General features: G+C 31.5%; 7 protein-coding genes and 1 pseudogene across 7 annotated transcripts; 1 reads left to right on the top strand and 7 right to left on the bottom strand.

Annotated features, from left to right (window-relative positions):
* Nucleotides 1-11355: 11355 nt before the first annotated feature.
* Nucleotides 11356-16887, bottom strand: LOC135139345 (odorant receptor 49b-like). The gene is made up of 7 exons (XM_064069550.1): nucleotides 16881-16887; nucleotides 14178-14244; nucleotides 11986-12657; nucleotides 11835-11934; nucleotides 11664-11780; nucleotides 11463-11618; nucleotides 11356-11412 (listed from the first exon to the last, which is right to left on the bottom strand). Exons 1-7 carry the CDS (start codon nucleotides 16885-16887, stop codon nucleotides 11356-11358), a joined length of 1176 nt encoding a protein of 391 aa, XP_063925620.1.
* A 1343-nt stretch (nucleotides 16888-18230) lies between these two features.
* LOC135139496 (odorant receptor Or1-like) lies at nucleotides 18231-19579 on the top strand. The gene is made up of 5 exons (XM_064069753.1): nucleotides 18231-18955; nucleotides 19003-19102; nucleotides 19155-19259; nucleotides 19310-19465; nucleotides 19526-19579. Exons 1-5 carry the CDS (start codon nucleotides 18231-18233, stop codon nucleotides 19577-19579), a joined length of 1140 nt encoding a protein of 379 aa, XP_063925823.1.
* Nucleotides 19580-22942: 3363 nt separating this feature from the next.
* LOC135139344 (odorant receptor Or1-like) lies at nucleotides 22943-24281 on the bottom strand. The gene is made up of 5 exons (XM_064069548.1): nucleotides 23557-24281; nucleotides 23404-23503; nucleotides 23253-23357; nucleotides 23048-23203; nucleotides 22943-22999 (listed from the first exon to the last, which is right to left on the bottom strand). Exons 1-5 carry the CDS (start codon nucleotides 24279-24281, stop codon nucleotides 22943-22945), a joined length of 1143 nt encoding a protein of 380 aa, XP_063925618.1.
* Nucleotides 24282-28989: 4708 nt separating this feature from the next.
* Nucleotides 28990-30366, bottom strand: LOC135139343 (odorant receptor Or1-like). The gene is made up of 5 exons (XM_064069547.1): nucleotides 29636-30366; nucleotides 29483-29582; nucleotides 29311-29415; nucleotides 29095-29250; nucleotides 28990-29043 (listed from the first exon to the last, which is right to left on the bottom strand). The coding sequence occupies exons 1-5, from the start codon at nucleotides 30364-30366 to the stop codon at nucleotides 28990-28992; spliced, it is 1146 nt and encodes a 381-aa protein (XP_063925617.1).
* Nucleotides 30367-34336: 3970 nt separating this feature from the next.
* Nucleotides 34337-58724, bottom strand: LOC135139342 (uncharacterized). Its single transcript, XM_064069546.1, has 20 exons — nucleotides 58003-58724; nucleotides 57854-57953; nucleotides 57698-57802; nucleotides 57495-57650; nucleotides 48552-49285; nucleotides 48405-48504; nucleotides 48247-48351; nucleotides 48097-48192; nucleotides 44574-45307; nucleotides 44427-44526; nucleotides 44271-44375; nucleotides 44061-44216; nucleotides 43958-44003; nucleotides 37985-38013; nucleotides 37253-37926; nucleotides 35068-35415; nucleotides 34912-35011; nucleotides 34758-34862; nucleotides 34448-34603; nucleotides 34337-34393 (listed from the first exon to the last, which is right to left on the bottom strand). Exons 1-20 carry the CDS (start codon nucleotides 58722-58724, stop codon nucleotides 34337-34339), a joined length of 4728 nt encoding a protein of 1575 aa, XP_063925616.1.
* LOC135139573 (odorant receptor 43a-like) lies at nucleotides 38655-39953 on the bottom strand (annotated as a pseudogene).
* A 1568-nt stretch (nucleotides 58725-60292) lies between the features above and the next one.
* On the bottom strand, nucleotides 60293-61394 carry LOC135139341 (odorant receptor 4-like). The gene is made up of 5 exons (XM_064069545.1): nucleotides 60943-61394; nucleotides 60755-60863; nucleotides 60609-60713; nucleotides 60405-60560; nucleotides 60293-60352 (listed from the first exon to the last, which is right to left on the bottom strand). Exons 1-5 carry the CDS (start codon nucleotides 61392-61394, stop codon nucleotides 60293-60295), a joined length of 882 nt encoding a protein of 293 aa, XP_063925615.1.
* Nucleotides 61395-65274: 3880 nt separating this feature from the next.
* Nucleotides 65275-71060, bottom strand: LOC135139340 (odorant receptor 4-like). The gene is made up of 6 exons (XM_064069544.1): nucleotides 71021-71060; nucleotides 65892-66447; nucleotides 65744-65843; nucleotides 65589-65693; nucleotides 65387-65542; nucleotides 65275-65334 (listed from the first exon to the last, which is right to left on the bottom strand). The coding sequence occupies exons 1-6, from the start codon at nucleotides 71058-71060 to the stop codon at nucleotides 65275-65277; spliced, it is 1017 nt and encodes a 338-aa protein (XP_063925614.1).
* Nucleotides 71061-71580: the final 520 nt, after the last annotated feature.

Here is a 71580-nt window from a genome sequence, read left to right as displayed (position 1 = left end):
GGCTAAGTGTTGAGATAATTGGGAGAACCTTGAAAGAGAGACAAAATTTCATCAACCTAACAGTCCCAGAATTTAATTTTCTTAATAAAAAGAGGATTTGAAAAAATCTTTTTTTCAATATTGTTCATACAAATTTCTGCTAAAAATGGAGACAAGAGTAAACTAGAATAAATAAAAAGAACTACTAAAATTGGAGAAATCTAGTTTAAAAATAAATTCCTCTAATGTATTCTGAAATTATTAAACAAAAAAATTACATATTGGTAAGTAATGTCAGATGCTGTGATATGTTTAGGAAAATTTTAAATCGAGTTATCCTTTAGTGTTGGGTTACTTGTCTCTGATAAATGCCATTCAAATTAAACACTCATTAACTAAACTCACCTCAACTACATAAATTTGACAGCAAGTACTTAAAGCCAAAATATGACCTGTTTACACACTTTTTGTTGATATTCTACAACCGAATGTACTAATTTGATTGCATTACTCACATGAACTTAGCAACAATCCGGGCGACACTAATGACACAACTTGAACTAAATTTTTTCACATATTTTTTCCTATATATACAGTTAAACGTCTACGTCACTACACAGAAATAAAGTTGGTAAAAGCTTAATTAAATATTAAAATAACGAATGCAACCCGTCCTCGGAATGCAGAATCCTTTGATGCATATTTTAATATATTAGTTTTTAAATACACGTTGTATTAAGCCTTTGTTTGTGACGTGGCACATGCTGTCCACGATATGCATAAAATGAATTAAATAAATAATAACTAGTAACCTTATTTTTTACGTAACAGTTTTTACCTTCTCTTAATTTAATCGGTTAATTGAATTTTCGCCTGAGGAAATTTAGAAAAATGTATTAACGAGAAAACACAAACAGCACATTTTTATTGAAGCTTAAAATATAATAACAAGATTAAGAGCCTAAACGGAAACTCAATAATACTTATTATTATCTGAAGTGTATACAGAGAACTTCATGAAAAGTGTGTGATTATCTTACGAAGTGTTGATTGTCGACAGCAGGGCAAAATAAGACCACCCGGTTCGCAAAATCTACAAAAAAATTATCATCAAAAATCAAAGTACCTCGCTTACCTACCCGAACAAAAGGTTCAAGAGAAGTGTAGAACAAACCCTTGGCTGAAAATTTTATCGGTTTTTGAGTCCGGAGGGTGAAAAACATCAATTCATATTTAAGAGATTTTGAAAATTCAAACCACTGACATTCATATGCTGCGTATGGAATGTTGTGACTCTTTAATAATAAAGCACAAATTACAAAAAAATACATCTGTTGAATAAACATTCGCATACTTTCAGTTCTACTTCATTTCCAAACCAGCAATACATAAATATCTCCAGAGTTACAGCAATACCATAAGTAAGAAACGAATAAAACTGACTGGTGAATGGTACAACCTGAAAAAAAAAATAGAAACCGATAATTGATATTAAAAAAATACGTACAGTACTCAGCTGAAATAGTGTAAGCCCAAAGGACACAGAACTCGACACAAACTGCAAAAGTACCACTAAATCAACAAACTTGCTTGTATCTTCAGCGTATCTACAAATCTTTATTTAGCGATTTTCCCACACAAACCCACTTACCTTATAATTTGAAGATGATGCTTAATACAACCAACGAAAGCTCCTCTAGCATCGCTTTCCTGATGAAGGTTTCTGAGCTTATCAGACAAAATCTCACACTGAGCCGCAATGAAAGTCAGCAGAGCACCCGAAAAAGAATCCACGCTCATATTAAGATTAGCAATGAAGGTAATACTGATCATCTGGTGCAAGTAGGTAAGTTCACAATACGGAGATTTTTTGAAATCGTACGGATACCAAACAATAAACGGTAGCTTATACTCCTTGTAACCGCCATCCAAGATCGGGAATGCCCCCCAAAAAAATAACGTCGAAATTCCGGAACTTAGAAAAAAATAAAACGATTTTCGCCAGAAATCGATACCATTCATCACTGCACGTTCTTGTGCTTCATTTTGCGGTTGAAGCTCTTCACTGTCGATAGCTGCTGTGAGCTTCTTCAGCATTTTGATGTTTCCAACAACAAGGTGCATTTTCACGACTGCTATTAAATCTGATAAGATAACGAAAATGATCGCGCCGGCCACAGTTATGTCACTGGTGTAAAAGAGGACGATGATTTGGCAGAGGTTGTGGGGGTAGAGGAAGAAAACGGCTGATGTGAGAAAAAATAAAAAGTATAAATTAAACTGGTACTGATCACCTTCAGGCCAGATTCCACATATTTTTAACAATAAATAGTTAGTTTTGTTTGGCAGGCTCCACTCAAACTTCGTCATCTTGTATTAGTTAGACTGGGGATTGCTGTTTGATGTTTAATTTTTATAGAAAAAAGTTTGGAATACTGATTAGTTATTAATGTGTAATAATAGTGCTGGCAAATTTTATCACTTCTTTATTTCAAGACGTTTATTATAATATTAGTGCGTTGGAAGATAATAACATAATGATATTTAATGGGCGACGGTGTCGACGTGAAAACTTTTCGTTTCAGGTATTTATAACTTTTTTAATATTTATCATTAAATTACTTGGTAATTTGCTGAGAGTGAAACGTTTTTCTTTTAATAAAATTTTTATAGAAAAGGAGAAGATTATTATTTGAAATAATCGAATTCGTCTGTACGTATACTTGTATCATTTAATTAAATTACGTTGGGTCCGTTAACTTGGCACCACCAAGTTAATGAATTTTACTCAAAAGCTAGCACCTCGTTGTTCTAACCTAGCACCAGCTAGCACCACCAATCAAAAAGCTAGCACCACCTAATTATTGAAATAAAAGCCTTTTACTTTCGGGGGGGGGGCCAAGTTAACTCTAGCCCCCCGACATTATTTAATTCTCATGAAAAGTTGGTCCGAGGTAGTTTAGACCTAGCACCAGCTAGCACCACTAGTCTCATAGCTGGCACCACTCTGCAAGTATTAAAAGAAAATTAAAAACCAAAAAAAAAGTAGCCCCCACTTTTTTTTCTTTAATGGTAAAAATCAGTAGGTTAATAGTCTAGAGCTAGCACTCGCTGGATCCATTAAAAAAAAGTGTATTTTTATTCAATAAAGCCATGTAATAAAGGGTTATTTTCGGGGGGGGCTAAGTTAACGCTAGCCCCGCAATATAATTTAAAGACAATGAAAAGCTAGCACCTAATAGTTTAGAGCTAGCACCAAATAGCACCATTAGTCTTATAGCTAGCACCATTAAACAAACTAAATAAAATAATTGAAAAGCCCTGAAAAAATAACTCGCATCTATAATTCCCAATCGTGGCCGGAAATAAACTATCTTTGAAAATTAATACATTACAATCATCCATTACTTATAAAAAGTCATGTTTTCTGCATTGAACAGAACTTAATATCTACATTATCTACATATTTAATTAAATTACATCACTTGCGTTCAAATCGTTCTTCATTTATTTCAACACACTAAAAATTAGGCCATGATAAATGCGATCATTTAATTTTTTTCCACAGTCATACATTTGACTGACATTACGTAAATAACAAATTTGAAATAACAAGCGAGACTATAAAATTTAAGTCATTTGTAATTTATAAATCCGAGGTTAATGACGAAAACCTTTGTAAACTCTAAATTCCTAAAAATATTATTAAAATAATTTAAAATCCTAGAAACTTAACAGACAATGTGTCTAGAAGTCAAGTACAAATTATGAATTTTTACTATTCGTAGTAATAATCCCTATTTTGGGGCAAGCGTCTATTCTTTAGTTTCGAAATAGACGAAATATAGTGTCTATTGGTTAAAATGCAAATTATTTTCTAACATATCTCATAGTTAATATATATTAACTAACAAATTGTGTGGACCAACATATTGTACAACAATGATGTGGTTCATGTAAAACCAGAAATTTATAAAGAATTATAGATTTAAAAAGTCCATATTTATTAGTCTAACCATTAAGTGTACATACTCACACAAATGAACTGACGTCACGTTTACCGGATATTCTTAAACAAATTTTCCACAAAAATCAAAATTATAATTAATGCGGTGTTACTGGATACCGAGGGAGTCGAAACCCAGCTCTTTTGGACCTTTTGTAGGATATGCATTTCTTCACAACGAAAACTTGAAGATGTTTGACATTTAATATGTTGCATGTTGCTTTTTTTATACATTATAGTTTTGTAAAGGAATCACGAATGTTGTTTTTATAAGTGCATTTTTTTTTGTTAAGCTGTACCCAGTATTTTCCTATTTTCTTTCTCTCTCTTTTTTAAATCACAAGTATTATTAAAGTGGTAACCTCTATTACATTAGATGAGTAAGTTGGAACTAGTTGTAAATTTGTATTACTTTATAGCTGCCGTAAAACAAATTTAAGTTAAAGTGTGATTATTTTATCTGTTCACACCTGGATAAGTCTGAATAGGCAACACATTTTACTTTTCATAAATAACTTCCTCTTAAATTTCTTGTAGCAGTCAAATTATTTTCAACTTTTGCTAATAACGTTTTTGAATTCCGAAAAAAACCAATATGCTTTTAACTTTGGCAAAATGTTATGGAAATTTTGAGGCTGTCGTTCATCTATATGCCAGGCGATACAATTCCTTCTAACCAAACATTTATTAAACTCGAAAAAAGCTTAAGAGAAGTTGATCAATTTAAGAAAACTAAAGTTAGGCATCTTACAGTAACAATGCCAGAAAATGAAGCTGCCTTGTTTGAAATTATAGAGAAAATCCTCACGTGAGTCAAAAGCAGATCGGAAGCAGATTACTCAGAGTTCGGTTTTTAACGTCCTGAGGGCAAACTGATTTCATCCATACCACTTCAGCCCTTCCAATTCAAAATGAAGATCATTTGCGCAAAAGGATCGTGTGGTGTCGTACAGATCTTAATTTAACACCCGAGATTCTAAATAGACTACGTAGAAATTTTGAACACAGGATAGCGCTGTGTGAAGATAGAAAAGGCGAGCAGTTTTAACCATACCACCCTATTATTAAGAAACATATTTTTTATTTTCTTTTCTTTATATTCGTCAAAGGATTGAATAAATTACGTTCTATTTTGTTTGAATTTTCCATTATTAGTTGTCCGACATCTTTGTTCTCATTTATGACATAGTATGATTTTTGTGTTGTTGTTTTGTGCTGTAATTATTAGTTTAAAAAGATTAACAGATTGATCAAAGATGCTTCTGATGTGTATTACATGTTGCCTACATCAAAGTATTCAGGCACAGTATAGATATCTATATTTACTTAAAAGAAAAAAATGGAGTTACAGTTAAGTCGAACTTATTTTTAAATATTTACCTACAATATATGTTTTCTGGAAATTATTTATTTTATTTACTGTCCCATAGTCATAGTAGAAAAGTACCGACAGTATGCAGTGTCTGTAATTAGGGATATCCGACCCGGCATTGAGGGGAGTAGATGTCTGACTACGCTCTGAAAGAAGCGTGTCTTCACAATCCCTTTCTGAAAACTAATACGAACTTTAATGATAATTAGAACCATCCATAGTTATCACTACTAGAAAAAAAAAGCCGGTTTTTAAATTCACAGCTCGTTGGCTGTACCATTTTCCAATTCCGAATCACTAAACGCGCGGTCCTCACTATCTCATTAATTATATTATTATTATTATTAGTGATTGGAAAAAAATCAAACACTAAGGTTGTACAGTTATTTGAGATATCGAGGAGCACCCGTTTAGTGACTCACCGTGTATATCGGCACGGAGTAGAACTAATGGAAGAATTACAGTTTCCCTGATTAAGAAGAGTCCGTTTTGACGACGACAGTTTGCACAACAAGATTACTACAGGACAATATGATGCTAATTTTACGATCTTATAAGAATATTACCGTCGCAACAACAAAGTTAGAGCTTCTTTATTACAAATTTGTAATAAAATTTGTAATAAAGGAACTATGGTTAAAGTGTTAACTCCAATAAACCACTATCGATACAAAAAACTAAATTAGTTCTTATTAAAATGAATAATGTGTTTGTTAGTAATAAGTAATGAATTTGCATTAACTTGAAAATAAGCTGCTTCTAAAGCGTGTTATTCAAACAAATATTCATTGTATAAGTGTGGTAGGGATCTACAAGGCCCACCAAACTGTTCACAAATGCTATTTTGTCCGTATACCTGAAGTATTACTAAGCGCGAAACTAAAGAATAGACGCTTGCCCCAAAATACGGATTATTATTACGGATGGTAAAACTTCATAATATGTACTTGACTTCTAGACACATTGTCTGTTAAGTTTCTAGGATTTTAAATTATTTTAATAATATTTTTAGGAATTTAGAGTTTACAAAGGTTTTCGTCATTAACCTCGGATTTATAAATTACAAATGACTTAAATTTTATAGTCTCGCTTGTTATTTCAAATTTGTTATTTACGTAATGTCAGTCAAATGTATGACTGTGGAAAAAAATTAAATGATCGCATTTATCATGGCCTAATTTTTAGTGTGTTGAAATAAATGAAGAACGATTTGAACGCAAGTGATGTAATTTAATTAAGTATGTAGATAATGTAGATATTAAGTTCTGTTCAATGCAGAAAACATGACTTTTTATAAGTAATGGATGATTGTAATGTATTAATTTTCAAAGATAGTTTATTTCCGGCCACGATTGGGAATTATAGATGCGAGTTATTTTTTCAGGGCTTTTCAATTATTTTATTTAGTTTGTTTAATGGTGCTAGCTATAAGACTAATGGTGCTAGTTGGTGCTAGCTCTAAACTATTAGGTGCTAGCTTTTCATTGTCTTTAAATTATATTGCGGGGCTAGCGTTAACTTAGCCCCCCCCGAAAATAACCCTTTATTACATGGCTTTATTGAATAAAAATACACTTTTTTTTAATGGATCCAGCGAGTGCTAGCTCTAGACTATTAACCTACTGATTTTTACCATTAAAGAAAAAAAAGTGGGGGCTACTTTTTTTTTGGTTTTTAATTTTTTTTTAATACTTGCAGAGTGGTGCTAGCTATGAGACTAGTGGTGCTAGCTGGTGCTAGGTCTAAACTACCTCGGACCAACTTTTCATGAGAATTAAATAATGTCGGGGGGCTAGCGTTAACTTGGCCCCCCCCGAAAGTAAAAGGCTTTTATTTCAATAATTAGGTGGTGCTAGCTTTTTGATTGGTGGTGCTAGCTGGTGCTAGGTTAGAACAACGAGGTGCTTGGTGGTGCCAAGTTAACGGACCCAATTACGTTAAAATATGTGCACAGCAGATAACCTCCCCAATTACTTGACCGATTGTCGTCATAAACTCTAACCAAAATTTTATGACTTTTCGCAAAATGTTTTTTAGTAAAGGCTATTTATGTTTTATAAAACAACATACTTCTGTACTTGTGGTTTATGAATCTGCCTTGATTTTACTATTGTTATTATTATTATGTGTTTATTATTTGATCTGTCTTGTTATTTAATCACATAATAAGCAGAGCAGTGGTCTAGGGTAGTGTGCTCGTTTCGGGGAGGAGAGGTCCGTGAATGGACGCCGGCGGGTTACAACTCACTTGCAACACAGGCATAACATGCTTCTTTTCCTGTAATTTGACACTCCACACAAAGATTTATTTTAATTTATAGGAGTAGTAGTTTTGGTTTGTTTGGACATGACGTCAACATTTTTTGTTCAACAACAATGGAATATATTTTTTAGGTATATACGTCAAATTGAAACAAAAAGTGATATTTTTTTACTTAGTGCACTCAAAAACACCCATTTTTTTCTGAAAAGGCAAAGTTGATGCTACTTCCAAAAAACAAGGACGTGTGATGTACACTTCCTTAAATTCTTTTTGATAATTATAAATTAAGAAATTAATTTCCAAATTTCATGCCTTTATTTTTTGACACTGGAGAAATATTGCAGTCAAACATACAAACTGGAACACATTTTTTTTTAAATTTTGTGAATATTTTCAAAACTATTTTAGGCACAAGTAACTTTTTAACCCACTTTCTGATACGACCATTACCTAGTTTAGTCAATGAGAAACCAAAGTTGCAAATCTGTGTTCAATTCTTAATCTGGGCTAATGATACATCAAATGTCCTTTGTATAGATGATTGTTGAACAATTTACACATACGCCAAGTTGGGTGAGTGGTCAAAGGCGCTAGAATTAATTTTTTGTTGGAAAAACGAGCGCAGGTTCGAATGCTGCACCTGGCACTTGACTTCTTTTCTTCAAAATCTTTGTTGAAGTACATAAATCAAATTACCAATATTCAAAATTCCTAAGGCTGCATCTGTTGTTGAAGCAAACATCTAGCACTCAAATTCTAAACCCCCCAAAGCAACATGTACCGTCAAATGGCAAAAACACACCCGAGACTCAAACTGCCAGTATTCCTGCTTATACACTACTTACGTACCTTTACTATATTGTTTTTTAATTAATTTTATTGGTCACCTCCAGCTTCATTTTTAATAACTTCTCAATTCACAGGCAACAATGGAAGGATTTTTGAAAAAAAATGACGCAAAATGTTGAGTGCTCTGGTGTCTTTCATAAATATATTTAATTTAATTACAAATTCGTACAAATAAGTATAGTGAAACATTTTGAATATACTTATTATATTTATTTGGGCTTAAAACGGCAGTTCATTAGCAGCACCAATATACATTTTTGCTACAATTGTTTAGAATTAAACTTACACCTTAATCTTCGTGAGGAGGCTACGTTTCAGCTATTTTACACACAAGAGCATAAAGTGCATTGAATCTATTATATGTCGTGTTAAACAAGCAAATCAAACAAACTGAACATTTTTCTATTTTACAAACCAGCCGAAACTTCAGAACTTCCAGCATTGCGTAACAGTACAAAGTAGGACCACGCTGATCTAACAATCTAAAAAACAAAGATTATTTTTGAAGGAGACTTCAACAATATTTACCGTTATGAAGGTTTTTAAAGAAAGAGGAAACAGTTTAATGGCGTTAAGAGTTATTGGTGTTTGATTTCTGCAGCTGAAAATAAGTATCATTTTTTTCACGGCTTCGTGTTGATCAACCCATTTAGATTCATATATGGCGTAAGAAATTTGACCACTCTGAAAAGAAAACAATTAATTTTTGACTATTCAAAGAATTTTTGATACCTTTATTTCAACTTCGTTTCCACACCAACAATAAAAAAGCGTTTGTAAAAGAGAAGTGGCGATGTGCAGCAATGAAGTGAAAGCTTCACAACTGATAAAATGAACCTGAAAAACAATACAACTAAAAAAAAAAATGTCAAAGTGTGATAATTTACCTGGGTTAGCTGAAACATTGCCAATGATACAACCACTACGCTAGTTATCATTTGTCCAAGAACTATATTATTTGATAAACGGTTGCTATTTTTGGCGAAACTGTAATACAGTGCATGTTTAAGTAACACAATAGCTGAACATCGTTTGGTTTTTACCTCACTATAGCTTTGTGATGTTTGACACACTCAATAAATTTTTCCACAAAAAATTTATCGTCCTCTAGGTACCTTAGATTGTCACATAGTATTTCGCACTGACTCCATACAAACATCATTAAGGTGAACATTACCAGATCTATATTTAAGGTAACGATTGCAATGTACCATGCGCTAATCACTTGATAAATGTATCCAAACACATAACGAGTCATTTTCTTGGTGCTGAAAGGGAACCAAACCCTAAAAGGCAGCAGACGTGTTTTTCTCCAGTTATTAGTAAACAGAGGTAAAACTGAGAACGACAACACTACCGAATACATAGCAATAGAATAAAGAAACGACACAATTTTCCAATAATTGAAAGATTTTCGAAGTAGACGCACCTGTTTTCGAGTCTTTGGACCAAACTCGTATTCTTCCATTTTAAATAATAGTTGTTTGATAATGCCGACGTTTCGCACAAAACTATAGATCTTGACGACGGCCAGAAGATTTGTGCTTGTCATATATAAAGCAACGGTCAGTTTCTTCAGGTCTTTGCGGATGTGGAAAATATAAATTATTTGAGACAAATTGTGTCCGCCGATGAAAATAACTCCGAAGGTTACAGCATAGAAGGAATAAAAATTTGCTTTGTAGGTTTGTTTTGGCCAGTATCCGACTATTTTTAAAACGAGGATGTACGGGATGACCACAGTTTTCCACTGGAAATTCATTCTTGCTCACGGTAGCAACTACAAATGTTGACTACTTACTGGTAAAGTCTGTACACCTAGTGTAGAATATATTTCGAAACATTAATTCTTAATCAAGCTTCTTAGGAAGTGGAAGCATTTTTAATTGGGTGTAATTATCAGTATTGTGTTTATATTATTTATGTTTCAAACGTTCCTTTTGGATAATAAATGGTTCTCTCTAAATTGTAATTAGAGAAAAGTGGTATTTTGGAAAAACTGGAATCCATCTGACCGATTCTCACGGTATAAAGCAACATAATATGGGGTCGTACTAATTACTAATAATTATAATAATGGGTTCAGAATTTATGAAAAAATATATTTCGGAAGATTGATTTTTAAGCATTTCCTTTCCTAAGAGGTTGCATCTGTTTAATTGTGGTGACGTGTTGTGTACTTGTGATGCACTTGCTATTTTCTGTTCCTAATTTCTAGAGTTTTTGCTTCAATTAGCGAACAACTTATTCTTTACGTACTGTAGGTTTTAAGTGAGTATATTTTTATCTCTATTAGCATGCATTGATAAACCACAATTACACAGTCAATTTAAGAACAACCGGTCCAGTAGTTTCGCAGGTTACGCGTCTAATAAAAATCTACACAAATGCCAGACAGGCAGACAGACAAACAGACGAAAACTGGAGATCACTCACTGGAAGTAAAATTGTGGTTTTGGAACAATTTTTATTTAAAAACAAAGTAAAAATGTTTGCTTTATAAAGTTAAATTGTATTCCCTTTTAAATTTTCATCATAAATTTTTTTATTTGCGAAAAAAAAATGCTAATTTTGAACTAATGACGATAGCTGGATTTTACTTTCTCAAAACTCATTTAAATATAATATTTTTGTTTTTTATACTCTAGACACGTACATTTTTTGTAGTTTTGTGTTTTTGTTAGCTCATTTAAAGAAAATTATGTAATCCACATAAATATTTCAGCCCGATTTGAATAAAGTGTAGATATGCAGAAACAAAATTTTATTTACATCTAATAACAATAAATAATATCTACCGTATCAAAAAAAATCTAATAAATTGTTTTCTTGCATTTCTGAACTTCATCCAATTCTAACTAACAATTGTGTGCCGGTCTTTAATAATTAATCATTATTCACACTAGATAACACAGCATAGTACGACCAAGCCGATCGCAGAATCTAAAATAGTAGACATTAAAATTTAAAGTTACAACCCACCCAAAAAATACCCTTATAAAAGTTTCCAGTGAGAGAATAAATAAACCAATCGCCGTCATTCTAATAGGCCTTTGACACCTGATACTCAAAATCAGAAGATTTTTCTTAACCGGTGGCGGCTGATTAATCCACTCCGACTCGTATAAAGCGGAAATAATTTGGCTGCTCTGTCATCAATATATGGGGTGTCTCACTATTTTTTCAAATAACACAAGCGTACTTACTTTAACTTCTACAGTATTCCCAAACCAACAATACAGATGCATTTGTGTCGAAATTCCCGTAATATACAAAATATGACCTAGCCCTTCTCCGCTGGCAGGATTAACCTATTTAATAATTTAAAATTTGTAACAAATGTGACCAATTATTGAAACACTTACGAATGACAATTGAAACATTGTTAAAGCAAGAACGGACGTACTTGTGGCCATTTGTCCCAACGCAATCACACTAAAAAAAGTGTTGCTTTCTTGAGCAAAACTGAAATAAAATTTACACCACTATAAAATTATTTCAACAAAATGCTCTTACCGTAAAATTGCTTTGTGGTGTTTAACGCAATTAATCAGTTCCGTGTTAAAATTCGCATTATCCTTCAAAGTTCGTAGCTCTTCACACAAAATCTCGCACTGTACTTTGACGTACATCATAACTGCAAGAAATAAACTATCTACGTGGATATTCCCAACACTAATAGGCCAAATACACAACAATTGATAGAAGTAAAGAAGTTCATAATTTGGCGACACCTTGATTTCTACAGGGTACCAAGCATCAAAGGGTAACTGATAATTGTGCACTCCTCCAGTCAAAAATGGAGTAATAGACCACATGCTTATAATTACGCACAATATCGTAAGAAACCAAGCATAAGCCTTCCTCCAAGTACGCAAAGTAGCTTTCACTATTTCGAACTGTTGAGAAGTTTTAGGTCGAAACAAGTCACTGTTTAACGCTGCCAGCAGCTGCTTAAACGTCTTAATGTTTCTCACAAAAGTGTACATTTTGAAAGTCGCCTGCAAATTTGTTGTTGCCACAAATACTATTTTCGCCAGAGCTTGTAAATCATTGTAGACGTAGAAAATGTTAATTAGTGCACACGAGTTGTGTCCGACTAGTATTACAAGTGCGGCTACAGAGGCATAAAGTGTGTAGAGATCGAGTTTGTATAAGTCGTTGTTTTTGGGCCAAAGACCTAGACATCTCAAAACACGCAGATGTAGTTTAATGCATGATTTCCACTCAAAATTCTCCATTTTGATTACGATTTAGTGTTTGGCAAAGTGTCACAATACCGGTGAATTTACAACAAAAGCACTTGAAAACACAAACACACAAAATGATGAGAATTCAAATTATTTACCTGTTTTATAGTTCATGCGATGGAAACCGACCAATCAACTAGAAGCAATGTATGCATGCGCCATTGAAATTTTATTTTAAGTCTGCACAATTTTCATAATTTTTTTTTGCCTGGAAAAGTACCAATTGCCCTTTAAATTGGTTTGTTTTCAAACATATATGTGTTTGTGGAACCCTATTGTCATGTTTTTCATTTTGGTTTTGAAAGGGCGGCTTCATCTATTACGTACGGTTTCTCATGAATATTTTATAACAATAAAATTACAGACCTCCTTACTCCTGTAATGGATGTTTAAGTAACAAGACAAATAACCAACAATAGCACAGCTCTTTAATAAAGTCGAATGAAGGTACAAATACTTGTCCTACTGCAACAGCTTCTAGACACAGTAGTAATTTAAATAAATAGAGGCATCTTATTTCATAAGGTCATAGTTTATTGGCAACCATTTTAGTGTGTCAGTCAATAATGTAGCAAAATTATACGCTGAGAAATTTAGCTCGTTTGTAAATCGAACTAGGTTGCATTACGAAGGGAGAAAAATGGTGGATGCGCCGGGCTAGCGTCAAGGTGCCACGTAATGTGATGTGTTTAAATCGTTTTTGTAGCGTAAAAAAATTTTTTGACATTATTTTAGTTGCGTCACAAAATTCTGTTTCATTTAAGTGCTACCATAGTGGCTCCGGGATAACTCCAAGTGTCAAATTTTTGTATACACACTAGGTTATTTGTTATCTACTACGCTTTGGTACGTAAATCTAAGAATGTGGAAGCTTGCAAAAACATTTAAGAGTACTGTAAAGATTTAATACTGCAATCATCTGCAATTTGAAAGTTCTCACACACTTTTTTATGTGATTCACAACAAAATCACAAGTTTATTCTAGATGGGAAGCGACTGTATAATCACTATGTTTGTTTCTAATAAGTTGAGACATTCATACGTTTATTATATTGTGTCAATTTTTTGCATATCATTTCCATATTTTATTTGTAATAATTTTCACTCAGATGTTACTCACAAACTTTTTTAAAAGTTATCTTTTTGAACTATGTGTTGTATTAGTTCGATTCTTTACGAAATCAAAATATAAATGTAAACCAAACAAAGTTTACATTTTTTTATATGTTTGGAGCAAAGAAGCAAATAAGGACAAAATAAAAGATCAGTTTTAACGTTTCTCTATTCCACGAGTTTTTTTTTTTCTGTTTTTGGTTTCTTCTTGCACTAAGTTTTAATATAATCTATTCCATGCGTCTTCTTTTATTTCCACTGTCAGTGGTGGTTTAAGTTATTTAAAAGTGTTTTCGGTTTTATTTGAAAGAAAGAACGGATTTCAATTTTTATTTTTGTGATTACTGATTAGGTATGATCAAAATTTTCGAAATTCTATATGATGATAATACCATTAACAAAATATTCAAGGCTATGGATATTGACGTGCTGATTCCAAAAATATACCGTTTAGGGTCACAGGGAAATATTTTGGAATTATTCGGAGTGAAATTATAATTTTTTGAAATTTTTAAAAATTTCGATATTTCGGTGGATGATTCTGAAAAAATGGTTGTAATAATTGAGGAAATAATCCAGGAAGGGACTCCTGCGCCGCATAAGTGGAAAATTTCATTTTTCAAAAAGTCTTCTAAAAATTCTGGAAAAATTCAGGGTAATAGATCTTGAGGTGCTGATTTCAAAAATGTATCGTTTTATGGAGCAATATTTTCCCAACATTTGGAGTGTTATTCTAATTTTTTGGAATTGTTAAAAATTTCGATATTTCAATGGGCGATTCTGAAAAAACGGTTGGAGTAATCGAAGAAATGAAGCCGAAAGTGATTTCTGGGACCTGAAATATACAGGAAAATGTATTTAGTTGAATTTCGAAAATCGTCGATAATTGGTTAAAATTTGCATAAGTGGAAAATTTGATTTTTCAAAAATTCTGAAAAAATTCAGGCTAATAGATCTTAACGTGCTAATTTCAAAAGTATAGCGCGTGTAAGGTCAAGGAGCAATATTTTCCCAATATTCGCAGTGACATTCTAATTTTTTGGAGTTTTTAAAAATTTCAATATTTCAGTGGACGATTCTGAAAAAACAGTTGGTATAGTTGAAAATTTTATGTTTGAAAATGTCGTCTAAAAATTGTCAAAAAATTCGCGGTTATAGATCTTGATGTGGTGATTCCAAAAATATAGCGTGTTTATGGTTACCGAGCAATATTTTCGAAATATTCGTAGTTATATTCGAATTTTTTGAACTTTTTAAATATTCCGATATATCAATGGGCGATTCTGGAAAAATGGTTGGAATTATCGAAGAAATAGGGCCGGAAATGACTTCTGCGGCCCCAAATCTACAAGAAAGTGTTTTAAAAGAATTTCGAAAATCGCCAGAAATTGATCGAAATGTGCATAGTAGAAAATTTCGTTTTTTGAAAAAATCGTCTATCATTCTCAAAAAAATTTGAGGTGATAGATCTTGAGCTGCTCATTTCAAAAATATAACGTATTTAGAATCACGGAGCAACATTTTCGCAATATTCGGAGGGAAATTCGATTTTTTGAAATTTTTAAAAACTACGATATTTCGGTGAGGGATTCAAGAAAAACAGTTGGAGTTATCGAAGAAATGGGGCTGAAGTGACTTCTGCGGGCCGAAATCTACAAGAAAATGTATTTAGTTAAAATCGAAAAAATTTGAAAATGGGTCGAAAATTGCATAGTGGAAAATTTTATTGTTAAACAAGGCGTACAAAAATTCTCCAAGTATTCAGGATTATAGATCTTGACGTATTCATTCCAAAGATATTAGTGTTTAGGGTAACGGCGCATTATTTTCGAAACATTGAGAGAGACATTCGATTTTTTTGAAATTTTTAAAAATTGTGATATTTCAATGGACAATTCTGGAAAAACGGTTGGAGTTATTGAGGAAATGAGGCCGGGAGTGACTTCTGTGGCCCCAAATCGACAAGAAAATGTGTTTAGTTAAGTTTCGAAAATGGTCGAAAATGAGTCGAAATTTGCATAAGGAGGATATACGTTGCGGACAATTTTACTTTTGAGAAAGTCGTCAAAAATTTTTCAAAAAATTCAGGGTTATAGATCTTGTCGTGCTGATTCCAAAAATGTAGCGTGTTTAGGGGTCACGGAGCAATATTTTCAAAAAATTTGGTGTGCATTTCGAATTTTTTTAAATTTTAAAAAATTGCTATATTTAAATAGGCGATTCTGGAAAAACAGTTTTAATTAGCGAAGAAATGGGGCAGGAAGTGACTTCTGCAGCCCAAACTTTACAAGAAAATATTTTTAGTTAAATTTCTAAAATTGTCGAAAATGGGTCGAAATTTTCATAAGGAAGGTAGTGGAAAATTTCATTTGTGAAAAAGTCGTCTAAAAATTCTCAAAAATTCAGGATAATAGATGGTTTATGGTCACGGAGTAATATTTTTTCGAATGTATCTATCTATCGTTGCTCAAGAAAATTTTATTTTGTTCAATAAAATCAAAGTTTGTTTCTTGAAGTTGTAATTCAATTCCCTTTCAGATTTTTGGCAAATTTGCTGATCCCAACAATTCTCGAATCCCAGAACACCCTTTCCCCAATTAATTCGGATTATCGAGGTTATACTTTTTTCAATTTGGGAGCTGTAATTACGAAAGCAACGAGTCGAAAAATGTTTACATAGAACTTAATTAGTCCCTGAAGCACCACGAGATAAATTTCTAGAAGTTGATTTTGCTAATTTAATTTTATAATTCTCTATTATAAACTTCTTATTAGTTTGCCACTTGTCCTAATTCTCTTCTTAGACACCTGCAGGAGAAAATATTTTCATTTCGAACATTTTTAACTCAGAAAAAATAGCATGCTCGTCAAGACTAACGACACATTCAGTATGTTCTAACAGATAAACATCGTGATATTTACTCCACATAATTGAAAAGTTCTTGTGTGATTCCAAACACACAAATAAAAATTTAATTTTCTGGTCAACCCCATTTTATCTGCTACATTTTTACAAGGATAAATGGGTCTTAAAATTATAGTAATTACCGCCCATCGCCAACATTGAACTGCTTATTATCTATTTTGTTGTATTGACAAGTTTCGGTCTGCGGTCTGAAATGATAGCTGAAACATGAATAATGAACAAAGACCAGTGGTAATTAGTAGATGACAAATTTCTTAACTACGTCGTCGCATTAATAAAAAATATTCTTGAGTTAGACGTTGAGGGAGCTGTGGTGAATTTAGCAGTCACATTTATACAACAAATACGTTAGTTTGGAACGATTGAACTAAGTATTACGTCGTCGTAGTGATGCAGCTTTGACTTTAATTAACTTTCAGATTCGCACTTACGTAGAAAATACTATAATACATATGCATAGGTACTAACCAAAATCATGATTTTATCAATTCTAGTGGCACAGGCAGTTTATAAGAAAAAAAAAAGAAAATAGAGTAAGAATATTTTTTCCTCCTTACAACTACTAAGTTTTTTTTCAGGTGGGATAAATATGAAGAATTCGTTTCAAAGAGCGAATAATTTTAAATAAATTATATAGTGTCTACTTACTCACAACTACAATATCAAAATGGAAGATAATTAGACCAGAAAGATTTTTTAATAATGCTGCTTAAATTAACCGTGACAGTGTGACAATAAGACTTAATTTATAAATAATTTTTAGAAAATGTTTGATCGATTAGTATTTTAAAAAGAGGTAGCAGGTCATCAAATATAGAACACACAAAACAATTGTTGTTACATTATCCCGGCGCATCCACCATTTTTGTTCCCTATGTAAGAATTGAAAAAATAAATAAATTTAATTCCTCTGTGTGTAATTTCATTCCAAAATAGGCAAATATTGACTGATATGTTAAAAAGCTGCCAATGAACTATGACCCTATAAAATAAACTGCTCTCGTTTAACTAAATTACAACTTTCTCTGGATGTTGTTTTAGTAGGAAATATTCGCTTTATTAAAGAGCTGACTTCAGCCGGTTACTTGTCTCTTCACCTAAACATCCATTACAAAAGTGAGGCCTCTAATTTTATCCATATAAAAAATTCATAACAAAACGTACGTAACACGTGCTTCCATCGGTTAAAATATAACTAAAACACCCATAATAACAGGTTCCCAGAAAATCATTCAACATTAAAAATAAGACAATTAAAACAGTGATTAATATTTCACCAAAAAAATACATAATTACAACTGAACAGACTTAACCTAGTAATTTTATTGGCGCAGACATAAACTGCTTGCACTCGATTGGTCGGTTTCGAGTCCAGGAAATATATAACAAGACAGAAACCACTTCATCAGTTTATCTATTTGTGTTATCAAGTGCTTTCACCACGAATTTAGACAAAACTAACAACAAGCGAAATGGAAAATTTCGACTGGAAAACCACAATCAAAATAAATCTGTTCGTCTTGAGAACCGTAGGACTCTGGCCCAAAGATAACGAATTGTACAAACCGGACTTCTACACAGTTTACGCCTCTTTAGCAGCAATTGTAATAATAGGTGGCCACAATTTATTCCAACTAATCAACATCTTATACGTCTACAACGACATAAAAGCTCTAACAAGAATAATATTCGTAGCGACGACGAATTTCCTGGCAGCTACGAAAATGTACTTTTTTGTGCGAAATCTGAAAATGGTTAAACAGTTGTTTGTAAGATTAAATAGTGAACAGTTCCGGCCTAAAACCTTTGAACAGTTGAAACTTGTGGAGCCTACTTTAAAAGGTTGGAAAACAATTTACGGTGTATATGTTACAATTGTATGCAGTATTGTGTTCATGTGGTCTATTAACCCATTTTTGACTGGTGGAGTCCAACAATACGAACTACCATTTGATGCTTGGTATCCAGTTCAAATTACAGTGTCGCCAAATTATGAAATTCTTTACGCCTATCAGCTTGTGTGTATTTGGCCTATTAGTATGGGTAACATCAATCTGGACAGTTTAATTTTTGCTGTTATGATGTACATTAGAACACAGTGCGATATTTTGTGTGACGACCTGAGAAAGCTCGAAGATAATGAAGCTTTTAATAGAAAATTAATTAGTTGTATTAGACACCACAAAGCCATTTTACGGTAAGTAGATTTTGTGGTCTTTCTGTACTATATCAAATTGGTTTCAGTTTTGCTCAAGACAGCAACAATTTTTTCAGCGTGATAGCATTAGGACAAATGGCTACAAGCACGGCAGTTCTTGCTTTAACAATGTTCCAGTTAACATTCGTAAGGTTTTATTTATGATGGTATTTCTTACAAACTTAAAATTTTTTCATAGGTTAATCCTGTCAGCGGTGAAGGTTTGGGTCATCTTTTGTATATTACGGGAATTACAGCCCAGATTCTTCTATACTGTTGGTTTGGAAATAAAGTAGAACTTAAAGTAGAGGTATGCAGGTGTTAGTTAATAAAAAAATAATCGGTTGTTTACAGAGTAGTCAAATTATTTACGCCTTGTATGAGTCGAAATGGTTTCAGCAACCGCCACCAGTTAAGAAAAATTTTCTGATTTTAAGCATCAGGTGTCAAAGGCCTATTAAACTGACAGCAATTAATTTGTTCACTCTTTCGTTAGACACTTTTATCAAGGTAAATGTTTTAATTAACTATATTGACACAACTATTTAATTCCGGTGTTAACTATTTTAGATTCTGCGATCTGCTTGGTCGTATTTTGCCGTCTTATCAAGTGTAAATAAGTAAGTGTAACAGAATAACTTACAGTAAGATAACCATTTCAGTATATTCTAAAATTTTAGTAACGTTAGTAACGTATTTTTTACATGTAATGCCAAAATTGTGTTTGACGAAATTAGTAATTTCAATAAATTTTCTAGCACAATAAAATGATAATCTGTATAGTTTTGTGTGTTTTTCTTTTGTACCATAAGAGAAATGTATGTTAGAAGTGACAACAATTTGATTCTATAAGTCTAGTTTTATGAACCAAGAACTTATATTTTTAGCAAGATTGTTGCCTCTCCTTTTCATTGCAGCGTTTAAATGTTTCAAATTCTGGTAAATAAAAAATTAGTATGAAGGTTAATACTCCTCATTTATTTCAGCTTTACAAGTGTGCAAATCATGTTGTTGTGTGGTGTTGTCGTTTTTGTTGTTTGCTACTGTACTCTCAAACAGAGTAAAAAACAAAAACAAAAAATAATGTGTAACGTTATAACGGTTAATAATTTAGTGATTTTTTTAAGTAATTTTTCACAATTACATCTGCAAAAAAAATGAAAAATAATTTAAATCTGACCGACGAGTATAATTTTTATGGCTCCATATTGATCTGACTCGGTTCTGTTGTGGCGTGTACATTCATATAAAACAGTAAACAGTAAGCATCCATGAAATTACTATGTAATTTAATATATTACATATTTTGTAATGATTTCAATATTCAAATCACGAAAATTATAAAAATTCTGTAATTATTTTCAATGCAAGCATTTTTTTTTTCAAAATTTCTCTAATGATTCCAAATATCGACTAAAATTTGTATCGATTGCCAACGCTCAAACAACTCCTGAAAATGATTGTTTAGCTGGAACTAGTCAAAATTTTAGCCACATAAAACTACGAAAATCTACTTTAAGCCCGTAGAGTACGAAAGTACAAGTTACCCAATTCTCCTTTTTGATCGTTTGTTCAGACATTTGTAAACTCTGTTTAGACAAATAATCATCGGAACAACGAAACTTAAGTACCTGAATAAAATTTTAGGTTCATTTTGAAATTATTGGAACGATTGTAAACCCCTAAACCAAATTTAGATATTATCCTTTCCAAAAAATGGATGACTTTTTCCTAAGTTATTTTTAAATAAATCTCACATCAACCATTCAATATGCTACGTTGGTACATAACTTCATTATTAGCTCAAAAATTACACACCGAAATTTACCGATATTTTGACGTAAATACGGACATTACGAAAATCTGTTCCTTAATGACTTACTATTACGGTACTATTAATACTTCGCAATATAAAACTTATTTTATAAATATTATTATCAATGGGAAGAATCTTCATAAAATTTTTGGGACCCTCTAACATTGTGATTACTTGTTATTTTAATGCGCGCGTCCAAATTATCGTAATTAACTCAACCCAAAAATTTAATACTTTCTGGCAAAACTTCATTAAATACCGGGTGAGTATTTGTGTTTGTGACCCGATGTCAAATTAACATTTTAAGCACGAATTCCGTTGCTGCTTCTCATTGGTTTTTAGGCGTTCTCATGTCAAAATTGACACTCTGAGCTGCCATGCTAACACTGCTATCAATAATTCAGAATTACCAACCCAAAAATTTGTTCAATCATTAAGAGTCACCTGATATATTGTTATAGGAGCGCATTTTCTGATTTCACACCTAGTTCCTAGTTTTTCTACAATTTCAGAAATCCAGTTAGATTTGGTAAATATTACTTTACACACATCAAAATTAATTTATTTTTTCTTCACCGGATGAAAAAAAAAAGTTAGCTAACTACGCAGTGATCTTGACACTTTTGGTAAAGCAGTAGTAATTTTATGTTTAAAATTATGGAAGCAGTTGGACAAATCTTAGCGTATTATTATGTACACGATATTCCTAACATTGATCTAACATTTGACAACAATCGGTCCAGTAGTTTCGGAGATTATTTTCGGACAGGCTGGCGAAAACGGGAAACCTAATTTCCTAATCCAGGGGTACGAATTGTTGAGATAACATGAAAGTAATCCGGATGGAACCTAGTACGAAAAGTGCAAAGTCTTATATACAGGGTGAGTCACCAAGGTCGCCCACGCTCTTCCACATTTCATTAATTATTAGAAATAGAAAATAAACTAAAGATCGAAGCTCTACGGTTTTTTGACTACAAGGCACTAAAATTAGTTTTAATTGACTCTGTTCTGCTTTTAACTTAGTTTTTTTTTTAATAGAATACCGCATTTATTTTTACACATTCAGATTAACCTCTTCTTAGGCTTTATAAGCGCAATGTATTTCTCAAATTTTGATATGACGTTGCGACAGTGAGTGTTAATATACAGAGTATTTAGACAAAAAATAAATTGTTGCAATTTTCAAAAACCGATATTTAAATTTTTTCAAATATAACACCTTGAATTTTTTGTTACACCTTATTCTGTTTTTTAATTTCTTTTATTTTTGTTAAGTATTTTCTGTATTTGAAGTTAATGGTTATTGCAACTTTTTACTACTTTTAGGAGACGCAGCAACATATTCAAAGAAAAATAATATAATATTTTATATCTATTGGAATTTTTTCTGAACTTTTGCACTACTAAAATATTTCAGGAAAATTGGAATAACTGTGCAACGTCGCACAGAATTTCAAAAATAAACAGTGGTTATAAAGTGTAAGGAGTCAGAATAAACAGCTTTATGCCTTTTTAAAAAATAAAACTAATACATTACAATAAAAAGCAGCACATTTCTTGCGGTTAAACATCCAGTAAATGTGGAGAATGTTCATCATTTTGTTCAAAGCACATGCTCGCTCTCTTTTTAATTTCAAAAAGTTCTATAACATCCTTTCGTCAACAACTTCCTCACAAACTGAAGTTCTTCCACGCAACCACCAAGAGATTTGAAAACGACTGTTTTGTTATTTTAACTTCGATCAACGAAAATTACTGGAATTCGCACTTGAAAAACGTTAAAACAATTAAAAGGATGACTTTAAATGGCAGGTTACAAATGGCACTAGACATTAATGTGACGAGTGAGAACTGTCACAATGAGGTATCATTTCAGCGAAGCGGGATTTTTTAAATCCATGGCCAACTATGCCCTTAGAATTATTTATAAAAGCCCTGTATAAAAATATAGAGGGTTTTCCATTAATAAAGGATTACCCTACCATAACAAAAAAATTTTGTAGCTGTTACTCAGATAAACTAAATCTTAGCCGTTCTTTAGATGTAGCTCGGGATAGATAAAATAAAAAATTAAATAAAATTTATTAACACTACATTTATGCACAAAATTTTTCACAACTTACAAGGTAGTAACAATTATAGGTGTAACATATTTTCTCTTCCCTTTCTTATTTATTGTTAACAGTTGACAGCACTGCAAAATAGGACCAAGCGGATCGCAAAATCTGAAAAAATTCTGTTTTATTTAATTTTTTTTCAAGCGTAATACTCACCCCAATAAAAGTGTGTAGAGAAAGAGTAAATAAATTAATTGCTGTTATTTTAATAGGCTTCTGACATCGTTGACATAGTATTATTATATTTCTAATAGCCGACTCTGACTGACCAATCCATTGAGATTCATAAACCGCGTACGGGATTTGTGCACTCTAAAACTTAACGTAATTATTTTACTCAAACTTTAGTCAAAAAATCAACCTTAAGTTCCACTTCATTTCCAAGCCAACAGTACCAAAATATTTCGGCACTCATTCCAAAAATGTAAGCAACATGAGTATATGCAACCCCACTGGAAACATCAACCTAGAAAAAAAAATTAGTCATAGCAACAACGTAACGGGATATTTACCAAACTTAACTGAAACATAGCCAATGCTAATGCTGCTGTACTCGTGGCAATTTGCCCCAAAATAATATAATTGAAAAAATCGTTGCTATTTTTGGCGAACCTGCAACGAAAATTGTTACACCCACTCTAGAGAGAAAACTATGATAATCTTACTTCAGTATTTCTTCATGATGTTTAATGCAGTTGGTTAATTTCCGACCGAAATTCTTATCGTCTTCAAGGTGCTTCAAATCATCTATTAATATATCACACTGAATTCCGATGAACATCATAAATGCGTAGATGAAGGTGTCCAGATTCAGATTACTTACGGTTATAAACCATATACAGATCAATTGATAAACGTAGGCCAGTTCATAATTTGGAGACAAATCTGTCTTGAAAGGATACCAAGCTTCAAAAGGTAGCTTGTGGTCTTTCACCCAATGATTTATAATTGGTACAATCGACCATAAAGTCACATTCGAATAAACAATGAGACAGAAGCTAAAATACGCAGTCTTCCAGCTTCTAACAGACCGATTCACCAGTGGCAAATGACGAGAAATTGTAGGTCGGAACTGGTAAGTGTTAAGTGTGATGAATAATTTTTTGATGAGTTTGAGGTTTCGTATGAAGAAATATCTCTTGACTACGGCGAAAATATTAGTCGCTGCTATAAATATCGTTCCTGATAAGGCTTCCAAGTCGGCGTAGACGTAATAAATATTCACAATTTGCGACAAGTTGTGTCCACCAATAATCGTAATGCTTGTAAATGTGGAATATAATAAATAAAGGTCCATTTTATAAACTTCATAACCTGCGGGCCACAGTCCAACGAATCTCAACACTACAAGATTAACGTTGATGGTTTTTCTCCAGTCAAACTTATCCATAATTAGTACGCCGACTCACTGAAATTTATTATCTGTCAAGACAACCGAGCTTAAGAGGAACACTAAACTGGCGAATAATTTTCTTTCTTATATCAACACCAACACTACTTGTCGACCAATCAAACGTCTCCAATTTATCCTCCGCCAATAAGCTGTCAATTTGGCAAAATTATCTGTTTGTCGTGCATGATAAAATATGTAATTTTGCGATAAATTCTGGCATTTGTTCAGAGATACTCTTTAATGCTTTTATTTTCAAACATGCTATCGTGTTTTCATTGATAGTACATTTGCATCCCAATGTCACTATAGCCTTGTTTATTATTAATATCGACAAAATTAAAGACAAACAAGGAGTTGTTTTAGCAGTAATGTATGTGTAGCCTGTTAATATTAAAAAAAATAACAGAGTGCCGTATAAGTCTGTAATAAAGCTTGTGGAAAATGGTCAGGTAGCACATAAGTTTTAGTAATGTGTTAAAGTATTGAAAATAGGTAAAGGACGACACGTCATAGTCCAGGTCAAGGTGTGATAAAAATACATGTTTACTAAATGGATAAATTTACAATCACAGATTTATATGTATATTTTAAAACAACAATAAAGTATGTGATTAACTGACTAATTAATAGACATTTTAAATTTATTTAAGTAGAAAAAAAAAGTTAATTGTGTTACAATGTTTGCACAAAATTTATAAAAATTAAATTAAAAAAATGGTGGATGCGCCGGGCTACAAATTGTAGTAACAACAAATTAAAATAATTCCATAACATCAAGTAACTTTGTAATTACTGTTGGAAAACATTTTTTTTTTTGTATATTAAAGTACATTTTTACCGAATTTATACAAAGTAAAAAATTGAAATATACTGCTCCTCTAAAATTTCACCTTGTAATAATTATGGCATTATGTTAGAAATTTAAATCTTCATTTAATCAAATTACATGTGGACCCAAAATGAATGGAAATAATTAAATTTTTTTTCTTTCACTTTTTAAAAAAATTGAAAATTCTGGGGTTGCCGGTGTTTTTTTTTTTTTTCTTAATTTTCAAGAATCTTGGCGATGGTTTGTTTATGGAAGAATTTGAAAAACTTGGCATCCTCGATGTCTTTTTGAAACAATTGAAAACAACATCTTTGGGGGTCCGTTGGTGTTTTATGTCAAAACGAATTTAACACAACTCCCAAAGTTCCTGGTATTTTGTTTCAGAATTTAAAAGACTTTTAGTAATTCTTGGTGTTTTGTATTTAAAAGAGATTTAAAGAGATAAAAGAACCTTCGCGTTCCTCGTGTCTTTTTCGAAGAATTTAAAAGAACTTTTGGGCCGCTGGTGTTTGGTTTTTGAAAGAAATTAGAAGAACTTTGGGAATATCTGATGTTGTTTTTGAACAAATAGTGGAAAGAATCTTGGAGGCTGTTGGTGTTTTTTAAGAGATTTAAAAAGATTGGAGATCTCTGGAAAGAGATAAAAGTACTTTTGAGGTCCTTAGGATCCTTCTGGAAGAATTTAAAAAATAGTAGGGGTTCTTGGTGTTTGATTTTTGAAAGAAAGAGTATTGGGAAGAATCTGGTAGACCATTTGTCTTCTGTTTTTAAATGAGATTTAGACATGCTTGCCGATATCTGAAACGGGATAAAAGTACCTTAGGGTCACGTTTTCTATTGTTTTCAAGAAAATTTGAAAGAACCTTGAATTTTGGAGCCTTCGGTTTTTGAAATAAATGTGTGGTCCTTGTAGTTTTTTTGAAAAATTTACAAAAATTTTGGGGATACTAATGTTTGATTTTTGCAATATATTAGAACAACTGATGTTGTTTTTGACCAAACAATCTTGAAGACCATTAGTGTTTTGTTTTTAAAAGAAATTTTAAAAAATTTGGGGACTTTCGAAAAGAGATAAAAGTTGTCTGAAGACATCTAGTGTTTTATTTTCAAGAGAATTTAAAAGACTTTTGGGGTCCTTATTTTCTTTTTTGAAGATTTTAAAAGAATTTTTAGACCCTTCTTATTTAATTTTTGGAAAAAATTAGAAGAATCTTGGCGGTCACTGGTGTTTTATTTTTAAAAGAGATTTAATGAAACTTAGAGATCTTTGGAAAAAGATGAAGTACTTAAAGGTCCTGTAGTATTTTGTTTTCAAAAGACTTTGAAAGAACCTTGAAGGCCAGTGCCTAAGGGTGTGGGGACAAAAAATCTGCACAAATTTTAATTTACCGAAAATCGAGTTAGCTTTGAGAAAAATGACGGTTGACGTTATGACATTTTTTGACAGTTGTTAAAAATTGTTATGCCTAGTTCCTCTTGAAAGTTTCAATATTTTTTGTAATAATGGAACACTTAAATGAAAATGATCGCCGATCTGTGATTGCCGAATTTTATAGAAGGCATATGCATTTAAAAAAGTCATTCACCGTTAATCACTTCTTCCAAATGGGGATATCAAAAAGGACAACTTATAGCATTTGCAGAAGAGTAGAGAATGGGAATTCGGTAGAAAGACAAGTAGGAAGCGGAAGACCAGCAAGAAAAATGCCCCAGAAGAAGAGAGAAGCCTTAGTCAATCAAAGTCACGGTAAACTTGGTGTTTCACTAAGAAAACTTGGACGGAAATTTAAAATTGACAAAAAGTATGTTAGCAACATATTAAAGGAGAACAATGTCAAGCTTGCAACACGAAAATCCGCCCCCAAATATTCAGAAAAACAAAAGCTGGAACAAAAACGAAAATTAAGGCATCTTTCTGAATCCGCTTTTTCCCCCTCAAATGGAACTGAAATAATCATCGATGACGAATCCTACTTCACTTTTGATGGTAGCGATACTGCTAACAATAAACATTTCTATTGCAAGGAAGGAGAAGAAGTAGATGATAAAGTGAAATTCAAGCGTCATAAAAAATTTCAGTCCAAGTTGTTGGTCTGGTTGGCCATTTCTTCACGTGGACATTCTACTGCGTTTATTTGCCCATCTGGAAATTCTGTTAATGCAGATATTTCTGAAAAACAGTGCATTAGGTCTCGACTTGTCCGCTTTATAAGAGAAAAGCATTCGGATGGCAATTTTGTATTTTGGCCAGACATGGCAACAGCTCATTACGCAGCTAACGTTATTGCTGCATATAATGAGTTAAACATTCCTTTTATCCCTAAGGACAAAAATGTTCCCAACGTACCTCAACTACGCCCAATTGAACGTTTTTGGAGAAACCTAAAGAGGAATGTGTACGAAAATGGATGGGAAGCCTCGATACATGCAGAATTAAAGAAGCGTATACTGCTGAAAATACGGCAAACAAAAATATCGGCTTTTACAAATTTAATGCGCCGTGTTAAAACAAAAATTCGTAAAGCAAGCAGATATGGTGCAGATTGTGTTCTTTAAAGTTGTTTTTATAAATGTTGTTGATCACCTTATTAATACCTGCTTTTATAATACAGTTATTCTAGTTTGAAATTTGTGCAGATTTTTTGTCCCCACACCCTTATTTTGAAAATTTTAAAACTTTGGGCACTCCTGCTGTTGTTTCTGAAAGTGAACTGGAAATGCCATTAATGTTTCGTTTTTAAAACAGATTTAAAGAAATCTAAAACATTTGGAAAAAGGTAAAAGTGTCCTAGGATCCTCTAGGGTTTTGCTTTCAACAGAATTCGAAACAATGTTGGGTTCCCTAGTGTCCATTTCAAAGAATTTAAATGTGTCTAATTTCTAATTTAAATGTATCTAACAATAATTCAGCTGAGAAGCTGCCATCATAAAAACATTAATTTTTTCAATCACTTACTTAACTTAGTTCTAAAGTGCTTTACAGCTTTATCATTGTATTAATTTTCCAAAAATTCGAAGACCCACTAGAAATTAATTTCAAATTTTGCCAGTGTATTTTCTAAGCGGAAGGGAGTTTGTGAGGGCCTTATTAACATATTATTTTTTCTCATAAATTTAGTCGATGCGCTTGCCAAAAACCTGAATTTTAAAGGTAGTTTTAAACTCTTAAGAACACATGTACTTGAAACAAAGAACTAACTGAGGTTTTCGGTAATTTATGACTAGGATCTGCTTCATACTTGGACCATTCTTTACTTTAAAAATCCTCTATATTTAAATCAAAAGATCTCCTGCATTTTAAACATTTTTAGCATGCTGAAACCACCTGTTGCAGTGCAGTATTACCCTGTAGAGTTATCTGCTCGCGATATTGATTATTCGTAAGTAGGTGAAACACTGCGTCTATAAATTGTTCGCAATTGCTGTATAGCAGAAAAAATAAAACGGCAATTTTCAGGAAACGTGTTATTGACTGTTGTATTTTCTTTATCTATCATTTTTATAGTTTACTGGCCCCGGTGACGTGTGTTGATACACGCTATCCTAAAGTTCTGTTGATTGAATATTACACATTTCATATGAAATATCGAACAGACATTAACACATCCAAAACATTTACATTTACTTAACATTATTTTTAGTTTCAAATAAACTAACTTCTTATTTTCGTTCGACCGCGGTATAAGGGTTAAATTAAACAAACTTTTAGATTTCAAAGTTTTCATTATCGATCTACATGTACTCTTTAGCATTCTAAAGCTGTACTACTTATAAACACAGATACAAAATAACAGCCACATGGAACTATAGCAACAAAATTAATACAGTATTACTCAGGGCCATTTAGGAATTATTTTCGTACTCTTGTGGTACTGACTATGCATTGACATTCGATAACAAGGCAAAATAGGAGTACGCTGATCGCATAATCTGAAAATATTTAGTTTGACTTAAGTAAGTTGATTTTATACAAAACCTTACAGCAATAAAAGTTTGCAGAGACAGCGAAAACAGCTTGATGGCGGTAATTTTAATGGGACGTTGACATCTAATGCAGAAGAAAATTATGTTTCTCTTAACTTTTGGAGGTTGATAAATCCAATTCGATTCGTATACAGCATTTGGAATACGACTACTCTACAAAGCAAACATATACAGATATTAAAACAAAAATAATGCTAAATTTTTGTGAACAACCTTAACTTCCAACTCGTTTCCAAACCAGCAGTACAAGAAAATTTGCGTTGTAATTCCGTGGATATAGAACATGTGAGATAGGCCTTCTCCGCTTACTGGACTAACCTGAATAAAAAAACAACATTAATCAAACTAATCACATATAAATTTCTATAGATAAGTAAATACATACCAAAGTTAACTGAAACATAATTAACGCAGTCACTGAAGTACTGGTAGCAAATTGCCCTAAGATAATCCAGTTGAAAAAATCATTGCTGGTTTTGGCTAAGCTAAAAACAAACTATTTTCATCATCACTATACAACAACTAGCATATAAATTACCTTACAATAACCTTATGTCTTTTGATACATTCCACGAGCTCCTTATCAAATGATAGTGAATGAAGACTTCTTAAGTTGTAACACAAAAGATCACATTGGACACACAACAACATCATCAATGCCATTACTATGCAGTCCAGATTCATATTACATACACTCATAGGCCACATACAGACCATTTGATAAACATAAGCAGCTGCATAATTTGGTAACACCTGAGTATCAAAAGGAAACCAAGCTGCAAAAGGTAGTCGATGTTCTTCCAAATCACCCAAAATGGGAGCAACTGACCACATCAATAAATTGAAAATTACAACCGTGTGATACCAAATATAAATTCTTTTCCACCTTTTCAAAGAAGGCTTTATTAGTTCAAGTTGGCTTGGAGTTTTCGGGCGAAAATCCAGTGTGTTTAAAGTGTTCAGAATATTCTTAATTTTCGGAACATTTTTTAAGAAGAGGCACATTTTCGTGATCGCCAGAAGATTAGTGGTCATCAATAGAATACTCGACGTTAAAACTTCAAAATCGGTGTAGATGAAGTAGATGTTGATTAGTTGCGATAGGTTAAATCCAGCGACGAGAAAAACTGCTAATGAGAGGGCGTAAACTAAGTAAACATCACGATTGTACAATCCGTTGCCTTTCGGCCACAAACCTACACTTTTTAAAACTAGAAGGTTTTCGTAAATGACATTTTTCCAGTCAAAGTTATCGACTTCGTAAATCATATTTAATAATAATCGTTCATTATCGAAATAAGTTTTAGCCACTTGACAACACACACAATTGTTCAACTGAGACTTTTAAGCTTTTTATATATTTTTGTTGCACTCTGTCTAGCTGTCAGCACTACTGTGTTGCGTCTGAGCTACAAAATTATGTGTTTGGGTCTTTTCAGTAGTTGTGTGTTATTATGTACCGCTTTATTTCCCTATGCTAAACATATGTTGTGTTATTTTTTTCTACCAGTTAAGTAAATTTTGTAAAATAGTAGCTCCCTTTGCAAGTTCCTATTAATTATTTGTCTACCGGGTTTGTTGTTACACTTCGTAATTTAATATTAATGACGACAATATTAAAGGTAAGGAAGCAGGCTTTTCATTAATATCAGTTGCATCACAATGTACTGAAAATAACTGTTTATTTCCAGACCTTTAATAAAATTCAGTCATGTTAAACAATGAGTACGACAAGTTGATTGTTGGTCCCCGTGTACATGTACTAAGACAATTGTTAAATGTTGGCACCTAACAATAAACCCACTAATACATGAAATTTTATATTTTGCTTAGTGATAACAAAGAATTTTGTAATGCTGTAATAAAGTTTGTGGAAAATGCACAAGTTGTAAATTATGGTTTGATGTATTGGAAGTATGTATTGACCATAGACAGAAGGCTGTTCAAGGTTTGAGAATAACAGTTTACATACATTTTTTAATCTACCAAAATAAAGACTCAGTTTAAATTTTCATTAAATTTAAAAACACACATTATTATAAATTTTTATTCAAAAAACTGTGCGACTTTAATCTATTTAATTCTGCAAAAATTTCATGATTGCCTGATAATTTTTTTTCTGTGATTCTGTTGTGTCCTCCAACCTATAAAAAAGGCTTATGGGATGGACAATATCAAAATTAAGTACATAGTTTCAATTCATCGAACAACTGAAATGTTTCCTGTTGCTAAAGAATAAGCAAATTTAATTTAAAATTTAAGAATGAGTTTTGATGTTTTAATAACAAAAAATCAAATATGTTTGCTTAAAAAAAGGTGGAGGCGCCGGGTTACTGTAGTATACAGATTATGTATATCATATTAAATATTTATAGTTCATCCTAGCCAAATAAAAAAAAATACCAGTAAATTACCTCAGCAACTAACAATTTTTCTTTTAATAAATTTCATCACTTTGGATCTCAATTTTATAAAAATGTTTTAAATCCACGCATGAACCAAAAATTGGTCCAAGGTTATTTAGACAGGACTTCTCAATCCTCGAAGTGCAGTAAAACATATTGAAATTTCTGGAAAAATGTTTGTTTGATTTGGTGAATTTTACTTTATTATCATCACAGATATTTGAAAGAAATTTGAATTTTTCTGAAGGGAGTGTATAATGAAAAATATTATTCCGTTCCAGAAACTCAAGTATTTTGGGCCTACACAAATGTGCAGTTTGATTTATAGAAATTTAAAAATTTTTCATATTTTTGTCTATGAGTGATACAATAACCCCTAGAAGTTAAAATAAAGATATGTGCATAGCGTTGAGTGAAGGTAAAGAAGCATGCAACACACATGTTTTATGTGAGTTTTTCCATTAGAAAATTTTTTGATGTTCTAAAAAATAGATTGATTAAGACAAATAATATTTTTTCACATTTTAGTTAGGATTTATTCGGTTAAATTTTAAGAGGTAACCACTACTTTGGGAGAGCTAAACGGAAAAATTTTTATGAAAAATTTATTATACTTACGATAATCTTCAAGCTTTTGCAATATTTCAGAGTTCTGTGGTTTCAAGTTAAATTGTAAAATGTTGTTATTCAATTTAGATTTTTTTTTTTTTCAAAAATCTGGATGTTCACGATAAAATATCGAGATTTACTCATAAATCACAAGTGAATGAGTATATTATTTTACAAAAATTAAATACTCCAATGTGCAAAATTCTGATGTGCCGCCATTATATTTTTGGTGGAGATGACTAGATAAAGTTTGGTTGGCGAATTATCATCTATACCACATTCTTAACACACATGTAAAATATGTCAACAATTGTCCTGTACTTTCAGAGATTATCTAACTAATTAAAAAATCGGCAGACAGACAGACTGACTGAAACGGGAATTTTTCGTACTCTAGGAGTCGTGAAACGTCGAGAAAACCTGAGAGTAGCCATTCGCTGAATGAATTCTATTACAATGCTTCCGTAACGTACGCTCGGGAAATAATAATGTGAACAATATTTTCGTTTTTACATTAATTACCATTTTTAATATCCGTTACGGATTAATACCAATCACTATACTGGTAGTTGCAAGTTTGTTAGTCCTTCAGCAGTTGTAGCAGTTTATTTTAACACTAGTGTGACAATTAATTTAATGATATTTGTACTCAAAATTGTAATTATTAATTAAATAAGCTCCGTTTTTTACATTTTTATAACGCTAGAGCCACCTGTTGATAGTGTACTATTACCGTGTAGAGTTATCTGCAGGTGATATTGATTATTTCTAAGTAGGTGAAATATACCACGTGGATAAATTGTTTTGCAAACTATATCCAGTTCAAGAATTGAGACGAAAATTTTCAGGGGAAACACTATCGAGTATTGTGTTTTTTTCTGTACTAAAGTTTACACATCTAAGTAATATGTATTTTCGAAAAATAACGCTCGGTTATAATAAAGGCTAGCATTTTTGGTCCTTCAGACTTATAAAAAAATACGTGAATGGGTTTATGAAAAATAAACCCTATACGAGTATATCTAAAGAGAATATGGACAATATCATAACAAATTATAGAGTTTTTTGTTGTTTTACCAGTTTTATTGCAAAACGGCTATTACTTGACTGTTTTGCAATTATTCTAAATAATATTATATAAATAATAAATATGTTAAAAAAACAAGTAATGTCAAATGCTATCGGTAATAGGCAGTCTACTATTTTCATTATCGAATATTTTACTGTATTATTTTTTTATTAATCTTCAGTGCAACGATTAATTAACCAAGTCTGATTTACGAAGTCCTCTATTTCGCATGTTTTTATATACTTTTTCATTTTGTTGTTATTGGAATAATTATTGAAATTTTTTTAATAAAATATTTATTTTCCAAAAATTGTATAAGCTTAACCAAGACTATCAATTTACCCACTAGCAAACTGACAACGTTACGTCAAATCAATAAGAAATAAATATTTGTGGAAAATCCGTCCGAAGATTTAGTAATTTACTGTTTATTTCTTAAATCTTAATTCTTATTTATTCAGTTTTGACGTTTTGAACTGTCTTTATTAAAACTTTAGCACCCCGACAAATAAGTTTTTAATAACGCTTAGATTTTTAAATCACTCATGGAAAAATAAAATGTAGCTTCGGGGACATAAGCATCTTGTTTATCGAAATTATCATTCATTTTTAGCAATTTTCACAGAACCAAGTTGTTCACAATTTTCACCGAGAGGTTGCTGCGACATTAAATCGTGCCTTTCTCGGATTTTTTATGTTCAATTTTGCAAAATTAAATTTGAAATTCAATGAGGCATTATTTCGTCAAAATTGAAGAAAATACTGTATTCTACCACTTGACTCTAGCACATTATTTACTGGAATAATATATGCTTAACTCACTTGGTGTGTATAAAAATTAATGATACATTTTATTAATTTTCTCAGAAATGGTTAAACCAATTTTTTTAGACACACTGTTAAAATATCAAACAAAAGCTAATGACGTCCTTTAAAAAAACATTACCTTTAGACTGGCCCATACCTACGGTGTCTCAGAACAAAATTTTGGTGCTTTATGTTTTATTTTTCGTTGTGACGAGACTTAATTGAACTTATTAATTTAATTTGAAAAAGAAACTCCTTATATTTAATAAAATTTTATTTACCACGATGTCTACTTTGGGCTTTTTACATTGTATTCTATGTAACAATCCTAAGAAATATATGGCAACATTCACTTTATATTGACATTTGATAATAAAGCAAAGTAGGAGTACGCTGATCGCATGATCTGAAAAATTTTAGATTGAATTAAATATATTAACAATTTTTTCCAAAACCTTACCGAAAGAAACGTTTGCAGAGACAGCGAAAAAAGCTTGATTGCGGTAATTTTAATGGGACGTTGACACCTAATGCCGAAGAAAATTATATTTCTCTTAACACTCAAAGACTGACAAATCCAATCCGATTCGTATACAGCGTATGGAATCCGACTACTCTAAAAAAATACAGGCAAACGGTCAAACAATTATCCAAGTGGCTATAACGTATGGAAATACATAAATTCTTATTTGAAATTTGACAAAATAGCTTAACAAAATTATCTGTTTCTCATTTCTGAATTTTCTACTAAATTATTGTATTGTAAGAACCTTAATTTCCAATTCGTTACCAAACCAGCAGTACAAAAAAATTTGCGTTGTAATTCCATGGATGTAGAACATGTGTGATAAACCTTCACCGCTTACTGGACTAACCTTAAAACAACGAACGAAATTAATTCATTAACGTATCAAATTTACTTACCAGAGTTAGTTGAAACATAATTAAAGCAATTACGGAAGTGCTGGTAGCAAATTGTCCTAGGATAATCCAGTTGAAAAAATCGTTGCTAGTTTTCGCGAAGCTAAAACAAACTAGTTGAATGTTGTCATATACAAAAAAAAAATACTGCAAAATTACCCTAATATCAATTTATGTCTTTTGATACATTCCACGAGCTCCTCATCAAATTTATCCCACTTAAGACTTCTCAAACTATGACACAACAAGTCACACTGAACATACAGGAACATCATCAACGCCATTATTATGCAGTCCAGATTAATATTACACAAACTCATAGGCCACATACAGACGATTTGATAAATGTAAGCCGCTGCATAATTTGGTAAAGCTTGAGTATCAAAAGGAAACCAAGCTTCGAAAGGTAGCCGATGTTGGTCCAAACCACCCAAAATTGGAGCTATTGACCACATCAATAAATTAAAAATTACAATTGTATTATACCAAATATAAATCTTTTTCCATCTTGTCAAAGAAGGTTTAACCAGTTCAAACTCTTTTAGAGTTTTCGGACGAAATTCACAAGTATTTAAAGTGTTGAAAAGTTTCTTGATTTTTCGCACATTCTTTAAGAAAAGGTACATCTTCATAAGTGCCAAAACATTAGTGGTCGTCAATAAAATCGTCGACGTCAAGATTTCAAAATCGGTGTAGATGAAGTAGATGTTGATTAGTTGTGATAGGTTAAATCCACCCACAAGAAAAATTGCTAATGAGAGGGCATAAACTAGGTAAATGTCACGCTTGTACAATCCGTTGCCTTTTGGCCACAAACCCACACTTTTCAGAACAATTAGATTTAGGTGAATGGCACTTTTCCAGTCGAAGGTATTCATCACATTTAATAATTCGTTCTACCGGTGTACTTAAGGTTCGGGAGTAAGAAATTGAACTAGTCACCCACACTTTTATACCTTTTATATAAATACGTTGTTACACTCTGTCTAACTGCTGCACTACTGTGTTGATTCTGAGCTACTAAATTATGTGTTTGACTGCTGAAGTGGTGTGTTATTATCTGCCCTTTTATTTCCTTAGGCTAAAGGCACGTTATTTTAATTTTTCTACCAAATGAGTAAGTTTCGGAAAGTGGTCTCCACGCTCCTATTTGACGTAGCCAGAGCTACATTTTGTGATCTAATATTAATGACGAGAAAATTAGAGACCTAGTACTAGATAGTAAAAGGAGTTGTATAATAATGTCCTGGAAATAACTGTTTATTTCCTAGCCTTTAATAAAATTTAGAGAAACATTCACCTGAAGTAAGAATGGTTTTATCGAAAATTGTGCAATGTTGAAATAACAAGGAAAAATTTGGTGAGTCAAATATGGTTTAATAAATGGGAATTTTACTACACTTTTAGTTCACATTGAACAAATTATTTGACTTGATTTCATTACAAAAGTATGAATGGATTATTGTCTATAATAAGTAAATAATTTAAAAAGTAAAGGCAGATTCATAAACTACAAGTACAGAAGCATACTATTTAGCAAAATTTCAATAGTTGAATTAAAATTCCAAAATATGACAGCTCACCTTTTTTCAAATGCTGTGTATTCATTTATAATCACTAATTACATTTGCCCCTTCAAACTACGTAATTTAATAAATATAACACGAATTGTCTTTTTCTTACTAATACTTATTCATAAGTTTAACAGATTTATAATAATCAAAATAATGCAAATTAATTTTGTTCTGGGATATTTACCTGCCGCAACACGGCAAAATATGACCACGCTGTTCTCATAATCTGCAATTTTTACAATAAATTCAAAATTTTCACCACACCAAATCGACTTACCGTCATAAAAGTACCCAACGATAATGGAAATAAATTGAATGTTTTAATAGTAATTTGCCGATGTGTTCGTAAGACAAAAATCAGCAATGTCCTTTGTGCTTCAGATGAAGCGCCAATCCAATCAGATTCAAAAGCAGAATACGTAATTTTGCTGCTCTAAACAAAAAAAAATAATCGGGTTACGAAAAAAGACAATTACGTACCTTAGCGCCGATTTCATTTCCATACCAACAATATAAAAAAATTTGAAAAGTGGCAGACATTACAGCACTTATCATAGAGAAAAACTCGCTGGTAAGAGGAGGTATCTAAAATATATATTTTTATGAAAACCACTAAAACTTCATACTTACTAATGTGAGCTGAAAAAGGCACAGTGATAAAGATGTAGCTGTGGTCACAAACTGAGTTAACAGGATTTTGTCAACAAATATATTAAACTTTGTAACGAAGCTAAAAATTAATAATTACTTGTCTGATAATTAACACTGACCTTACGCACATCAAAATTTCCGTGTGTTCCTTTATGATCTTGATTAACTCCTCGTTAAAATGATGATACCTTCCTTTTGAGTCAGATCCTCTGAGTAATTTTAGATTATCACACAAAATATCACACTGAGCTCCAATATAAATCATCAAACACACCGCAAACATATCTAAATTCGAGTTACACACGTTAAGAAAAGCCAGACTGAAACTCTGATAAAAGTAGGTGATTTCGTAAAAAGGACTTCTGGTGTAGTCGTATGGATACCAAGCCGGAAGAGGTAAACGAGATTCCTTGTACGATTTATCCAAAAGTGGAAAACTGCTCCATAGAACCACAGTACAAGCTAAAGAGATTTGATATCCCACATAAATCCTCCACCAAAATTGTAAAGCTGCGGTTGCTCTTACTCTTTGCTCGTATGTTCTGGGTTGAAAGATGTCATCGTTCAGTTTTCGCATTAACTCTTTAATCATTTTCATCCGTGTTATGAAAGCGAAAACTTTAACCACTGCCACTACTTGGACCGAAATGAACAAGGTTCCAGCGAGAGCTTCTAAGTCCATCGGGATCAGAAATAGTTGTACTATTTGAAAAAAATTGTGGCACAGATCAAACAAAATAAAAGACAGAACTGTGTACAATGTGTAGAAGTTGAAGCTGTAAACTTCTTGCTCCTTTGGCCACAGGCCTACGATTTTAAACAAAAATAACAACGGCTTCAGTTTTTGATGCCAATCGAATTTTTCCATCCTCACGATTTTCTAAGTAAAACCTGAAATTAAAATATCATTGCTGTATTAATTTGTTTTCTTTCGATACCTGATGCAGTTGTAGAATTCTGATAAATACGTTAAAATATAACCTACTTATTCAATGCCACAGCTAAAACTGAATTTCTTCCTGTCTTTTTTCCATATATACGGATGATCACCCACATCACACAAACAAAGCGTCCGTAGACGCTTCATTAAATATTAAAAACATAATTGCAACCCATCATCGGTATGCAGAATTCTTTGATACATAAATTAGTAATCAGCTAGGTCATATATGAGACAGAATTTTATTGTTATTTATTTCCAAAGTGTAAGGACTGCTTCGTGCAGATGTAATGAATTTTTTATTAATGGTTAAATAAAAAATGATTTGTGTTGTACTCGCACTGCTAAAATGTATTGATTTGTTAAGTAAATAATTTTATCCACATGTAGTGGATTGATGGCCATAAAATTAACGTTTCCAAAATTTTTTTTTTATTCATAGCATTTAATTCAACATCTAGATATAAAGATACTAAGGAATCTTAAATTTTTACTAAATTTAGTCTTATGAAACTCAACTCTTGCGATTTGTTGTTCTAAATTATGTCTTCAGACGACTACAGAATTTCACGTATTTAGCTCTATTTCAAACCACTAAATTGTCGCAGTACTGTGTAATAAGATACCGCTGATCTAAGGATCTAAAAATATTAATATACACGTATAATTAGCACTCACATAGAACTAAAAAAAAACCTTGACGAATGTTTCCAAAGTGAGATAAAACAACTTAAAAGTCGAGAGCTTAATAGGAACCAGAGTTCTGCGCATAAAAATCATCATACTTTTCTTATCTGATAAACACTGCTCTGTCCAACCCGATTCAAATGCCGGGTAAGCAATTGCGTCGCTCTATAATAAAAGTAATAAAACACCAATAAAAATATCGCGCCACACGAATACCTACTGATATAATCGACGTTAAAAGAGTGTAAAACTCAAAACTTGACGGTTTCAACTACAATTTAAGCATAATTCGGAGTACAATCTATAAAACTTTCTCACCAAAGATAGTCGAAAGAAAGCCATTGCCATGCACGCTGAACTTGTAAAAAATTGGCCCAACATGATAAAATTGAAAAAAACGTTACACTTTTCGACAAATCTAAAAGTCTGTTGACACATTTCTAGTAAGTTTGTAGACATATTTACCTCAAAATTGTTTTGTGATGCGTGACGCAGATTTTTAACCTAAGACCAAAATCGCTTGATTCAAATCCCAAACTTTTCAAAATGTCACAGAGAATGTCACATTGTGCTCCCACGTACATCGTCAAAGCCGAAATTAACATGTCGATATTGTCATCACCAAGAGTTACAAGACAAGTTCCTAAGATTTGATGCAAGTAAGTTAGTTCGTAAAACCAAGACTTCTTAAAATCGTAAGGATACCAAGGGGGAAGTGGCAGACCATAGTTTTTGACAGAGCCATTCAAAATAGGAAAACTTAGCCACAGAAATAAAGCAGGCACAACTGCTCCGATAAGTGTGTGGAAGATAATTTTCCACAACTTAATAGCAGGTTCCACTAATAATCTCTGTGTAGCATTCCTCGGCTGAAAAATATCAATGTCCAGAACCACCATCAAACGTTTCAACATTCCAATATTTTTTACAAAGGTGTATATTTTTAAAATTCCCAAAAACTCCGCGACACAGACAAGCATCGTTTCAATTAAAGCTTCCAGGTTAGAATAAATGAAAAAAATGTTCACTGTTTGGAACAAGACGTGCGCTGTTATGAAGAAAACGATGGAAATAGTAGCATATAAAAAATACAAGTCTAGTTTATAAAGTTCGTGGTTTTTGGGCCAAGGGCCCAGAATTCGCAGAATATGGATATTCATGCTACTCACATCTTGCCAGAAAAAACGTTCCATATGTACTAAAAATTAGTTTTAAAACGTTTTAGAATTTGCAGCTACAGAGCTCTAACGAATTCTTGAGAAAATTCAGGCCTGGGAATGCAATTCTTACTAAACACAACCACTGAAAACACCGCAAAATAAAATGTCTTAAGCTTTTATAAGCTTTCAAGCGATTCGGCTTTTCCTATAAATAATTCAAATCACGCACTTTAAACCAGCAATTAACGAACAGACTAGGTGCTCATTAAGTTTTTTAAAGTTTAGTTTTTGAGTATAGTTACCTTTGTTTCCAAAAATTTTTTGTCGTAACGGTCTAAACCTATAATTAAGAGTTGAAAGAATTATTTCCTAATTAGCTTTTTTATAAAGTAATAATTGTTCGGAGTTCTTCGTGAGAGAATTCGACAGATGGGCTTTTTATAATTAATATTCTGGGTATTACACTAAAAATAAGACAAGATGTTTGTACGAGTATTTATTTATTCACTAAACTATTTTATTACAGTCAAGGTGATCACTCTACAATCTGAGCTTTGACGAGAACTGGTCCAACTCCAAGAGAGTGATAAATTTTCGACAAAACACTAAAAAGTTTCCAACGGGTTTTCATAAAAAGGGAAAATAACGAAAAAAAATAAAAATAAGGTGAGTGATTTTGATTTCGCCTTGTATTTTTATTTTAAAACTTTGTTCCTATAAAATAATAATTCCAGAATGAAATATATTTTCAATTCTCTGAATTCTTTAGCTGATAACAAAAACAGTCGGGCCAGTCAGTGACCTTTGTTTTAATTTTTTTAACTAATAGTTTTATACACTTACGAGCTTCCCGTATTTTTTTTCGTTTGTTATTTTTGTAAGCTTTTTTCGACTAAAATTTTGATATGTATATGTTCTTTTCATTATTAAATGTACCTGATTTCGAAATTGGTTGTCATTTAACAACTGTTGAGTCCGCTTTTTGTTTGACAGATAGTTGCAATTATGTTATAATATAAAGTTACAAATATGTATATAAACTCCTCGATAAAATAGAAGCTGTCACGTCCTACAAGATCAGATCGAGTCGGGTCAGGTTAGCTACGGTTATTTAATAGTCGTCATTGGGTATTGCAATATAATTCTGAATATCAATTTATAATACTACTTGTGATTTTTCATTCCATTCATATTTTTTAGAACTGCTTATACAGAGTGATTAAAAAAAAAAAGAATGAATATTTGTATGCTCTGACATCTTTAAACGCTTTAAAGTTATCGTAAGCATGGCAAATTTATAATCAAAATATATCCGTTTGTCGCCTCCAAAAAATGTATGACGAGATTTGAAAGTTTTACGGAATAAATCCTATCGACAGTGCGCAAAATATGAGTTTCTACTTGTGATTTATCATTACATTCATGTTTTTTAAAGTTGCTTATACATGGTGATTTAAAAAATGAATTAATGACCCATTTTATTTTATACTTTAAATCAGAACGGCGCACTCCCTTTTTCCGAAAATTTCGCAATACAAAACCGTTATTATAGTACTAGACTGCATCAATCCAAATGAAGCATAGCATGCTTCTTTACATTTACGTTCACATTATCTAAATGTATTTATTTTAACCTATTGGAATTCCCATAAAAAATTAAATCCGTAAAATCAAATTTTGTAATTTTTCAAAAAAGCTGGATATGTTTTATCGTACTTCAGGGACTAGGAAAGTGCTGCTGAAATAACTTTCGACCAATTCTTTAAACCCATGTAAATATTTTTTGCAACACTTTCCGAAATTACAACCAGTACTGCCTTAGAAACACCCAAGGTTCCACTAATGCGAGATTTCAGAGCGTTCGGTTTTTGTTTTTATTTCAATTATAATATTTTAAACAATTTTAATTTATTTTTTAAAAATGTGATTGTCTATAATAAATAAAAATGAAGGCAGGTTCATAAACTACAGGTATAGAAATATTTTATTTTGCAAAATTTTGAGACGAGGATCCCATAAATTTTAGTTAGCGCTTCACCATCTACACGACATTCTCAAAATATATCTAGAATATCTCAATTAATTCAGTCGTTTCAAAGGTTATCGATTTTCATTATGAAATTGTTGCATTTTTCAGTAAAATTTTTGTATTTTTTGATTTTCTATCTGTTGAATTTTACAATTTTTCGTTTTTTCGATTTTTCAATTCCTAGATTTTTAATTTATCACTGTTTCAGGTTTCAGTGTTACAAATTTTCGATTTTACAGTTTCTATCTTTTTTTCAGTTGTTCCATTTTTTAATTGTTTTTTCGTTACCCAATTTTCAGTTTGCCAATTTTTTCAATTTTTCCATAATGCAAGTTTGATTTTTCAATTTTTCATTTCTTCAATTTTTCCATTTTTAAATTTGCCGATTTTTAATTTTTCACTTTTTTCAAATAGTTATAAGGGTTTTTATTATTCAATTTTTGGCTTTTCCATTTATCGTTTTTTCAGTGTTTCTTTTTTTCCATGTTACAATTTTTTAATTTTTCCATATTTCGTTTTTACAATTACTTAATTTTTTAGTTTTCCGGTTTTCATTTTAAAATTTTGAATTTTGAAATTAATTTTTTTTTGTATTTTTGATTGCTTAATTTATAGAAGTTTTAGCTTTTGTTTTTTCAATTTTTTACTTTCTCGAATTAAAAAAAAAATGAATCAGGGTTTTCAGGTTTCAGTATTACAATTTTTCGATTTTGAGTTTATTTATTTTTCAATCCTTCGATATCTCAATTTTTAAATTATTGGGTTTTCACTGTTCCTTTTTCGAATTTTCAGTCTTTTATTTTTTGATTTTTCAATTTTTCAGTGTTACAATTTTCCGATTTTTTGATTTTTTAAAATTTCAGTTTTAATAAATTTTTTTAATTTTAAAAAATTAAAAAACGAAAAATTGAGAAAATAAAAAATTAAAAACAAAGTACTTCCAAGTAGGTAAATCCAAATTATTTTGTTTGTTCGATTTTTTGATTTCTCAATTCGAGATTTTTATATTTTTCGTTTTTTTAATCGACAATTATTCGATTTTTCCGTGTTTCGATTTCTCCAAAGATTACCTGAAACGGAATGCCTATTTTTTCATACACTAGGGATTTCGGAAAGTCGAGAAAACATTAAATTACGGGTTTGTCAAATGGACCCTAGTACAATAGTCTCTTGTGGTTTGTCGTTTTTAAATACAGTACAGAATATAGAGATGCTGATCCCGAATTTGTTACGAAATTAAAAGATCAAACTAAATATAAAACAAGAAGGAAGAAAATACAGTAGGTTATTACTGAATTAGAGTATTCAGTTTTAATTTACTTAATTTAAATGTTATCGTTAGCTCTTCATATTTAAATAACAACTCGTAAAATTAATAAGCGAAACTGAGGTAATTTCAATCAGTCTTCTCATTCCATCCTAAGCTTAAGAGTTAATTGTCCAGTTGATATTCTTCTAAATTAAACAGTGCTGCAGGTAGCATTAAAAGCCTTCTTCGAATTTAAAATTCAAGTAAAACTTTAATAGATGTTGCTTTTGTGGGATACATTCAAAAAATCTTGGGAAAATTCCAATTATCACAAAATTATGATTATTGGTTTTGATGGTGCTCTCCAGGGATACTGGGTAAAAATAAAAATAGGAATGCAGCTGTGTATTTCCCTTATTCAAAAAATACAAAAACTTTCTTTCTGTCGTTTCTAAGTCTAGCCAAACTCCAAAAATTAACCATTTTATATTTTTCCAATTTTTCGAAGGTAGAATTCTAAAATACGTTATCCATGTTGACAATTTGTTCAATTGATTCTAAACCAGAATTTCACTAAATTAGTACACAGGAGTACTGTTACCCGTATTTGAAAGCCTACAACGAATATTTTTAGACACTTAAATTTTGTTCAAAACAGTTTCCTATTCATTTTAAGCGGTTCCTATAAAAAAAAGAATAAGACGGTAACTGCAGATTTTTACATCGTTTGTTCTACTTTATATCACTATTTCAAACCACCAAATTGTCGTAGTAATGTGTAGTAAGACACTGCTGATCTAAGAATCTAAAAAGAAAAATGTACACGTATAAACAACAGTCACACAGTGAATCCAAAAAATACCTTGACAAATGTTTCCAAAGTAAGATAAAACAGCTTAAAAGTCGAAAGCTTAATAGGAGCCAGAGTTCTTCGTATAAAAATCATCATATTTTTCTTATCTGATAAGCACTGCTCTGTCCAAGCCGATTCAAATGCTGCGTAAGCAATTGCTTCGCTCTATAATAACAAAATTAATAAAACACCAATAAAAATATTGCATCACACGATTACCTTACTTTGTACCTCGTCACCAAACCAACAGTAGGTAAAAATTTGCGTAACTACTGATATAATCGAAGTTAGAAGAGTATAAAACTCAAAACTTGACGGCGTCACCTACAACTAAAGCATAATTCGAAGTATAATAGTTATATAAACCTTTCTTACCAAAGCTAGTCGAAACAAAGCCATTGCCATACAAGCAGAACTCGTAAAAAATTGTCCTAACACGATAAAATTGAAAAAAACATTACAGTTTTCAGCAAATCTAAAAGTCTATGGACACATTTCTAGTAAGTTTGGAGACATTTTTACCTCAAAATTGTTTTGTGGTGAATGATGCACATTTTTAACCTATGACCAAAATCGTTAGATTCGACTCCCAGACTTCTGAGATTGTCACAGAGAAGATCACACTGCGCTCCCACGTACATCATCAGAGCCGAAATTAGCATGTCTATATTGTAGTCACCGAAGGCTACAAGAGAAGTTCCTAACACTTGATGTAAGTACGTTAGTTCGTAAAAGTAAGACTTCTTAAAGTCGTAAGGATACCAGGCCGAAAATGGTAGGCCATATTTTTTGACAGATCCGGTTAAAATGGGAAAAATTAGCCACAGAGTTAGAGCAGGCACAACTGTTCCTATAAGTGTGTGGTAGATCATTTGCCACAATTTAATAGCGGGTTCCACAAGTAATTTCTGTCTGGCATTCTTCGGTTGAAAAATATCGCTTTCTAGAATCATCATCAAACGTTTCAGCATTCCAATATTTTTAATGAAGGTGTATATTTTCAAGAGTCCCAGAAGTTCAGCGATGCAGACAAGCATCGTTTCAGTTAAAGCTTCCAAGTTCGAATAAACAAAAATAATGTTCAGTGTTTGGAACAAGACGTTGGGTGTTATGAAGAAAACAACGAAAATAGTTGTGTAGAAAAAGTACCAGTCTAGTTTATAAATTTCGTAATTTTTGGGCCAAAGTCCCACAATTCTCAGAATATAGATATTCATACTTATTATATCCTGCCAAAAGAAACGTTCCATGTGTACCTAAATTAACAAACTTTAGATGATAAAATAAAAACTAGAAAAAATGTTTACTTTCCTTTCTGTATCTTTCTCTGAAGGAATAATTTTGTGCTGGGTCTAGACTCTGCCGGTCTTTGAGTTAATTAATTGTGTATCACTCTTAAAAAAACAGTTCCAGCCCGGAAATGTAATTCTTATTCTTATATAGCACAACTACTGAAAGCACTGTGAATACTTTCCGCCCAACGAAGTGTTTTAAGCTTTTATAAGCTCGTATACACTTTCCAACGAGTCAGGTTTTCTTATAAATAATTCACATTATTTACTTTAAACCAGCAATTAACGAACAGACTAGGTGCTCATTATATTTTTAAATTTTAATTTTTGAGTAGAGTAGTCACTGTTTACAAAATATTAATTTTAACCTGTAATTAAGAGTTGAAGGAATTCAGGAACCACTGTTCCCTAATTAGTTTTTTTTTTATAAAGTAACAACCCTTCGAAGTTTTTTTAGTGAGAATTCGGCAGATGGACTATAATGAATATTTTGGATATTAGAGAAGTTGATAGACTCAAAACAATGCAAGATGTTAGTACAGTATTTATTAACTCACTAAATTATTTTATCACACTCGATGTGGTCTAAACGACTGGACAAAGACTAAAAAGACTCCAGATAACACAAATTTTACAAAGAATTCTAGAACTTCTCAAACGAGTCTTCGCAAAATGTGAAAATGATGAAAAAATAAAAAATAAGGTGAGTGTTTTTTCTTGTCTATTCAAACATACTGTATTGTATGTAATACGAATAAGATAGAGGAACCGTGATTTTGACTTCGTGACTGTATACATTTTGTTTCTAATAAAATTTAAGTTCAAGAATTAAATTTATGAATTTTTTGGACTTTTAGCTAATAAAATAAAACAATAGTATATTCAAACATGAACTTGATTCACAGGTGCTCGCTATGTTTGCAGTATTCCTTTATTTATACGGTTTCATTATTATGATCTCTTCTTTCTTGACTGGATGTGTTTAATAGTTAGAACCGAAACTGACACTATTTTGTTTAAAATTTCTCAAATCCATTATAGAGAGGAACTAATGAAGCTTTTATTTATTTAACAACTAGTTTCACACAGCTACGAGCTTTCACTATTTTCTTCGTTTATTATATTGTACACAACTTCTTTTTGACTAAAATTTTGAAGTGTAAATAGTCTTTATATTATTTTAAGTACAGTCCAAATGGTTTTCACATAACAACTTTAAATCCGCTTGTTGTTTCACAGGTAATTGGAATTATATTATATTATGTTTATTTCTAAATGTCAAATATCATTTATTGATAGAAAAAAAAACATAAGCTGTAAAAGCAAAAAGTCACAAAAATATAAACTCTTGGACAAAATACAACGTGTCACCGTCTGCAAGGACAGGTCAGGTCAGGTCAAGTCAGCTCAAGTCAGGCTAGGGCAGGTCAAGTCAGGTAATGTCAAATCAGATCAGGTTACGTCAGGATATCATCCAATCCTGTCGAGAGGACTATAGTTTACCGAGAGGCGTAGCTTCGAATGGTACTTTTGTCGAGGTTTGTATACTATTTTATTCACAATCGTTTTAAGTAGCTTTAAAATTATTTCCTTGTTTAGGAATTTTTAATATCTATTTCTCATTTTTTGTCCTTTTCTTTCTGGTTTCAATTGCAATTTAAAAATAATTTGATTTACTTTTGTCTGTCAGCTCTTTTAAATTTTGTGGTCTTTTCAAAATTTGTTAAATGAACGAAGGGAGTAAAACATTCATGTAAAACGATTTTCGTCTACTTTCTAAACACTGTCGACTCCATTTTGTTTCTCGATCTCTTTTATGCAACATTTTATGTTGTACAAATTAAAAACTCACGTAACCCATATTTAGGAATATTTCTAAGACAGGAAATTTCTAAAAATTCAGTAATAACCACCAACACGTTTCGGTGCTTTCCTGTTGATACACATCCTCAACCTTGAATTAACATAATGATCACAACGAGACTTGTTCAAATAAAATTAAAATTAAAATTTTTATTTCTCTAAATTTGAGAAAGTTTATGGTAGAATAAACCCTACTTGTCCTAATCTGAGGTAACTAAATATTCTTCTAGCTTAAAATCTAATCCAAAACTGGATATCTTTATGGATTTGTAAAAGCCTTCTTTGTAATTTTATATAATTTTAAGGGTTTAGTGGATGTTCATACATTCAAATTATAGTCCAAAAAAATGTGAAAATTTCCATTATCCAAATTATAGTTGTGGTTTCTGATGGTGCTCCCCAAGGAAACTAAATAAATAAAAATAAACATAATACAGCAGCTGAGTATTTTCTTTATTCAAAACATACAAAAACTAGTTTTTTTGTCGTTCTTAAATTCAAGAAATTTACTGTGAACCATTTTGTCGTTTTTGGTAAGTAAAATTGTGATGTACTTTACTTTGGTTTTTTGTAGCCAATGAAATTCCAATGTGTCCTGTAATTCCTTAGTTATGTAGGTTTTGTTCAAAAATTCTGTTCATTTTAAATAGTTTCTATAAAAAAAGAATAAGCTAATAACTACAGAATTTTAGATGTTTAGCTCTACATTGTAACACTATTTCAAACCACCAAATTGTCGTAATACTGTGTAATAAGATACTGCAGATCTAAGAATCTAAAAACATTAATGAAAACATAATTGACATTCACTCACTGATGCCAAAAAATACCTTGACAAATGTTTCCAAAGTAAGGTAAAACAACTTAAAAGTCGAAAGCTTCATAGGTACCAGAGTTCTTCGTATAAAAATCATCATACTTTTCTTATCTGATAAGCACTGCTGGGTCCAAGCCGATTCAAATGCTGCGTAAGCAATCGCGTCGCTCTATAATAATGAAATTAATAAAACACCAATAAAAATATCACATCACAAGGATACCTTGCTTTGTACTTCGTCACCAAACCAACAATAGGTAAAAATTTGCATGACCACTGACATTATCGAACTTAGAAGAGTATAAAACTCAAAACTTGACGGGGTCACCTACAACTTAGGTAGTTATTGTACTCAAAGTACAATATATAAAATCTTCTCACCAAAGCTAGTCGAAACAAAGCCATCGCCATGCAAATCGAACTCGTAAAAAATTGGCCCAACATGATAAAATTGAAAAAAACGTTGCAGTTTTCAGCAAATCTAAAAGTCTATAGACACAAGTCACGTAAGGTTATAGATATTTTTACCTCAAAATTGTTTTGTGGTGAACGACGCATATTTTTAACTTTTGACCAAAGTCGTTAGATTCAGCTCCCAGGCTTTTCAAATTGTCGCACAGAATGTCACACTGTGCTCCCATGTACATCATCAGAGCCGAAATTAACATGTCTATATTATAGTCACCAAGAGCTACAAGAGAAGTTCCTATGGCTTGATGTAAATACGTTAGTTCGTAAAAGTAAGACTTCTTAAAGTTGTAGGGATACCAAGCAGGAAATGGTAAAGCATATTTTTTAGCTGAACCATTTAAAATAGGAAAAATTAACCACAGAAACACGGCAGGCACAACTGCTCCTAAAAGTGTGTGATAGATCATTTTCCACAATTTAATGGCTGGTTCCACCAATAATCTCTGTCTAGAATTCTTCGGTTGAAAAATATCACTTTCCAGAATAACCATCAAACGTTTCAACATTCCAATATTTTTGATGAACGTGTATATTTTCAATAGTCCCAAAAGTTCTGCGACACAGACAAGCATCGTTTCAGTTAAAGCTTCCAGGTTGGAATAAACAAAAATAATGTTCAGTGTTTGGAACAAAACGTTGGGTGTCATAAAGAGAACGGTGGAAATAGCTGCATATAAAAAATACCAGTCTGGTTTATAAATTTCGTAATTTTTGGGCCACAGCCCCACAATTCTCAGAATATAAATATTCATGCCGATCATATCTCGCCAAAAAAAGCGTTCCATGTGTACCTAAAATACAAAATTTAATAGATGAATTAAGAATAGTAAAGATTTACCTTCTTCTCTCAGTAATGATATACGAAGTTTATGTAGCGTCTGGACTCTGCAGGTCTTTGAATGGATCTAATTATGCAAACGTTGTGGGAAATGTTGCAGGTACACAATTAATAATGCAAGTTTGAATTAATTGCAAGAAACTGCGGGAGTGTATTTATTATTTATTAAGCTAAAGTCTTCAGGCGATCATTAAGAGTAATTAACGATATCTGCCTCCATCAAACAGTAATTATGTATTCAGCTAATTGTGTAGCTCTTTCTTTAAAAAATTCCGGTTTAGAAAAGTAACTCGTATTAAACGCAATCAATGAAAGCACTGCAGATATTCCCGCACAATAAAGTTTCTTAAGCTTTTATGTAAGCTCTTGTACACTTTCCAACGAGTTGGCTTTTCTTATAAATAATTCAAATTATTTCCTTTAAACCAGCAACTCACGAACAGACTAGGTGCTTATTATATTTTTAAATTTTAATTTTTGAGTAGAGTTGCCATTGTTTACAAAATATTAATTTTGGGTCGCATGGGTCAAACCTGTAATTACGAGTTGAAGGAATTCAGGAATCACTGTCCCCTGATTAGCTTTTTTTATAAAGTGACAGTGCTTCGAAGTTCTTTTAGTGAGAATTCGGCAGATGTACTATATATAATGAATATTTTGGTTATTAAAGAGGTTGATAGACTCAGAATAAGCCAAGATGTTTCTATGGTATTTATTTATTCACTAAATTATTTTAATTATCACACTCAGTGTGGTCTGGCGACTAGACGAGAACTGGTTCAAATCCAAAATAATACAAATTTTAGAAAACATTCTAAAACTTTTCAAACTAATCTTTGCAAAATGTGAAAATTTTGAAAAAAAAAGGTAAGTGCTTTTTCTTGTTTCTTCAAAAGAAACTGTTCTGTATTAACAAAATCATAGAAAAATCGTTATTTTGATTTCGTGGGTTGCATGACTGTATCTAAAAATTTTGTTTTTAATAAAATAAAATTTCAAGAATTAAATGTATTTCTGGGCTTTTGGCTAATAAAATAAAGTAATAGTACATTCAATGGTGAGATTAATTCATGAGTCCTCGCAATGCTTGCAGTATTCCTTTATTTATAGTATTAATAGAAGGGAACCAATGAAGTTTCTATTTATTTAACACCTAGTTTCATACAGTATCTCTTTCGCTTGTTTTGTTATACACAATTTCTTTTCACCAAAATTTTTGGATGCAAAAATTCTTTGTTATTTTAAGTACAGCTTTGGTTTTCGTTTGTTTCACAGATTCAAAGAATACAAACATTTTTCTTTTGACTGTTTTTGAGCTTCATACATAAATTGACTCGGGGTTTCATATTCTAAATATTCTAGTAAGAACTTCCGGCGAAACAATTTCATGCTTTTGTATGATTCTCACTTTTAAGTTTTCAGTCATTTCTGTGGATCTTTTCAAAATAATGTTTTTCAAAGTCAGGAACAAGAAATAGTCTATAGGTGTCAAATCAGGTGATCGAGGTTTGTCGATATGATCTGTGTTGGTCGTCATAAAACTGAAAGTTCAAACTTGTTTAAAATTGTACGAGCTGTTGCCTCGTCATGCTGAAAATGTTCGTACTGCAATTCTTTAAAATAAAACTGTTTAATAAATCCCTACAGTATGGTCTGATATTTCGTCCCATGACTGACTCCTAGAAGAAAATAGGCCCAAATAGACGCTTTCGAGAAATGTAACGTCAAATTCCCATTTCTTGTGGATATAATGGCATTTTTTCAAAATAGTGAAGATTTTCTGCATTCCACATCCTCATATTTTGCGAGTTTTTATATCCCGATAGATGAAACCCTGTGCAACTTCTTGATTTCGTCTTAATGCTACTAGTCTGATGAAATAATTTTTTCACAAAATTCCTGAAAACATTTTTCTCGAGGTGAAAGTTCTGTTTTTGAACCAAAACGCACCTTGGTAGCTTTGATTCACTCTCAGATAAAGATGTGGCCTTAAAAAGGACTGATTTTTGTCAAGAATTGGAAAAACAATAAGTAAAACGAATTTGCGAAAATGAAAACAAATCACAATTGACGTTGTTAAGACGCAGGATTATAGGCAACCCACCACAACACAAGTTGTATTTCTAAGACAAAACCTACGTAATTTGGTAACATAGTGGGCAGTAAAAACTAGGTCACAATTAATGCATATTGATTTAATACTTTTGCTTCTTAATTTTCTTTTTTTTTAACAAAACACTTCAATAAATTTATAGACCTCTTAAAATTAATTAAATTGATTAAATTTAAAAACGGTACCACAGTAGTATAATTTAACAAATAAATTTAATTATGTTATATTTTTGTTTAGTATATCCTGCTCAAAAGTTATGGTCAAGTAACCAAAACGCGTCAGGATAGCCTATTCTAATTAACCGCTAGAAACGAAAAAGAACAAATATAAAAACAGAAATTGTCCACAAATATATTTTTTTGTAAATATTGTTTTATTATCTCTAATATATCATTTAAAACTAGCTCTGTTTGACAGAAAATACGTTCCTTATTTTTGACACGTCAGTTTGCGGTAAAAGCTAAATCCAATGTCGACAAATGACCAAATATTAACTTCAAAAACGTATGCTTTACGTGATAACGAAAATCATATACAGGGTTAGTATATAGTTAAACATGGCGACTTTATTACAATATTTTTCCCTTTTTTATCGCCCAGATACTTTCAAAAATTATTAACATGTTTATTTCTACTAATATAAAAATTTTTTAAAAATTCACAAAAAACACCTAATATTGTAAAATCATACATAATCAATAATCACTGCCAAATTGTAAACGAAAAACACTTTGACCATTTATTGTAGTCGTACTCATAATTTTGATTTTACAATATTAGGTGTTTTTGTGAATATTTTTTAGTTCTCACCAAATCCACACCAAATTTCTAAAAAAAAAAAGTTTTTCAAATAACAAAGTTATTCAATAGGGACTTTATACTAATCCTGTATAACTTGCATTTGTATATAATTAAATCGAGTTAAATGCGTATAAACAACAAAGAGTAACATTTTAACAAAAGAATGAAACTTTAAAAGTAACACTCGCTAGTGAAGTATGTTGTAGCATACTGAGCAACATTCCATTAAATTTGGCTTTTACCGCTTACCGCTTCCATTAATTCGTCATCAAAGACAAATTAATATTTTTATAAAGTTTGTAACTCGAGACATTTCCCGTGAAAAGAACCAACACAGTAGATTTTATGCATTATTTAGCATCACTTAGCTCCAGTAAAACTGTATAGTACGACACAGCTGTCTTGAGAATCTACAATTTTCATCTTTATTGAAAGTTAACCACTGTAAGATAGCATCTACTTTTACGAAAATTTCTAACGAAAGATACAACAGCTTGAACGCTGAGAATCTTATAGGACGTTGTGCTCTCTGTGTAAAAATAATAAAATTTCTTTTTGAGTACACATCTTCCTGTACCCACTCTGACTCAAATGCAGCGTAGCAAATGGCACCACTCTGGAAAAAATACAAAAATAAAACAAACTTATTTTTAATTAACGAAAAATACCACCTTCGTCTCGACTTTGGCACCAAACCAACAATATGTAAACATTTGCGTAATAATAGCCGTAATAGCAAAAATATGGCTATAAAACTCAAAACTTGACGGTGTCAGCTAAAACACAAGTCCGTCAAAACAAATTTAAACTAGTTAGAACTATGTTACGGATGCCACCCGAAACAATGTTGTTGCTATGCAGACGGAACTATACAAGAACTGACCGAACAATATCACTTTAAAAAAATCGTCGCAGGTGTTAGCAAATCTGCAAAAATTCATACATCAAAAATTCTTCCAACTTCGTCCATACCTCAAAATCCGCTTATGGTGTAAAACACAACGTCTAAAAGTTTTTTCAAAATCGCCCATTTCAAATCCAGTACTTCGTAAATTATCGCACAAGATATCACACTGTGCACCTGTGTACATCATCAGCGCAGATATTAACATATCGATGTTAAAACATCCAAGAATTAGAAGAAAACTGCTCGCAGTTTGGTGTAAATACGTCAGTTTGTAAATTAAGGGTTTCGTTATGTCGTAAGGGTACCAAGAGAAGAATGGCAGAGCGTACGTTCTATAAGATCCACTCAAAATTGGAAACATTAACCACATTAACAATCCAAAAGTCGCTGCTCCTGATAGCATGTAATAGACGTTCTTCCAGGTTTTAACGTCGGGCCAAATTAACAATAATTGTCTGTAGCTTCTGGGTTTGAAAAGATCGCTCTTTAAGTCCAGCATCAAGCTTCTGAGCAGCGGCATTTTACGTACGAAGATGTAGATCTTCATTAAAGATTGTGTTTTATAAATGCAAACGAAAAAAGATTCAGCGAAGATGTCCAAATTTGAGTAGACAAAAACAATGTTGATTAATTGACCTGCAGCGTGTGCTGTTATGCACACTAGTACTAATAGCGTCACACAAGAGTAAACGCTGCATTTTTTAAACTGTTCGTTTTTGGGCCAGAGACCTCCGATTTTTAAAACACGGATATTGATGTCAATCAGATCTCTCCAGGCGAATTTTTCCATGTGGCTCCTAAAACAAGAAATTGGTTTAAAAGTTTCCAAGAAACTATAATAAACTTTAAAATATTTCCATAGATTTGTTGTTTGGGTACCTTACTCCGAAAGAGATATAAAAAATGATGAGAGATCTAATTTGACAACTCTAACTTAAAACTGAAGTTTAATAATGTTGTTGCTCGTAGTAATATAATGTATACGGTACAGAATTACTTATTCATGGTCACTTTAAGTAGGTCATTATTTAAGATTCATGTTACCTCAATGTAGTCTCAACAATTATTTTTTAAATATTTCATTAGGTTTACATAATATAGCAATGCCATTGTAATTATTTTAAAATCGAGAAATGTAATTAAGCTACAATATTAGGGTTACTTTTCCTTGAGGGAATATGTTAAAAATGCATGCAGAGTATATCGGTTTTTGGTTTAAAAATTTTGCCTTTTTCTACCTTTGCTTTCTTAACTTAGAGATGAAACTAACAAGTCGGATAGAAAACGTCAAAAAACATAAGACAAATTTTAAGCATTTATTGACAAAAGGGCTACAGGTAAGTATAAACAAATATAGTTTAGCACAAATTATTTATAAAGCCTTTGTTTCTATTCTTCTTTCCACATAATTGTACTTTCTAACTTCTTAATTTTGATTTGCTTCATTAATTACTTTTTTTTTAACAATTATGATATTTTTTCAGGACCTCCAGCTAATATTAGTTATTTACACTTCTTAACTGTGTAAAATAATATTTTGCAAGCTCGGTATAATCGACCGACACAAGCCATTGTTTAGGACGCACTTCGGCTCCTATGTTAGCATTGACTTCAGCGAATCTGATAAAGAAACTATTGAACGTACAGACAAACATAAAAAATTTTAAGAAGTTTTGGTAAGCAAAAAATTGATGTAATCAAATTTAAAAAAGTAACTGAATTTTATTATTTCAGGTTCTTGTAGGTAATGTAACTTAACTTCTGTTTTTTTATCTGTTTTATATATTTTTTAATTTAGTCGATTTCTTCCATCCAGCAGTTTTAATTTCTTTTTGTAAAACTATTGCTTTATACTCCAAAATAATATACCACCAGCGGTTGCTAACTTTATTCGATATATTATTATTCACACTTACGTTTGATACCTTTTTTTAATTACAACCAATCTTGTTACCAATAAATTAAATATGGCTGAAAACCTAAAAACAGAAACGACTTAGGAATTCATAATATTACAACAAATGTAATTTTTGCTGTTCTCGACGCATGTTCTTACACTTAACCACTTAACGAAGTTGAAATACTTCTTCTAATTATCACTGGAAAAAAAGCACTTATGGAACGTGGTAGCGATAAGTACAGAACTTAACTAAACTTTCTCACAAGACTGGAATGGCTTTAATGCAGCAATGGCAAACGTTAAAAAGCAACTTGAGCAATCGATTTTCTATGTAATTGGTAATTATTTATTATTCATAAAACCTCTGGATAGTCTTAGCAGTTAATTTCTAAATATTTCATTGGGGTTGCAAATACCATAATGATGTAATTAGTGCTTTAAACACAGTGTTGTTACTTATGTCTGTAAAGCAAAAGTAGTTCACAGTAACCACAAACAGGATAAACGAATTATTTTTAGTTCATACAGAACGACTTTTTTGCATATGAATACATCAAAATTGGTGGTTAAACGCAAGTATTAAAAAAATGCCCTTAAACACGTGTTTCATTTAGATTCTAAATAAATAAAGGTCATTAGACTTGCAACTACAAAATCAACAATAAATTTTTATCAAATATGTTTTTACTTTCCGAGTGTAAGCTAAAGAGGTATAGTAATCGAGTCCACTTTTATGTTTTCCGACGTTTCATGACCCCTACACTATGAAAAAAATAGTCTCCCGTTTCCGGTTGTCTGACTGTCTGCTGGACCGATTATTGTCAAATTTTGCATGTATGTTGGAAATTTGGTTAATCATCCCCACCAACAATTTGATGACGCCACTCGATGAACGGTGTTATAAAATGATTTGAGTGTTATACAAAAATATACTCCTATACTTGTAGTATATGAATCCGCTTCAGTTTTTACGCTAAACGTTCAAATTTTCGCAAAAACAATTGCACGGTATAATAATCTGATATTACCACCAACGGTTGTAAGTTCTCGTGGCTCAGTGCATCAGCGGATTTCTCAGCAAACTGGCGACGTATGAGCGTGAGTTCGATTCCGAAAGCCCCTAAGTCCTTTTTTTTTCTTGCACTGGTAATGCGCTGTTACCAGTATTATCCAGGTTCATTTTTATTGGTCAAATTAATTTCTACGTGACATTCTTTCGTATATAAACATAAATTAACACTTCAGATTCTTATTACCTAGTGCTGAAGGACATTTTATCCCGTTAGTTCTGTGCTTTAAATATATTTTACATTGTTTTTACTTTATACAGCGGTTATCATAAAACGAAAATCGTATAATCAAATTTTATAAATTTTTTTAAAGGAGCTGGATTTGTCGGATTATACTTATAGCCTTCGAACAATTTTTTATTGATCAAATTTAGAACCTATTTTCTAGAAAATGCGAGAATTCCCATACATTTATTTAATTATGATCAAATAAAAATAATAATCATATACAAAATGTTTTGTTCCATTGTGGATTCATTAATCATTTTAGCTTCTATTTTGAGGAGACATGTTATTCAAATCAAGCAGCCGACACTCTTTCAATGTACAAACATAAACAATCGAAGTTAAGGATGTACATTGATAATAATACACTCTTTCCGTTGCCTATTTGTCGAAGTAACCTTGTACCAATCTTTTATAACTGTGATTTAAATTTTATATCTTCCTTTGAAGAAAACCTTTTAACAAAGCAACATTAAAGTAAAACAGTCTCTATCAACAATAATAAAAAATAAATGAGTACAACGTCATTAACTTTGTGGAAAAAATAATTTATTAAAGAAATTTTAAAAAATATTTGATATTCCAATACGGTCTTCAGCTCGTACAAGGAGAGCAAAGATCTGTTTGAAAAATTTTCTTACGATGTTCGTACCAATAAAAAAATGTACACTTAACCTATAAAAAGTAATATATTTTCATTATCTATATTTTACATTACAGGTAATATATACTAGTAATAACTGAACTAAGTTTACTCTACTTAACTGAAATTAAACAGTTTTTAAGCGAATTCAGTAAATTCAGTGCCTAAATATTTTAAACTTTGTAGAATATCAGGGACTGTTATTTTGTCTCAAAAAGCCTAAGGATGAACATAGTTTGACAATTTTCTCTTATTATTATGTATTTTACAAAGAACAAATAATTTATAATAAAAAAAATGTGTTCAAGTTTTTTTTTAACTTATAAATACTAGATACTATAAACATAACTAAAAATTTTTGGCAACTTATTTCAACCTAACTATCAGTTTACACAACTACTCATCAGTATTAACTGTAGATAATACTGCATAATAAGACCAGGCACTTCGAATAATCTGAAAAAAAAAATGTTTTAGCTACCAAGATGTGAAACCTTACCTACAGCGATGAATGTTTCCAGCGAAAAAGTAAACAAATTCATTGCAGTGATTTTAATAGGTTTTTGACATCTTTCACACAGAATAATCAGGTTGTGGAGGGCATCTTTGGGTTGTCCGATCCATTTAGACTCAAAAACGGCATACGGTATTTGATCACTCTGTAAACTTCAAAGATAGCTTAGTAACAAAATTTAATTCAACTTACCTTAATTTGCACTTCATTTCCAAACCAGCAATAATAATAAATTTCAGTTAACATTCCGAAAATATACGCAAGGTGAGTCCAGGCAGGACCACTGCCAATATCCACCTTCAAAAACACAAAATAATACTGAAACAAATTAAAGTAAGAAAAACCCACCAAGCTTAACTGAAACATGGATAATGCCAGTGCAGCTGTACTTGTAGCAATTTGTCCGAAAACAATAACGTTGAAAATTTTATTACTGACTTTAGCAAAACTGCGAACAAAAATTCTTTCATTTTTGAAATCTTAATAAAAGTACTTACTTCAGTATTTTTTTCAGGTGCTGAATACAACGCAGGAGTTCTTCGTTGAAACTACCAACGTTCAAATTTTTCAAATCGTCCATCAAAATATCACACTGACTCCCAATGAACATCATGAAGGCGTAAATTAAGGTATCCACATTCATGTTGCTTAAAGCCATATACCATATACAGACAAACTGGTACAAGTAGACGAGTTCATAATTCGGAGACACCTTCGTGTTGAAAGGGTACCAAGCTTCAAAGGGCAGCCGATGGAACTTCACCCAACCATTCAAAACAGGCACCGACAACCACAACGTCAGGTTTGTTGCTAACGCAATGATACAGTAAACGTAAGCTTTTTTCCAACCTTTCACTGAGAGTTCAACTAGCTCCATTTGGCGACGGTTTTTAGGCCGAAACTGATCTGTGTTTAACGTTTGAAGGAGTCCCTTAATGGTTTTCAGATTTTTCACAAAGAAATATCTTTTTACTATGGAGAAAATGTTGGTTGCTGCGACAAAAATAGTCGCTGTTAAGGCTTCAAGGTCGGTGTAAACGTAGAAGATGTTGATGACTTGGGATAAGTTGTGGCCTCCGAGAATGATAAAAGTTGACGCTACGGCGTAAAGCAGGTAAAGATTGGGTTTGTAGACTTCATACTCTTTAGGCCAGAGTCCCGCGACTTTTAAAGCGAAAAGGTTAATCTTAATGGTTTTACGCCAGTCAAAATTGTCCATTGGAATTTTAAGCAAAACCAGTGTTATTTAATTTCCTTCGAGAATATTACGTTTATAGACGCACCGATGTTAGACACTTGGAACACTCCCGTTGAAAGTTATCATTTTTTGCTTTTATAGAGTCTTTATATTCCCTCCAATGCGCCATAATTTCCTCCAATCCGAAGTTGATTTCAGACAATGCAAACATAATTTAATTTTAATGAAAGTTTTAGTACGATAAAAGCACAAATCTGTACACCTGCAATTATTGTCTACACACTTATCAATATTTTATTATAATTATGCTAAAATGAAGGGGGAAGAATCTTTTTTCTTTCATATGTAATCATTGTTTGGCTTGTAAATGTAGAAAATTACTAAATTACGTATCATATTCTCTCACTATTACCTAGCAAGAGTAAAATTAGCTCTCAACCGCTAATTTATTTTAAAAAAGAACACGTACGATAAAATGACGCCGTTATTGAATCGCAAATTACGGACGTGGTAAGTATTAAGGAAATTTGCATTGATTTAAGACAAAGACACCACATTCTTGAGTTTTAAAAAATTAATTGTAGGACACTTGTTTCGAACGCAGCACCATCTTCAGGCAGGTGAGCTAATAAATACTTATTCATTTGCTTCTACTTTTAATGGATTTTCTTTTAGTGATTGTAGAGATGACATAGATCTCTACATCAGTAAAAAAATCTAAACCCTCTAGCATGGAAGACAAAGAAATTTACCCAAGACTAGACAAAAATGATCTGAAATTTACTTTCTCTATTCATAACACAGTGAAGGCAGTTACCAATATTTCCATACTGATAATCTTTGCTGAGCTTTCCCCCAGCAGTCTACTTGCCTATATTTTCTAATTTATTATTTACGCTTAAGATTGCATGAAGCAAAGCGAGTCAATCAAACAACTCTTATATGTACATAGCAAACAACTTTTAATTCAAGTGTTATAAGTTATTTTATTCTATTATTGGGTTACATTTTTTTACAATTATGTCAGTGGAGGCACCTAATATTTACTTGCTCTGTGTTACCACGTAATCAAAATAATTTTAGTAGAATAATGGAAATGAATTCTCTCGTGTTTGCTACGAAACGCTCAATAAGTTGCAGCACACTGAACTACTTTTGCATGCTAATTATTATTACGGCATTCGAGGAGAGCTCCCTAACAAACGTTTTATAAAAGCGCTTTTACAATTTAATATTTATGGAGGTTGATGCTATTGAATTATTACAAACGGCTCATTTTCGTCCCTCAGCACCAGTTATGATTGCAAAATGGGAAATAAATGTAGTTGAAACCTCTCAATTAGAGTAAATCCATTGAGTCCCAAATTGTGCACAGAGTTTAAACATTCTTCCCTTCTATAAAGTCGGTGACGTCATCTTTTACACTTATTAAGTAGTTGTGTATTCAAAAATAAATTGCTTAATCCTGTTTTATGTTTATGTGTCTGTAATATATTTTTATTTTTTACAATTTAACTGTTACATATATTTTTCTAAAACTAGTACACTAAATAATAATCACAATTTTTTACTGTCTCCATTATTTGTATCTATTCATCAGAATTAAAACTGCGGATCACCGCAAAATAAGACCATGCAACTCGCAAAATCTGGAACAGTATTACACAAAAACTGAATTTCAAAAATGAAAACAATACTCACCGCCACATAATTTTCTAATGTCAGATAAACAAGGTTAAAAGCAGACATTGTAATAGATGTCTGACACCTCAGAACAAAAATGACCATGCTTTTCTGAGCACTAAGCGAAACAGAAGTCCAGTCCGACTCAAACACAGCATAACCAATTCGACTACTCTATAAAAAAAATTCTAATAATTGTCACAAATCCTTATTGCACTATACTTTAATTTCGATTTCGTTCCCAAACCAACAATACAAGAAAATTTGTTGAATGGCCGCACCCAGATAAAATGTGATGGACCAAAATTCGCTACTCATTGGCGATACCTGAAAAATAATTTCACAACTACAACTCAAACGACATTTACCACACTTACAACTGTGAGTCTAAACAAAGTCATTGCTATACAAGCTGCACTTGTAAAACACTGCCCGAAGATAATCATACTGAAAAACTTGCTAGACGTTTCTGCAAATCTGAAAACGAAAATTGCAGTAATTGTGACATGGTAGCAATTTTTTGTACTTTAAAATCGCTTTATGGTGCAGAACGCACTTAACAAATTCTTGATTGAAATGTTCAGGTTTCATGTTTCTTAAATTATCGCACAGTATATCACACTGTGCTCCAATAAGCATCATCAGGCCCGAAATTAAAGTGTCTAGGTTTACACTATTAGTAGCCAGAATGAAAACGCTTACAACTTGGTGACAGTAGATTAATTCATACCCAGGTGATGCGGTCGTATCAATAGGATACCAACACAAAAACGGTAATCGATTGCCTCTGCTCGAACTGTCTAGTAGTGGAAAAGAACACCAAAATAGAACACACGCAGCAATTGTAACAGCCAAGATTATTGCGACATTTTTCAGGAAATTCAAATCAGGTTGGACGATTCTTATTTGTGCAGGTTTAGCTTGGAACATGTTGGTGTTGAGGGTTTCAATAACCTGTTTCAGGGTTTCCATGTTTTTGATAAAGTAGTATAATTTAGCTAGAACCATTAGGTTTGTGTTAGTGATAAATATTGTTTCTGAGAAGTTCTCCAAGTCGGAGTAGACGAAGAAGATGTTTAAGACTTCACATAAAGTGTGACCGATTGCAAAAGTAGTGATGATTGAAATTGCATAGAGTGTGTAGAGGTTAAAACTGTAAAATTTATCATCATTAGGCCACAAACCCAGAAATCGTAGGACAAAAAAATTCATTTTTAGAGAGTCTTTCCAGACAAGCTTCTCCATTTTCCAGTATCTAAACCTGATACCAGGAAATAGCTAAAACATAATTATCTGACTTATCTTTAAGATTTATTTTTAAAACTACTCACTTGATAATAAAACTTCAAATCTCTCTATCTGCTTTGGTATTAACGAAATTCCAATTTAATTGTTAAGGAAAATCTCCTCCAAACTCCTGAAACAGGGCGAAAATTAAGGAAATTCACTAGTTTTTGTCGACTAACATTCGTTATTTTCTGTGGTATTTCATAGTTACAATTCATGGGTTGACAACAATAATTTCAAACACTACAAAAACAGAGAACTTTGACCGAATGCTTGCGATCTTTGCTAGTAGACTACTGTTCCAGCTTCGTGAAATTGTATTAATAAATATGCCTATTAACCCATTAAAATAAATTCTATGTCTAAGGTTTTAGCCTGTAATTTCTCAACAAAACTAAAGCAAAAATTGCATGTTTGAATAATAGATTAAAGAGATTTTATCCTTTACTTTTAAATTACATGTATCGATATTAAGTTAAATTAACCTCCAATAACAGGATAATTCTTGAGTTGCGCATATTCCGGTCGTATTATAATCAAAAGGCAAGAGCATGCTTATAATTTGTTATATTACAAAGTAAAATTTTTGTAGTTATTATTCTGACGGAATAAAATTAATATTTATGAACATGTATTCAAGACCTTATTATCGAGAATATGTGTCCGACTTCTCAGCAGTCATCTTTATTGTATTTATTTTATCTGAATAACAAATATTAATAGTTAAAAACCGCCGATTCAATAACAATGAACTCTTAAAAGTCTAAAATTGGTTAAGATTCGCTGAGACTCTTTAAAAATTCGTGATAAAAATTAGCAAAAAAAAAACTTCTTTCATACTATGGAGGTTTAAAAAGAGATTTGTTCTAGTAGTGCTGTTATTTTTATTTTTATTTATATTCTCATAAACTAAGGATGTATTGTAAAAACTGTAGTTTCGTTACTCCTAGACTTTAAAAAATGGGTGGTCCATTTCCATCTGTCTGTCTCCAAAACTACCGGATCAATTATTGTCAAATTTATTATGTATGATACGAATATCGTATAGATTTTGAAACGTTAACCAAAATATGTCTGTTCATCCTCACAAACAGTTTGGTATCTCTTCAAAATTTTCCACAGTAAACGCTACTTAAATTTTATTAAAAAACATACACCTGTTCTTGTAGTTTATGAATCCGCCTTTTTTATTTACTCAAGGCATAACATGAAGATCAGCGGTTCGATCCCCTTATGAGTCACTTTTTTTTTCTTACACTGTGATGATATTATTTACACTTTATAACTTGCAGAGGTTATCATGAAGGAAAAATTTCGCAAGATTAAATTTTATAATTTTTCAACTAAGCTGGATTTGTTAGACTGTACTTCAGGAGCGAGGGAAGTTCTCTCTAAATCTTAGACCACGTTTTTCAAATAAAACAGTTCTACAAGATGTTCCTATAGTTTATTTATTTAAACGAACGAAGTTCAAACATGTAAACAATAACTATAAAAAGTTCGAAGGAGCCTACCAGGCGTGCTTCCAGGATTTTCCAGTCCCAGAAATGTACGATAAGTTTCACCATTTTGGGGCTGCAAGTCCCTTTATGTGGAGTTGTACAGGTAGCAGATAAACATTCACATGAAAAATGGCAATGAGAAAAACTGTATACATTTGGATGCGGAGCGGTTAAGGGTAAAATTTCCGTTATTTTGACAATAGCGCAATATGTATTTGATTATAAGGACGGAAATAAGCAAAATTTAATAATTGTGTCACACTTTGTCAAGAATTTCGAACCAAAGAATTTACGTGGTGTCAAATTATATATTAAAAATATCGTAGTGGCCCAAAAATAACCCCATTATATAAAACAAAGCACACATGACATAAGCAAAATAAGCACATATTAAATCTAGTAAAATTGAAAATAATAAGAATAAGTAATCAACAAATGCTCAAATTCAGGCTGCGAGAAAGTAATTAAACCCCAGTTTCAAGCACATGTTTTAATTTAACTGATGATAATTTTCAAGGTACTTTTTCTCACAATGGATCGATCTTTACATTAGTTTAAAGAACATGAACGAATTATCATAAATGTCGAGTAAGAGTTTCTAAGCCATATTTGCCGAAAAAGAGAAGAAAACTCTAAAAATGCAAGCTCTTAAGGTTTTTTTACGATTTCTAACATTCCTTACATTATTTGGACTCAAAAATACCAAGAAAACCTTCAAATTCAACAGTTTAGAACTCATAAATTTCAACGAAAATTAATTTCCAGCTAAAATTTGGACGTTTTCGAGACCACAACCAAAAATAAATTGGGCCTAAATGAGCAAATTTGCTGCCACGTGTTTTATATAAACGTTTACATTATTGTAACTGAACTGTATAACAAATCTTAACATGATCTTTGAATTTACAAACAATGAAACCAAAACAACACGTGTAGGCGAATTTAGCTAACGTTTCACAATATTTCAGATTATGAAACCGCTAATTAACTGGTCTTACACTAATCACACTGTTGAAGGGGACAGTGGCGTTGAGGGTGATTCATTTTTGTTTAAACAATTGATTTTTTATAAAATTACTTACTAATTTCGACCCACCCTTATTTTTAACATGTATTTACATTAGGACAGCAAAGCAAGAAACTATATACCAATAAGAGGAAATAAGTGACCTCCGAAAATCTACCAACCAACTGCCAACCCAAAGGGTGATATTGCAATAATCTCCTACATTGCTCTGAAGCATTATATTTTTATTTTTCAAATGCATTTTTATTTTTAAACACCACAATTTTTTTTAATTTTCTCCAAAAATAAGGGTGAAAGTGGAAACAAATGGACACTCTGTCTTTTATTTTAATTAATGATAACAAGTATTTATTTATTTATTAGTAGATAAAATATAAATGAATAATAAACAAAAATTAATCTCCATATGTGTGTTACAGTCCAGTTAACCTGAAAAACATAATTATATAATAATATGTAGATATGACGAGAAAGAGAAAAAGGAATCCAAACACCAGCATTTTTATTTGAATATTTATTTATCTTCCATTTTTAGCCAACTGTCAAGACACAGAAGTTGAAGTTATTTATTTTTAAAAGAGCAGATTTAATTCAGTTTGTTAACAGTTTAGATTCACTGAACTAATTGATACCCTACCGAATTTTTAAAGTCCAGTTACTTAGATAAATACTAAAATAGCTCTGGATAAAAAATGAAGAGAGATACTATTATTCCTCATGTGTCAAGATTTCATGTACAGAAAATTGTAATTATTAGTAATTGGATAAAATTTTATGAAAAATTATAATTCGACAAATTTACTATTCTTACAATAACCGGCATGTGTAAGGTAAAATACGCAGTACAACACCAAAGATAAAGAAGCATGCTGCAACACAAAATTTAACCCATTTACTAGCAAAAACGAGAGAAAATAAACAACAATTTCTATTTTTGATAATATGATAATAAACTAATTTTTTTTTTCAACATTTCGCCCAAATCATGCACTTGGCCTTGCTTCCATTTTCAATTTGATACAAACTTGATGGTTTAAGCAATATACTGTTAATTCCAAAAGAATTTTTTCATCTACTCAGGAGAATTAATTTTATTTAACACTGTAAAATACGACCACGAAGCTCGCAAAATCTGGAACAGTATTACACAAAAACTGAATTTCAAAAATGAAAACAATACTCACCGCCACATAAGTTTCTACTGTAAGATAAAAAAGTTTAAAAGCAGACATTTTAATAGGTTTCTGACACCTCAGAACAAAAATGGCCATACTTTTCTGAGCACTAAGCGAGGCAGCAATCCAATCCGATTCAAACACAGCATAACCAATTTGGCTACTCTACAAAAAAAAAATCTAAAAATTGTCACAAATTCTTGTACTATACTTTAATTTCGATTTCGTTTCCAAACCAACAATATAAGAAAATTTCTTGAATGATTGCACCCAGATAAAACGTAAGTGACGAAAATTCGCTACTCCTTGGCGACACCTGAAAAATAATTTCACAAGTACAACTCAAACAAAACTTAACACACTTACAACTGTGAGTCTAAACAAAGTCATTGCTATACAAGCTGCACTTGTAAAAAATTGCCCAAATGCGATCATGTTGAAAAACTCGTTGGATTTTTCTGAAAATCTGAAACCAAAAATTGTAAAAACTGGTTAAATTGGTGCTTTTTGGTACTTTAATATCACTTTGTGGTGTAGAATGCACTTAACGAACTCCTGTCTGAAACGTTCAGCTTTGATATTTCTTAAATTATCACATAAAATATCACACTGAGCCCCAATAAGCACCATCAGACCCGAAATTAAAGTATCCAGATTTAAATTACTGGCGGCAAGAGCCCAAATACTGACAACTTGGTGTAAGTAAGTTAACTCATACCCAGGTGATGTCGTCGTATCGAAAGGATACCAACTCAAAAATGGTAGTCGGTTTCCTCTGCTTGAACTGTCCAGTAGTGGAAAAGAACACCAAAATGTCAAACAAGAACTAACTGTACCAGCTAACACCAAGGTGACATTTTTCAAAAATATCAAATCGGGTTGAACAATTTTTATTTGTAAAGGAGTAGCTTGAAACATGTCGCTTGTCAAAATTTCAATTAACTCTTTCAGAGTTTTTGTGTTTTTGATGAAATAGTATATTTTGACTAAATTTAACGCATTCGTGACGGTGATAAATATGGTTTCTGATAAGTTCTCCAAGTCGGAGTAAACAACGAAGATGTTTAGGGCTTGAGATAGAGTGTGGGCACTTAGAAAAAAAGTGATTACAAAAACTGCATATACAGTGTAGAGATCAAACGTGTACACTTTGTCACCTCTAGGCCACAAGCCCAGTAATCATAAAACGAGAAGATTAATTTTCAGGGAGTCTTTCCAGACAATCTTTTCCATTTTTCTTTTGTCAAAATATCCACCTAAAACAAGTATGTTTACCTAAATTGTGTCAATTCTTTGTTTGATATCCGCTGAAAGTAAAACTTCAGATTATTTATACCTCGTTTGGTAACGTCTTGTAATCAAGTGACTGTCCCAGCTTACCACATCCAATATTAAGTCTCCAAGAATTTCAGTTTAATGAATTAGAAATATCTCCTCTAAATTATAGGTCCTGGAAAAGGGTGAAAAGTTAAAAATTTATTCGAAATTTAAGTCCAAAATATACAAACTCATCAATTAATAATTTTAATTTAATGTTAGTTAGTCTTCTTTAGGTTCTGAGTTTGAAACAAATGCACATTTTTTATAAAGTAGATTATGATTAAATAAGTATGTTTAAATTACACACTTTTAATTGTACTTACCTTAGGTGAGTTAATGTAGTTATATTCCGTCAATGTTGGCAAAAATTATTTGAAACACCCTTAGTACTCTACTACAGAGAACAAAGAATTGCCACTGAATGCTCTTGATATCTACTGGCTGCTAAAATACACTACACTTCAAGGTTCGTAAAATTGCATTAACCCATTAGAATAAATTTATATTTCTAAAGATTTAGCCTGTAATTTCTGAATAAATGTAAAAAAAAAATTGCACCGTTGAATAATAGATGAAAGAAAATGTATCAATTGTGCTTCAATGACATGTATGGATAGCAAAATTAACTACCTATGAGAAGGTAATCCTTGAACTGAAAATACTCCAGTCATGTAATAAAAGCACAGTGACGTGTAATTTGCTCTTTTATAGAGGAAATTATTTAACTGTCATTCTGAAGGAAGTTGATTTAAAAATCCGCATTCGAAACATGCTATTGGGGATATTTGTTTGATTTCGCAATAAAGATTTTTGTTTTATTTAAACTTGGGATTTTACTATGTGGCTTAAGAGTAGGTAATATTTTTGGTAATAAAGTCAAAATTTAATAAAAATGTGCTTCCTCCTTTCCAGATTATAATAATTAACATTTACATTACAGCCACACTACAGTTTGTATATTTAGGTTAACAATCTGCAAATATTTGTAGCTATACAGGGCGCTCCTTTAATAGATTACACATTATAGGTATGTACATCTTTTTAAATACTACACAAACGTTTCAAAAATATTTACATTTTATTTGTAATAAGTTGTTTAATCATTATATTTAGGAAAAATTAACAAAACTAACAAACGTCAGCAAATCAAGTTATTCTGTACACAAATATTAAATGGGTATTTGCTTTGTTTTCACAAAAAAATATTTAAAAATCTAGTAAGATAATATAGGGTGTCTCTTTTCTTATGATTACTTCCTAAATATAAACTGTTTTCTAAAGTAGAATTTCGATATATTCAAGAGTTAGTAGTGGTATAAACAGCATGTTAGGAACTAATCCTAGTTTAAAATGCCCTAAAATTTTTAGGCCCACACGAGTCATTCTTCATATAAAACAGATCATGTTTGTGAAAGCCGTCTTTCTAATGCCTTTTTTTCAGAATACTTTCGTCTTTTGAAAAACAAGCCAACGTTTCTGTTTTTATGACTTATTAACTGAAAACCCAGTATACAATAAAATTATTTTTCAAATGACATTTACTACAGGAATAATAATATTCTCTCTATTAGTTACAATAAAAAACATAGGACAGTTAGGACATCCTGAGTTAGGTTTGCCTATATAAGAACAACTATTTTCGACTTCTTCCATAATGCAATGTATTCTGAAACCTTCTACAAAACGTAAGTTATTTGTTACTTAATGTAAAAATAACCATTTTGGTGATTATAACCTGTTTTATGCTTTCTTTTTTTTTTGTTGGTTATCACATCATACAGTAGAAATTTTATTAAAATGGATTTTTTTTTAATTCAATGACGTTTAATTTTTGACATGTGTTACATAAATATCAAAAAATAGAAAATAACATAATTTAAAGTGCATATCTTCCCAGAATGTTATTTTTGTATCTGCAAACTCTTTACTATTTTATATTGAAGATTATAACAAAATTTCTGTGTGTATATTTTACAATCGTCACTGACCCTGCTATTGTGCCGTCCAACCCTTTATATATTACATATATCACTTCATCAAATTTTATTAGACACAAAAATAAATTCTGACTATACTAAATTATATCATTCATTTAGTTATACATTTTTAATAAATAAAATTAGTCATGTGTGCGTAATATGAATAACTAAATTTGTCAAATTGTAAATTAATTACTACGATTTAATATTTATAATTTTATACGAATAATTTTGAAATTAATGTATTTTATTCTCTGGTGAAAGTACATTTTCTACAGAATATATTTAACGAAAAAGGTGATATTTTCTCGATGTAATTAAAATTTTATTATCATAGAATTTTTCTTTTTATTTTGACAACATTTGCACTAAACATTGCAGCTAAGATCAATAAAATATAACTGATGGCATTTTTACTGAAATTTTGATTCATTAACAAAAAAAATCACTTCCACGCTTCCAAATTTTTACAAATTGTGGTGTCTCACACCTTCATAATATTAAGTAGTCACTGAAAAAACTGTATGCACAATATTAATTAATTTACAAAATAATAGACAAATTAATGTGGCTTGGAAACATGTATTTTGTAAATTTTGTTGGAGTAAAATTTCCACAAAAAAATACGTATTTAATTCTTCTATTTAATTGTTACGTACTTTCAAAGGAATTCACTTTACTTCTGTAGGATGCAAAAATGAGTTTACAATTGGTTTTTTGTCGCTTGTTTTCGAAATTTATTAAATTTATAGATTCATTCTCTTTCAAAAATGGATGACGTCATCGCCAAATATCGTTAAATAAGTTTCATTAGAAAAGCATCCCATGATTTTTTAATTATAGAAGCATTTTTGCAAAACAAAGCACCCCATCTACGTCGTAAAAAACTAATTTTAAAACTTAATACGAAGGCATTCGTATAGAGATATACAGAGTGCTCAAAAATGGCACACTATATGACACGTTATTTACTGAGCAGAGAAAAAATAATTTAAACATTCTTCTATGAATCTAAATATGTAGATACTTTGTTTTTGTAAGTTCACATTAATTTGACGTAAGACTTTTTTTTTGCCTTAGACTTATAAACTTGATAATATTCCGTTTAGTTAGTGCGCCATTTTTTGAGCACCCGGTTTCAATTTTATATTACTGTGTATTTCCGTTTTAAAGTGTTCTCAATTTGTAACTTTAATTGTTTGAGTTTTTCTAAAAAATCATTCTTATTTTCAACTTTTGAAATTTATCACAAACACTATACAGGAAATTTCTTAGAAAACTACAGGTTGCCTAGAGAATGAACACTAACTAAAATTTATTTTTCTTACCAATAAAGCTAGCAACATCTCGATAAATTATTATTATTGAATAAAAATTTATGAAAAATATGTCTAGGCTTTTTAAACTAATATTGGTATTATGATAACTAGTATTAAGTCGATTGTCATTTTATGTTCAACTCGAGTCATTTTGACACATTTTGTTTAAATCTAATAAACTAATAAATATCAAAAATGTTCTAATCGTGAAGAAAACCAAACCAGCTTTCAAACAAATTAACTAGTTTTTACTTCCCAAATGCCAAGGAAGTATTGTAGTATTTCCTTTGTACGTCGAGTGATTGGCTACTTCCATACGAAAAAATAGATCGCCCGTTTCCGTCTATTCGTCTGTCTGTCCGTTTGTCTGCAATTTTTATTAAATAGATAATCTTCTAAACCACTGCACCGATTGTTGTCAGATTTTGTATGTATACTTGCAATTTCGTGTACATATACAGGGTGTCTCAGAAATAAGTACATGTTTTTACCCGAGGTATTAAGATTAAAAAAAATAAAACTTGTATGGCAACCTTTTGTAATTTAAGTTTGAAACTGCAAAACTGAATGCTATGAACCCTTGCAGTCGTAAGCATTGAAAATGATTAATCAAAATTTATCCGTCTATCCCTGCCCAAAATATGTATAACGTCATCTCAAAATTTTGCCAAATAAATCCTATTTAAAATATGCAAAATGTTGTGATTAGTACTCTATAGTTTTGGTTTATCAATGCATTTCATATTTTTTAGTTAACTATGATAACCGATCCAATTTTTCCATTTTCGTTTCTGTTACTTTCTCAATAAATGAATGGATGAAACGATTTTTTTGCAAATTATCTCAAAAATGACTTTCGTATTTTTTTAATAAACATACATCTGTCTAATAAATTTCATCGGCTCTTCTCTTTGCTTTGGTAGAAATAATATGAAATCTGTATCAGACATACAGACGGAAATGAGCAACTAACATTTCCATATTTTGCAATAAATTCGTCAAATTTTTCCTACTGTAGTACGTACCTGTTTTATCACAATAATCTCCTACATTGCTCCGAAGCATTATATTGTTACAAGATATCCATGAAAAAAAAAAGAATTGAATAAGATTATGAATTGTACTCTCTTGTCAGAAAAATAAACTTATTTTTCTTTTGCAAGGATTTATTAAAGCCACGTAACAATATTTTCATTTTTCAAATGCGTCTTTTTTTTAATTCGGGACACCACAATTTTTTTTTATTTTCTCCAAAAACAAGTGTGAAAGTGGAAACAAATGGACACTTTGTCTTTTATTTTAATTAATGATAACAGGTATTTATTTATTTATTAGTAGATAAAATATAAATTAATAATAAACAATAATTAATCTCCATATGTGTGTTACAGTCCAGTTAAGCTGAAAAACATAATTATATAATAAAATCTACATTCGACGAGAAAGAGAAAAAGGAAACCAAAAACCAACATTTTTATTTGAATATTTATTTATCAAAATATCCTTCTGAGCTGATTCAATTGGTTTGTTAACAGTTTTTATATTCACTGAACAAATTGATACCCAACCGAATTTTTAAAGTCCA

Source organism: Zophobas morio, unplaced genomic scaffold (genome assembly GCF_036711695.1).
Source record: "Zophobas morio isolate AGI-343-1 ecotype UQ-CSIRO unplaced genomic scaffold, CSIRO_AGI_Zmor_V1 ptg000031l, whole genome shotgun sequence".
NCBI classification, from domain to species: domain Eukaryota; kingdom Metazoa; phylum Arthropoda; class Insecta; order Coleoptera; family Tenebrionidae; genus Zophobas; species Zophobas morio.
This window is presented reverse-complemented; position numbering and strand designations above follow the sequence as displayed.

Coding starts and splice junctions, on each gene's coding strand:
- LOC135139345 (XM_064069550.1), bottom strand. Junction 12,658..14,177: donor ATTTTGATCATACCTAATCA/GTAATCACAAAA, acceptor GCGTGTTTTGAG/ATGTCTAGGTCTTTGGCCCA. Junction 11,619..11,663: donor AAGTTAAAGTAAGTACGCTT/GTGTTATTTGAA, acceptor TATTGATGACAG/AGCAGCCAAATTATTTCCGC.
- LOC135139496 (XM_064069753.1), top strand. CDS start 18,231: ATGGAAAATTTCGACTGGAAAACCACAATCAAAATAAATCTGTTCGTC. Junction 18,956..19,002: donor CACCACAAAGCCATTTTACG/GTAAGTAGATTT, acceptor AATTGGTTTCAG/TTTTGCTCAAGACAGCAACA. Junction 19,466..19,525: donor CGTTAGACACTTTTATCAAG/GTAAATGTTTTA, acceptor TAACTATTTTAG/ATTCTGCGATCTGCTTGGTC.
- LOC135139344 (XM_064069548.1), bottom strand. CDS start 24,281: ATGGATAAGTTTGACTGGAGAAAAACCATCAACGTTAATCTTGTAGTG. Junction 23,204..23,252: donor GAAATGAAGTGGAACTTAAG/GTTGATTTTTTG, acceptor GTTAAGTTTTAG/AGTGCACAAATCCCGTACGC. Junction 23,000..23,047: donor CTCTACACACTTTTATTGGG/GTGAGTATTACG, acceptor GAATTTTTTCAG/ATTTTGCGATCCGCTTGGTC.
- LOC135139343 (XM_064069547.1), bottom strand. CDS start 30,366: ATGATTTACGAAGTCGATAACTTTGACTGGAAAAATGTCATTTACGAA. Junction 29,416..29,482: donor TTATGTTTCAGTTAACTTTG/GTATGTATTTAC, acceptor TTTTTTATTCAG/GTTAGTCCAGTAAGCGGAGA. Junction 29,251..29,310: donor GAAACGAGTTGGAAGTTAAG/GTTGTTCACAAA, acceptor TTTGCTTTGTAG/AGTAGTCGTATTCCAAATGC.
- LOC135139342 (XM_064069546.1), bottom strand. CDS start 58,724: ATGGACAATTTTGACTGGCGTAAAACCATTAAGATTAACCTTTTCGCT. Junction 57,954..58,002: donor CACCTGAAAAAAATACTGAA/GTAAGTACTTTT, acceptor TTTTGTTCGCAG/TTTTGCTAAAGTCAGTAATA. Junction 49,286..57,494: donor CGCTGGAAACATTCATCGCT/GTAGGTAAGGTT, acceptor TTTGTATTTTAG/GTACACATGGAACGCTTTTT.
- LOC135139341 (XM_064069545.1), bottom strand. CDS start 61,394: ATGGTTCTAGCTAAATTATACTACTTTATCAAAAACATGGAAACCCTG. Junction 60,714..60,754: donor GACTCACAGTTGTAAGTGTG/GTAAATGTCGTT, acceptor ATTATTTTTCAG/GTATCGCCAATGAGTAGCGA. Junction 60,353..60,404: donor CATTAGAAAATTATGTGGCG/GTGAGTATTGTT, acceptor ATACTGTTCCAG/ATTTTGCGAGTTGCATGGTC.
- LOC135139340 (XM_064069544.1), bottom strand. CDS start 71,060: ATGCTTCGGAGCAATGTAGGAGATTATTGTGATAAAACAG. Junction 65,694..65,743: donor CTTTGTTTAGACTCACAGTT/GTAAGTGTGTTA, acceptor ATTATTTTTCAG/GTGTCGCCAAGGAGTAGCGA. Junction 65,543..65,588: donor GAAACGAAATCGAAATTAAA/GTATAGTACAAG, acceptor TTTTTTTTGTAG/AGTAGCCAAATTGGTTATGC.